Source organism: Humulus lupulus, chromosome 6 (genome assembly GCF_963169125.1).
Source record: "Humulus lupulus chromosome 6, drHumLupu1.1, whole genome shotgun sequence".
NCBI lineage: Eukaryota > Viridiplantae > Streptophyta > Magnoliopsida > Rosales > Cannabaceae > Humulus > Humulus lupulus.
In genome coordinates, this window is record NC_084798.1 from 205518544 (window position 1) to 205590632 (window position 72089).

General features: G+C 36.5%; 3 protein-coding genes and 2 long non-coding RNA genes across 5 annotated transcripts; 1 reads left to right on the top strand and 4 right to left on the bottom strand.

Annotated features, from left to right (window-relative positions):
* Positions 1-8044: 8044 nt before the first annotated feature.
* On the bottom strand, positions 8045-8869 carry LOC133785891 (uncharacterized). The gene has a single exon (XM_062225105.1). The coding sequence runs from the start codon at positions 8867-8869 to the stop codon at positions 8045-8047; it is 825 nt and encodes a 274-aa protein (XP_062081089.1).
* A 1680-nt stretch (positions 8870-10549) lies between these two features.
* Positions 10550-11520, top strand: LOC133784405 (uncharacterized). Its single transcript, XR_009871330.1, has 2 exons — positions 10550-11039; positions 11129-11520. It is a non-coding gene; the product is annotated as an uncharacterized LOC133784405 (long non-coding RNA).
* An 8599-nt stretch (positions 11521-20119) lies between these two features.
* On the bottom strand, positions 20120-21755 carry LOC133784406 (uncharacterized). The gene is made up of 3 exons (XR_009871331.1): positions 21652-21755; positions 20814-20904; positions 20120-20508 (listed from the first exon to the last, which is right to left on the bottom strand). It is a non-coding gene; the product is annotated as an uncharacterized LOC133784406 (long non-coding RNA).
* Positions 21756-27122: 5367 nt separating this feature from the next.
* On the bottom strand, positions 27123-35641 carry LOC133785892 (probable disease resistance protein At4g27220). The gene is made up of 6 exons (XM_062225107.1): positions 35597-35641; positions 33871-35482; positions 32679-33829; positions 31916-32341; positions 29174-29617; positions 27123-27827 (listed from the first exon to the last, which is right to left on the bottom strand). Exons 2-6 carry the CDS (start codon positions 35459-35461, stop codon positions 27123-27125), a joined length of 4317 nt encoding a protein of 1438 aa, XP_062081091.1. The 5' UTR covers positions 35462-35482; positions 35597-35641.
* Positions 35642-60403: 24762 nt separating this feature from the next.
* LOC133785893 (uncharacterized) lies at positions 60404-62039 on the bottom strand. The gene is made up of 3 exons (XM_062225108.1): positions 61595-62039; positions 60763-61435; positions 60404-60572 (listed from the first exon to the last, which is right to left on the bottom strand). Exons 1-3 carry the CDS (start codon positions 62037-62039, stop codon positions 60404-60406), a joined length of 1287 nt encoding a protein of 428 aa, XP_062081092.1.
* Between the last annotated feature and the right edge of the window lie 10050 nt (positions 62040-72089).

Consider the following 72089-nt stretch of genomic DNA (forward strand, 5'->3'; position numbering starts at 1 on the left):
TCTACGTACAAAAATTTGAGATATATATATATATATCCATTTTGCCGATTCCAGCCACGTTTATTTTATCTCTCAATCTAATTTACAATTTCACATTTAATTGATTTTGCTTTCATATTCAAATTAGGGTTCCTGATATGTTTTTAAATTTATAATGGTTTGATAGATATTATGCATCTTAATATGAATTGCTTATTAATGGTGCTTCAATTATGCTTATTAGGTACTTCAATTATGCTTTTCAATATTTCATTTCGTTCTATATTCTGTGCACATAAAGTTTTTAGTGATGGTGAGGACGAAGCTATATCTGGAGATATCCTGTACTTGACCCTCAACCTCTCTTTTTTTCCCCTCTTTTAACCCATCTACTCCTTCTCTAGTATATGGTTTGAGTGTTGTTATTTGGCACACAACACCACATGAGGGGCACTATGATTGATTAACGATATTTCATTATACTTATTAAATTCAAATAAGTGGTATTGCAGTAATAGCATGCCACTTACATGTCGTGTTGGACACAGGTGGTGCCTCTTAGCAATTTTGATATGGTTTTGGTTTCTTCAACCCGACATTTTGTGGCAAACAGATCGGTTTATGTGAGTTTTAAGTCTGTTTTTGTGTGGGCGCTGTTGTGTATTTTTCATGAATATATATGATCTGTGTCTCAGATTACATCCCCCTATGCTGATTTATAAAGCTGGCTATAATTATATTTATATAAAAATATATTTAAATGTTTATACATATATATATATTGCCATATGTATGGATTGTGGACTAAACTCGAAATTGAAGTAAACGAAAAGATGATCTGGGTATTTACAGAATTCAGGTATATTCTCCTTAAAGAAAAGGCATGGATACTGATTGAATTCAAGAGAGAAAAGCTGTCGTTAGTCGTGGCCAACATAGTTAGAAAAAATTACGTGACTACCCATTTTTAGTTAACCATTATAACTTAATTATACTGACATTTACAAAGCATAATATTTCACTCTGTTTTACTCATCTCTGTGAAGCTCTAGTTACATCCATTCAAAACTGGTGGCAAGCTACTTCGAGGGGTAGCCTTTGTAATCACATCTGTACATAATCGATCATTTGTTTCGTTTTGGTATTCGTGATTCTTATTTTTAGTTGGATGTGTCATTCATAAACACTTTTGTTTTATCAATAAATATTACTTTGTATATTTGTAAAATAAGATAAACATAGAAGGAGGTATGTTTGAGTGTACTGTGACTGTGCTGTGTCTGTATCTTTAGGAATAAAAGAGATGTCATCATTTTAGTGTATATTTTTAGTATCATAGCATTATTGTATTTCTCATCTACTCACTAGATTAATCTCAAGTAGTTAGTAAAGAATATGAAGGAATTTACATTGAGCTTTGGAATTTACATCTCAAGTAGTTGGTCAACCAGTTTGGTGTGTCAAAATATGTTAATTGATCACATCAGCTGTGTCAAAATCTAGTTCAGCAAAACGAAGAGCTGTTCAATTTTAGCATAATAGTGTCTACAGTAAGGTCGCGTTCTATAATCACGGGTTGTAACTTGTATTCCAAGCCGGCCTTAAAATGTCATAATGTAGAGGTTATTATTTCCTTGGAATTTTTTACTCGCTTTCAACACTTTACAGATCACCACTATTTTACATATCAAAGAATCTCTAATAATTCTCATGTCTCTATTAAGTAAATTAAGACTTAGTGAAATGAGCAAATTCGTGGTAATATGATATCATTGTACTTATCAATCATTATCTCTATATTATTCCCGTATAAACGAAAATTTACACCCTACAAAAAGCTACAAATACCCACACAAACGTGGGAAAAGAATGAATGAATTTGTGTAAGTAATTGCATTCTTTCATGTGAAATATTACAGGTACGTTATATGGCAAGGGGCCAACTCTCTGTTTTTGTGACACATGGATCAATTTAAGAGCTTCTGTATACCAAGATAGTGAGTTTTAGAATCATTGAGCACTATTTTTTACCAAGTCTTACATATATGCACTCAACTCGTTAGATTCTCTCAACATAGGCTTATCTCTATATTTTTACTTATTTAGGAATTGTTTTTGTGTACGTTTTTCTAGTCATTTGATCTATGTCTTCCTAATTTGAAGTAGCTTGTTACACAATAGATCAAAAAGACAAGCTACAAGCTTGTGGTTTGCTCCTGCAAGTTCTAAGTATTGAGTCTTGGTGCCTTCATAGCAGTTGTTTTCTTGGTATTTCATAAGAAAATAAGGCTTCTTAAATTTGTTTAGTTTTCAACCAAGACAGGTTCTCTTTTTGGGCAGATTCACATATGTTGTGCAGTGCTCTGTTTCGAAAGTCTGTGCCATCAGAACTTTAAGGCTGTCAATATGTTACTTCTTTGTATGTTGACAAGATTCTATAATCTGATCATGTTAATTCTATAATCTTTTTGTGTTTTCTCAATGGTTGTATCCTTAGATCGTGTTTGATTTTGAGTTTTTGATTTTTTATGACATTTTTACTGTGTCATTTCCATTAGTATGCTGTATTTTAAATGAGTTTCTAATTTGGTTATTGGGTTTTGACTTTTGGTGTGTGAAGCTGTAAACTTTAGTTGCTTCTGTTATGCTTATTTAGTACTTTTGTTGGCATTAAAATTCTGGATATAAAATGGCATAAAATTGATTAGTATATATATATATATATATTCATAAAGTTATAATTGTTATAACAGGAAAAATTGAAAGGTAAAGAGCTATCTACTAGAGAGTTTTTTGTTATAACCCACAAGAAAAAAGATGGATCTTGGGTTGATTCCACTTCAGAAAATATCATGGTATGAATATTATAATTATTTGATATTTATCTTGTATGACAACACATGATTGACAAAATTATGTGTTATTTAATCCATTCTGACAAAATATGATGATGAGATTACTAGTAAACTCTCAAAGGACGGATCCACCTCAATAAATGAAGATGAGATTTTCTCACAAGTTTTAGGATCAGAAAAACTTGATTTGGCTGTAATACTTTAGATATTAGTGATATAACAATATACTTAATTTTGCTGATGCTGACACTACAAAAAAAAGGGTTATTTCTTGGTATAGATATTTCAGATGCACGGGACCTTTTCGCGGTTCTGAAATAGGGTAAGTGCCCCCCCCCCCCCCCCCCCCCTCCTCTTCTTCCTCTATTTCCTTTAGTTTTTACAGACCCATTTCTCTCTGCCTCTCTCCACCGAAATCTCCCATTTTCATTTAAAAAAAATTCATTTTTAGGTCCAAAAATCCCCAAAAGTGAAGGGGTTTCTCTCTATTTCTTAAGGGTAAGATTTATTTATTCATTTATATATATTTATGAAATGGTAATGTATTTTTGTATTTTTTGTTTGAAGGTGTTGGTGTGATTTTTCTTGAGCTACAGAGAAGGATTTGAAGGTGTTGGTAATTTATTTTTAATTTTTCTGTTTGAATTTTTTTTTCTTTCAATTTTTGAATAATTTATGTTTTTTATATAAATGAATTAATATTAGTTTTAATAAAAATCTCTTATTATATTTCATCAACGAGTTTTAGACTCGTTTATCTATGTCTTTTTAGGTAGAGTATTAGGTGTTTAGTTTTGTTTTGTTCTATTTTATGCTTGTGTTTTGTGTGTTTTCAGGTGTCGAAGGGCTTCGATGACTTAGGTGTGGAAATATGGTGGAAAAACCGACAAAAGGACAAAAATTGATGGAAAACAGTGTTTCGGAGCACTTTTTGCGACCGCAGGAAGGCTGTCTTGCGGACGCAATTCCAGAAAAGTTTTGGCATTTCTACGGCATTCCTGCGATTGCAGGATATGTCTAGAAATGTGAAAAATGCAGATTTTTAATGAAGGGTGTTTCAGTCATTTCATGTTTAAAAAATGCTAATTAGGTTTAAATCATGATTAATGAGAGAAAAAGAGGCAGTTTTGCAGATCTGGACTGGGAGAAGAGTCTTAGGAGTGCTTTGGATGAAGATTGGAATTATCATTTAGAGTTATTTTCTTTTCTTTTTCTTTTTACTTTTAGTTGATGTTAATTTCATGTTTATGGATTTCTTAATGATAAATATGGACTAAATTCTATTTAGGGTTTTTAATTGAATCTCTTGAAGCTTTATTATGAATTAATGCAAGTTTTCTATTTCTTCTTCATCTAAGATCTATTCAATTTGTGTTTATTGTGTATGTGATTGACTGCGCACCTTTTACATGCTATTTATGAATACGAATCAAAATCTGAGAAGTGAGATTTGGATATGCTAAAATTGAATAGACATAGATTTCAATTTAGAACAAGAGTATCAAATTGGTCTATGTAATTTAGGACTGAGTTCATTGCTTCTTATTGTATAAATTTCTCATAGAAATCTAGAGAAATTGTATTAGGACAGGTTTTATATTTCTTAACTCGAATATTTAGCACTTTTGCATGTCTTTCATCTTAATGAGAAGAATTATCTTTGTAATTGCATTAATGAATTATAAAGTGGATAGTAGAGGAGATTAGAATCCATAATTTCTCATATATATATATATATATATATATTTGAATCAAGTTTATTGTTCTTCATTTAATTTTGTTATTTATTATTTTTAGTTTTTAAAAAATTCTAATTTTCATTAGCCAAATAGAAACTAAAAATTAATTATTTGGTAATTGATAAATCAGTCTTCGTGGGACGATACTCGTTCTTATCGAGATTTATTACAATTTGCAATTATGTATACTTGCGTACCTATAAAATCCGCAACAATATTAGGGTGAATGTATTTATTATTAGGTTTTAAAAATATTTATTAGTAAAAATGAGATTAGGAATTAGAAAATTGTTAGATGGTTAATTAGTATTTTTTTTTTATTAAAATAGATTTTTTTGTTGTTTTGGTAAAAATTATTTATTAAACATATTAAATATTTGAGTGTTAATTTGGAATTTTTGGGTGCTAATGTTAGTATGTTGTTGTTAATTTTAATTTTTTTGGTTACGTTAGTAGTAAAAAAATCATATTTTAGGAATATTGATGATTTGTTGTTGTTAGTTTTTAGTAGAATTATAATATTTTGATTAGAAAATTGAATAATTAATAAAATTTAGACTAATAATTATAAATTATACAGTCGTTTACAATGTATTTGTATTGCTCTGTGCATGTTCTAGGACTGGATATTTTTTATGTGTTATTTGTAGGTTTTTAAATTTTGGGATAGATGACAATACAGTCGTTATGCTGCCGAATTTTACATAGAGTTATAAAATTTAGAGATTTTGTGAATATTAGTAAAAGCATTGAATACAATTTTTAATAGGTTTAGTAAAAATAATCATAAATTAATTAAATAACTTTTAACCAAATCTTAGAATATGTGTGAAAATTAATTAAATTATTCAATAAAGTAAAAGCAAAAAAATTAATTTAATAAATCATTAATTAACATTTATAATTTTCACTATTTTTTGCAATTAAAATTAAAATTAACATTTAACAATATGCTTAACTTTGTTGATGCTAATGAATGTGTCTACTTGCTATTATATTCATGTTTTTTCTGTAGTTGTGCAAAAGATTGCATTGATTGGTCATCGTTTTATCCATTTTAATTAAATATATTCATGAATTATTTTTGTGATAAAGGACTATTAGTGACAACAACAAATTATCACTAAAGAAGTATTAGTGATACCTTATTGTTGTCACTAAAGAAATATTAGTGAAAATTAAAATTATCACTAAAAATAAATGTGTTGTGGCTTAAAGAAAGTTGTCACGTGCACTAATTGTGATGACTATTAGTTACAAATAATTGTTGTCACTAAAAGTGTCACTTTTAGTCACAACGATATTTTTAGTGTGGCTAAAACTTTTAGTCATGGACTTTTTAATGATAACATGGTGATAATATTTTTTAGTGACTAAAACTTTTAGCACAAGTCCATATTACATTTTGCCTCAAAATTATTTTGAACTTACCACCACTTTTTTTTTTTGGTAAATCAGATCCGTGTATTGCCCAACAATCAAACAAATTACAACCTATACAGAACCAAACAAACAGGCCTAAAAAGATCTATTACAAGTTTTCAAACCAGTCTCTATCTATCAAATTTACTTTCTTTGGCATTACACCTTGTATTCTATTTTTCACATCACTTTGAATTCTTTTTGTGAGAACTAACACCGTACTAACCCTCTGATTCCATATTGCAACATTCCGGCAATGCCAGATCTGGTAAACTGTAGCTGCAAGAGCTGCTGCCAGAACTTGCTTCCTAAAAGGAGAGAGCTTTGCTCTAGCAATCCATCTTAACAATTTTGGAATTGTTGTTGTAGACACCTTCCAGTCTAGCCATTCTTTTATTCTAAGGAAGCTGAGATTACTTAAATGACAGTCAAAGAATAAATGATCTCTAGTTTCCTTTCTCATTCCACACATTACACATTGGTCATCGTGGGCTATCTTGAATTGGTGAAGCCTCTCTTTCACCTGTAATCGATCAAGGACCGAAAGCCATAGAATAAATCTATGCTTCGGAATGGAAAGTCTATTCCACACCTCCATTCTCCAATGGACTTTCGAATGAGATGAGCAAAGGAGAGTGTACCCTTCTTTAATTTTGTAATTACCCAAAGAGATCAATTGGAGCAAGTTGAGTTGCTTGTATGCTTCTTTTACCCAAACAATCTGACGCCAGTACCAGCTACTGGAACTTGGGGCCGTATAGGCCCACCAATCCCCATCACTTAAGTAGACCGCATGTACCCATTGTACCCAAAGTGTATCTTGTTTCGAAGCCACTGCCCAAACGTACTTGCCAATAGCTGCCTCATTCCACTTGGTAATCCACCTGAATCCCAAGCCCCCTTCACTCTTAGGACGACACATATCGTCCCAAGCTACTTGACCCGTACTGGTTGAGTCAACCATCCCTTTCCATAAGTAGTTCCTACATATTATATTAACTCTATGTAAGATCTTCTTAGGAATGATCATGATTTGCGCCCAATAAGAATGGATAGCCATAAGAACTGAGTTCACCAAAGTAGCCCTTCCAGCATAAGAAAGGTTCCTTGAACTCCAAACTCGAATTCGTTGAACCATCCTTTCAAGAATCACCTCACATTCCGCAGCTGGAATTTTCTTTGCACAGACAGGAATACCCAAGTAAGTAAAGGGAAGAGAACTTCTCTGAAAGCCTGATACTTGGATCACTCGTTGTACTTCAGAATCATTCATGTTAGCACAATAGATTGAGGTTTTTTCCACACTAGGCTGTAAGCCTGAAGATTGAGAAAAGAGCTTCAAACCTTGGAGCAGGCGGTAAATGGATTTGAAATCACCATGACAAAAAAGAAGGATGTCATCTGAAAAGCATAAGTGATTTAGCTGGAGTTTCTCACATCTGTCATGGAACTTAAAATCCTCTTTCTTGCCAATTTTCATGAGAATTCGGGATAAATATTCCATTCCAAGCACAAATAGCAGGGGTGACATTGGGTCTCCTTGTCTCAAGCCTCTTTTAGCTTCAAAAAAGCCATGTAGAGAACCATTAAACATTAGGCTGAACCTGGGAGTTCTCACACATATCATAACCAACTGAATAAAATCACTCGGAAAGCCAAATGCTTTTAACATTTCTTCAATAAAATCCCATTCTATAGTGTCGTACGCCTTCCTCAAATCTAGTTTAATCATGCATTTCGGTTTTCCTTTCCCTCTCCCATAATGCCTCACCAAATCTTGACAAACCATGATGTTGTATGCAATGTATCGACCTTGGACAAACCCACTTTGATTCTGGGCAACTATGTTTGGCAGAACCTTCCTCAGGCGAGAACAGATCAATTTTGTGGCGATCTTGTAAATAACATTACAACAGGCAATGGGTCTAAACTCCATAACTGACCGAGGGAATTTATTCTTGGGAATTAAGGTCAAAGTAGTGGAGTTTATTTCTTTGAGAAGCCTACCTGTGTGTAGAAGAGACTGCACCGCTCTGCACACATCATCCCCTACCATTTCCCAATTGTCTGGAAAAAGAAGCTGCTGTAACCATCCGGGCCTGGCAATTTGTTTCCTGGAATCGCAAAGGTGGAATTTTTAACATCTTCATCTGTATACAGGTGCTGTAGTAATCTTTTGTGAGTTTCGTTAATCAGAGGCCCTTGTTTAATCACCCCTAACATCACACTTTTCCTGTGAGCCATGGCTGTTCCCAAGAGATCTTCATAAAAACTCAAGAAAGCTACTGTGATTTGATGGGGCTCGTGTACCTGGCAACCTTCTTTATCCTCTATGGCATAAACTCGGCTTGTAGTTCTTCGGGCTCTAATACTCGCATGGAACATAGAGGTATTCTCATCCCCATCCTTAAGCCAATGCAATTTGGCTTTTTGTCGAAGGAAGGAAATGAGATTTGACCGAGCTTCTTCATACCTCTCCCTAGCCTCCTTTTCTTGGATGATAAGCTCCCTATCCCGCGGATTATTTTGAAGTTCCGACTGAAGGGAATGGAGCTCCTGTAGCTTATAAGAAACATCCACATTAATATCACCTGTTTCCACCTTATTTAAGTCTTTCAACTTTCCTTTAAACTTCCTCAGTTTCTGAACTAGTTTAAACATAGGAGCACCATAAACTTGATCCTGCCATACCTCGCGAAGTTTCTCTAAAAAACCAGGAGCCTTTTGCCACATTCGGAAATACCGAAAAGGTTTCCTTCCTGACCTCACTTCCGGGTAGACCTGTAAGAGGGCTGGACAGTGATCAAAACTACCTTCATTCATGAAAGTCACCTCTGCATTCTGGTATCTATCCAACCATGCTTGATTCCCCATTACTCTATCTATCTTGGAGTGTATGGGCTATTGCCAAATGGAAGATGTCAAATTCTCGGGCGCGTTCTTTACCACCACTTTAGCACTAGTCCTCAATATCATTCTCAAAAGACTTTGGTCAGTGAGTGTGCGATTGCGATGATGAACAATTTATTTGTCTCATAACTTTTTTCAAACATCATTTTCATTGCCTCACACTTTTCCTGTAAGACATCACACTTGGCTTCATAATATTCAGTTACTTCACTCAACCTTTCTTCCATTTCTGATTTCATCTCTTCCTTCATTCTCTCCATTTCTTCTTTCTTGGCTGTCTTCCGAGTTGAAGCAAATCTTTCTAAACGGACAAGTTTTTCTATCTTAAAACTTGTGAGAAAATCTCATCTTCATTTATTGAGACGGATCTGTCCTTTGAGAGTTTACTAGTAATCTCATCATCGTATTTTTCCTGAAAGGGATTAAATAACACATAATTTTATCAATCATGTGTTGTCATATAAGATAAATATCAAATAATTATAATATTCATACCATGATATTTTCTGAAGTGGAATCAACCTAAGATCCATCCTTTTTCTTGTGGGTTAGAACAAATAACTCTCCAGTAGATAGCTCTTTACCTTTCAATTTTTGTTATTATCACAATTATAACTTTATGAATATATATATATATATACTAATCAATTTTATGCCATTTCATATCCAGAATTTTAATGCCAACAAAAGTATTAAATAGGCATAATAAAAGCAACTAAAGTTTACAACTTCACACATCAAAACTCAAAACTCATAAACGAAATGAGAAATTCATTTAAAATACAACATACTAACACTACAACAATTTAGAGTTTCTATTATACATTAAAAAATAACATTGTTTAAAAAGTGTTATTATTACAAAATTGGGCCAAAATTTTAAGCTAACTCCATGGGCTATGGGCTCTTTAAAGCCTATGAATAAAATTAAGCTAACACTAAAGTATCACTAAAGCCAAAAAAATGCATTATTGTATGAAAAGTATTAAGGATAATGATAGTTTAAGCATATTAAAATATTGAAATAATACTAAAAAAAGTCTTATGATAGAGTTTTCAATAATACTTTAGTATAAGTGAAAAAATATATTACGAAAAGTGTCATGACTTCCGATAACACAGCTTTCCTTAATGTTTCAAAAAACATTACAATAACTGTTTTATAATACTTTTTTGGTATTATAATAAACATTTTTTCTTGTAGTGAAGAAGTTCAATTTAGCAAATGACTAAACTAATAAACTATACCTAGTTTGATCACATTAGTGGAATTGAGAATGAGAAAATGTTGTTCTTACTGAGTATAGGACAGAGAATAGCTCAATATCAGGTGTTAGTGGCCAGACACTTAAATCTTCTCCCACGACTAGAGTAAGCAATGCATACTAAATAGTTACATTTGATGTGTACCCTTCAAGAATTGCTGCCTTGCCTTCAGTTTGATGAAACTTAAATCAGTTCCATTTAAAGTTTTACATTTATATATTTTAATAGTTTAACAAAAATACCTCCATACTTATACTATTTTTATAATAAAATATATTATTTTAGACTATAATATAATTATATATTTTTAAAAAATTATTAAACCCATATAAATATATGATGATACTGAAAAGAGTTAATATATATATAAATAAATGGGTTATTACCGGCGAAAATACCCAATGTTTACATGTTGTTCCACTTATACACCCAATCTTTATTTTTCGCGGTGAATATACTCAAACCCACATGAACTGTGTCTCCGTCACTACTTTACCCCTAACAGCGTTAAAAACGCTTACGTGGCCAATTGCGTGTACAAAACCAGACACATCATTTAGCCCAGGTAAGTTTTTAATTATTGATTGAAAAAAAAAAGCTTTAAATCCTTAAATACCATATGCACGAGAGATCTCCATTGTAGAAGAAGAAGAAGAAGAGAGAAGAGATGAAAGGGGAAGACCCAAGTGTGTCTTGGGGTGAATCAATAAACCGAGGTGGAGCCAAAATGAGGTCGTCGAGATCTAGGGCACAAGGTGTATATCAAGCTTGTCGTAAGCATTGTGATTGTGGGGCAGAAACAGTGGAGAGGACATCATGGACCGATGATAATCCAGGGAGACGGTTCAAATCTTGCTATAGGATGAAAGTGAGCCTGTTTATATTTTTTGTCTTCTTTTTCCTTTATATATTATTAGCTTGGAAATAAATTAATTCAAGAAAACTATTTGTGAATAGTGGAATGGGGGTTGTAACTATTTCCAATGGATTGACCCCCCTATGTGTGAAAGGTCAAAGATGGTGATACCTGGTTTGCTAAGAAGAGTACGTGAGTTTGATGGTGATCTGGGCAGATATTATGAATATGAAGATAGATATGAGTCTTGCTTTGAACCTAGTGTGGAGTCTTTTCAATGTCAAAATTGTGGCTATATGAATGGGAGTTTGGATGGAAGAGTTCATGCAAGTTCCTGGTTGGTAAAGGGAAATGTGAGGAAGATGATGTTGTTTTTTTTTTTTTTTGTAATTGTGTATTGGCTGAAAAAAATTATGTAATGTTCGACTTCCCTGTTTATTGTATTTAGTGTTGCTTTCAAGCATAATAAAAATTATGTATTTTATTTAGTGTTCGACCCTTCTCTGAAAAAAAAATCATGGCTTCATTGAATGTAAAAGAAATATATTTATTTAGTGTTGCTTTCAAGCATAATAGAATGATGCACCAAACCAGATATTTTGTCATTGATTAATATTTTCAACTTTACAGAGCAAACATATGACATATTAAGTAGCATAATGTCTACATGTCAAAAGTATTCCTAATGGCCAAGATGTCCCAAAATATTGATAAAGTCAGACTGAATATGTACATGTCAAAAGTATGGTAATGCCTATATTGTATGGTGACTACACCAAAAAGAAAACAAGTTTTCTACATCAAAAGGGTTTAAGATTAAAGAGCAGCTTCTTAGTTGGTCTGAGATGTGGAACCACCATTCCTTTGCTTCTGTCTCTTAGCTCGCTCCTTCCTTTTAATAGTTTCAGTAGTAGGATTCTGAGATGGTGGTCTTCCTCTCTTTTTTTGCCTTGCAGGCTGTAATTAAACCAAAAACATAACTCATCATACTTAAGCAAATCACATTCATTTTAACTGCAAATGAATACAAGTCTGGCATACCGTGTACCAAGATTACCTCCATAGTTGCATTCTTGCATGTTACTCGTGAATGGCCTGTTTGCTTACAATTGCTGCAGTGATTAACTTGGCCAACTCTCCTAGCCTTTGTTGCAGTAGTAGGTGGTGGTTCATCTGCCTCTTTGTTTCTAGACTTTTTAGGCCTTCCAGGTAAAATTGTCTCTGTTGGAGGATGTATCGGATTCAGACCAGTGTCAGGCCACTTATCTGGGCTAGGCATTGGTTCGATTGGTGTCGCATAAGTTTCTTCATATGCTTGCCTCTTGTAGTAGTCATCTATGAATCCCACTGGATCTAGGTTTGAAAACCAGATAGCAGCTAAAGCATGCCCACATGGTATGCCAGACAATTGGAATAGCCTACATGTGCATGTTTTCGTTTCCAAGTTCACAACAAATGACTGAGCATTGATGCTTTGCAATAAATTTACCTGGAACTTACCACCTCTAGCAAGCATAGGGAAACAATGCTTAGCAACATTCTTGTTTTTCTCAATGATGTCCATAATTCTTTTGGAAACAGGATGCACCCACTTAGAGACACTCATTCTTCTATTGCAGAACAAACTCATCATCCAATGCCTAATATTTTCTAGCAAAGTGATAATAGAGTTATCTCTGGCATCAAGAATGGCATTGTTGAAACTTTCACAGAGGTTATTAATAAGAAGGTCACATTTCACATGCTCCCTGAAATGAGACTTGGTCCATTCTTCTGGGTTTTTTTTCATCAGCCATTCATACGCCTTGAAATTCTCTTGCTTAATTTCATTCATCCTATTTTTCCATTCCACTTTAGTTGTTGCCCTTGCAGCGGCCCACATCATTTGCTTAAGTAAGAGTCCAGGGAATTGCTTCTTGAAATTGGCATGCATATGTCTCACACAGAATCTCACTTCCGAACCTTGAAATACAGTACTTAATGCTATTTCTAAGCCCTTTTGCCTATCTGAAATCATTGTTAATCTCTCTGGTTCATCAATCTTCAAATCCTCCTTCAATAAATTTAAAAACCATGTCCAGCTACCTGTGTACTCCTTCTCCACTACAGCATAAGCCACTGGAAACATGGCATTTGCTGCATCAATGCCAATTGCAGCTAATAACATTCCTTTGCAATATCCTTTTAAAAAACAACCATCCAAGCAGATAAGGGGCCTACAACCATTGACGAATCCATCTTTACAAGCTTTAAGACATATATACACCCTTTCAAATAACCTCTTTCCATCCTGCATTCTGGTTTTCAATATTGATGTGCTCCCAGGATTTGTCTCTAACAGTTGCTTGCAATAATCTTCCAGTATGGCATATTGTTCCCTTATAGTTCCTTCTAACATCACTCTTGCACAATTCTTTGCTCTGTAGAAAGTTGACCTTGTTGTTCTTGAAAACTGAGTACGTGTTGTTAGCTGCATGAAACCAGAGTAAGTTAAGTTTGGGTTTATTTTGAACTGTTCAAGATAATGCTTTGCAAGCCAATTGGAGGTTGCATGTTTGTTGTTGAAAACCAATCCACACGTGTGCCTATCCACCAATGTATTTACCCTGAATGAGCGCTTGTCTGACAGTTGGACTCTTGCATAAATGACCCAATTGCAGCCTGCACTCTTGCATTTTGCCCTTACCCGACTTTGGTCATTGGCCAGCCAAACATACTCCCTGTTAATCTTAATAAAATGCTCCTTCAATGCAGTTCTAAATTGGTCCACGGTAGCAAAAAGCATGCCTAATTTAAATATGAAGTTATCCATGTTTGTTGCATGATTGAATTGGTTGTTGGATCTTTTTCTCCTCCTGGCATTACCATCCTCATCTGAACTAGACAAACTTTGTAGGTCTTCCTCACTAACATAAGCACCTTCATCATCATTTGGATCAGCTTGGCTACAACCGTCTGTAACTGAATGCCACCATGTTGCAGGATTAGCATTAGCAAACATCTCTTCAGCCTCACCCTCATTCTGCATGTACTCCTCCTCCTCCATAACAAATTCAGACTCTTCATTACCTTCACCTTCATTTTGCCCATTCTCATTAACAGCAGCTTCACCTTCATTTTGCCCATTCTCATTAACAGCAGCTTCATCATGCTGACTCTCTAGACCCCTTTCACCAACATCACTTTCACTCTGAATATTCTCACCAACATCAGCTTCATCATTTTGACTTGGGCCAAAATCATTATACTCATACTCATATTCGACCTCTTCTCCAACTTGGGCCTCTTCTGCAGCACAATTGAGTTTTGGATTGACAACCACATCGACAACTACATCTGCATCATCAGGCAAGTCTTCAATGACACAACTAGATTGTGTCCATTCCTCTGGCATATTGACAACAAAAAAAGGGTCCTCATCTTCAGAGTTCATAGAGTCAATGTCTACAACTTCAGGACCATCCTCATATCTAATTTCATTGTGATCAAACCAAGGATCTTCATCATCTGATAATGGGTTGACCACTACATCTGCTGGGATAGTTGTATCATCAGGCAACTCTTCTATAGTGCACACCGTCTTCTTAGAAAGTTCTGGGATATAAGGAATTGCATCTTTCTCCTTACTCCATTCCAACTCCAAAGTTCTTTCTGGTTGGACCACAAAAATATCCACTTGTCTATACTTTCTCCTCATCATATCTTCAACCATTTCAATAACTTGTTTATCACCAATTACCATTTCAGCCAAATTCAAATGCTTCTCCTTAGGCTTCCACAAAAAACCCACAGGCAATTTATACCCTAAGCATTGCACCATCCAATCCAACTCATATCTACTGAAGTAATCAGTGTGATTCCAGTCAAAAAAAGAAACTTTACCTCCATGATACCTTTTGTTGCCAAATGGAGTGAAGAAATTTCCTCCATGGTGCATTGCCACAGTAAAATGGCCCCCACACAGATCTAGCATATCAGATAATAAAAAAATACAAAGAAAGTTAGTGGGAAAATGGACAAACTCATGTGATATACGACAAAGCACATTACCCAAACAAAACAAAGAATATCCCACAAAAGTACATGCACAACACAGTCAGGGGCTTACCATATCCAGGGGGTTCTTCGTCCTCAGTCCGAAGCATGGGCATTTTGTTCCAGTTCCTCCTCCTGCTTCGTCGTCGTCCTCAATCCGAAACGGTAAAAAGCAGGGGGTTCTTCGTCCTCAGTCTTCGTCGTCCTCCTCAATTCGAAATGGTAAAAAGCAGGGGGTTCTTCGTCCTCAGTCTTCGTCGTCGTCCTCTGTGATCTTTGTAGTCTCAAGAAATTAGTTTCAGAAAAAACTTTGAATGTGGGTTTGCCTTTTCTACATGAAATGTGGGTATAAAGAAATCATTCCCTGTTCAAGCCGTTGGAATTTTTTTTTTTTATTTACAGTTAATATTTTAAAGCACATGTGTCTGGTTTTGTACACGCAATTGGCCACGTAAGCGTTTTTAACGCTGTTAGGGGTAAAGTAGTGACGGAGACACAGTTCATGTGGGTTTGAGTATATTCACCGCGAAAAATAAAGATTGGGTGTATAAGTGGAACAACATGTAAACATTGGGTATTTTCGCCGGTAATAACCCTAAATAAATAAATAAACATTGTAATAATGATATACTTCTATTTGATGAAAAATAAAAATAAACGTACATGTATAATTTACATATATAATATGTCCTGAAGATATATATAATTTATTGAAAAATATCAATTTTATTTTTATTTATGTTAATCGTTTTTTATATATTATTTATAATTTTTTTTTCAAATATGGATCAAATTTTTACAAAATATATGTATTATTTCATTTTTCAAATTAAAAAATTAGAATTGAAATTCAGTAACATTTTTTGGAGTAGGAAATTTATAAGAACTTATAAAATTTTATCATATAATCAATTATCTAATAAATTTAAATTTCTTGGAGAATATACATTTATATCACTAAATTAAAATTTATAAATATATTTTTCATACATTTTTATAAATAAATAATATAATTTTTCACCACTAAATATTGTAGTCACATAATATTTGAATACATAATTTTTTAATGTTATATTTTATCGTGACTAAATATTTAGTTGGTGAATGTGAACCATGAATACTTGTAAGAATAATATTTTTTGTGACTAAGTATTTTAGTCATTAAGCTTTTACCGACTAATTATTAGTCACAAATAATTTTAGTCATCTAAAATTAGTGCTCCGCCACAAGTACTAATTTGGCGCCAAAGTTTCAGTGACTAAGTACAAATTTAGTCACTAAAAACATGAAACACTCACTAAAAGATTAGCCATTGATTCTTTTGGTTCCAATTAGACTTTGTCTCACAACCAAAAAAATTTACAACTAAATATTAGTCGCAGAAACCAACTTTTAATGACCACGTTAATTTAGTCGCTAAAATTCTAGTCACTGAAAATCTAATTTCTGGTAGTACATGATTGAGCTCATCCAATTATAATATGTCTGTTTGCACTATGTGTGGTATTTTTGCAATTGAGCTTAGATGCATATAGTGACCCATATGTTTGCTAGATATATGGATTTTGCCAAATAAAATATTCATAAAATAATAGGTTTTATTTGAGCTCATTAGAATATGTAAAGTTTAAATTCTTTTCTTGTGGATGATTCCACTTGTGAATACTCATTTTCTTTGCATGACTATAGTGGACATAATCAATCAATAACAACTAATAAAATGAAAGTTTAAATTCTTGTCTTTTGGACCTTGTATGGAAGTATAGGGTCATTTGTAGTGGGAACGACATACTGGACCCAACCCTCCTAATTGTTAAGGCCCATTTGCTTGAGTTGGACTTAATTGTATAAGTTCATTATAATAGTTAAACCTAAATATTGATTAGCAACAAATTGATTCTAATTTAACTGAATTTGTTTCAATGTGACACTTTAGAATTAATAGAAAATTATAGGACTTTGGTTTTAAAAATTTAACTTTTCAATTTTTTGGAGAACCATAGTCATTAATTTTCAAAAAAAGAAATAATAAAAATACTATTTTTTAATTTTATAATGAGCTTATTTTAATAATTATATTCGATCTTCACCGTTGGTTTAACAAAGTCAATAGCTTAATGGGGCCTCGAGACGCTTTGATTTGTCCCCCTATGGAAGGTGTTCATTAGTTATTTTGACAATGTTAGATTTCGAAAGATAGATAATTATATGTCAAATTCTACTAGACTCACCCCTACGCTCACTACTAGGACTAAATCTATTAATTATTGAAACTGTGGGTTTAGCTCATAAAATAAGAAATTTTGTTTTCTTATTTTGATCAAATAGTAGGTTGTTAATAATGGTGTTCATTATTAAATAAGTTTACAACTTTATTTAACTAGTGGTATTTTTTACTCTTGCCAACCAGGACAAGGATATCATAGATTAGTTAAAAACCTAAAGAAATAGAGATATGATAGCTTTTTGTATTTTTTCTCATATCTTACATATTTTTTGTATATGTTGTGTTATTTCTTGAAATTTGTGTGAATAGAAGTTTTATTGAGCAAAAGTGATTGATTTCTATTTTATTGATAATTTGAAGTATCATTATGGCTGTGTCTACTCCCATCCTTTCTCAACTTTCGATGGAGAAACTTACTAGAGAAAACTCCATTAAATAGAAGCAAAACATCAACATTGTGTTTATTAGTGACATCTCCAAGTTCGTCATGATTGAGGAATCCCAGGACGTTCCAGCTGAAGGAGCTACCAAGTCTGTGAGGGATAAGTATGAGCGTTGGCAGGCGACTAACAACAAGGCGTGGTACTACATGTTGACTAGTATGGTCGACACTTTCAAGACAAAGATGGAGAATGTCGAGATGGCCTACGAAATCATGGATCAGCTCCAAGACACGTTTGGTGCCAAGTCAGCGCAGACTTGTTTAGAGGCCACCAAGAAATATGTCAATGCCCAGATGGCACCGTCTCAACATGTTTGCGATCATCTGATCAAAATGACAAACTACTTTCAGGAAGTTGAACTGTATGGAGCAACAATAGATGAGGAAACTCAATTCGGCTTAATCCTCAACAGTCTCTCTCCAGCTTTCCTGTCGTTCACTACCAACTATGTGTTGAATAAACTCAATTAAAGTCTAACGCAGCTCATGAACGAGCTTCAGACTTTTGAGTCTTTCATGAATGGACCAAGTAAGAGAGGAGAAAAGAAGGCAACTACTTCTACTATTGTTGATCCAGCTAAGGCTGAAGCTAACCAAGTTTCGTCTCCATTGAGAAGCACAACTTTCTTTTTTCCAGCATCAATAACACCACAAATTAATCAAATGAAATAGAAAAAAGAACACTAAGCAAAAAATAAAGAAGGCATAAATAATTTAACTGAAAATAGTTGTTCGAAGTAAATTATCCCACATCAAAAATATATATGGAAAACATAATATTCATTCCTTTATAAAAAATAAAAAAAATTACTCTTCTTAATACCAATTAATTGTAATAGAAACACGGTCTAACTCATAATACCATCATTGTCATTGTCATCATAAACAAATTGATTGTACTATAATAGTTGCAATCCTTTTACTAGGTAGTGACTTCTGTTAAGATTACTTCAACTTGTGTTAATAACTTATTACCATCCAATATCATACTAAGATAAGTTTTACCCAACACAAAAATGGAAATATAAATGATAAACTGATTTATTATATTTTACCAAAGACTAAGTCTAAGATAAAAGACTTGAAGGTTTCTGTCAGAATATATCACCCCCTTCCTTGCTGGCATCTCATGAATTTTCTTTAACTATATAACATCTTGTTGATACCTAGCTAAGAGCCCACAACATCAAAGTCCTTTCATATGGATTGTTGTGAAATTGAATAAGCTTTGGCAATACAGAGGTTACTAGCATGAACACCACCCAAATAAATGCTTTATTTATAAAAATAACATTACCTACTTGCATAGAAGAGAGCACATCAGTTGTGACTTCCAACCAAAATAGTAATATATATATATATATGTGAAACATTAAATCTGACTTAAAAAACACAAATGTTAGATTTAGACACACATATACAATCCAAAACATTATTAAACACCAGCAAACTAACGATCCTTGAGCTGACTGTAATGTTACTTCTCCAAACACATTGTGATCTGACTCTGACTTTTCTGCATTAATAGTAATACCCAAGAGAAAATGAGTAGAGTAATAAACACACACATATATATATAATTCATAGACATCACCATTTCCTTATAGAGTTTTTATATATTTTATTCCATATGGAACACTCCTCATTCTCTTGCTACTATAAATTCACTTTAAGGCCCCTTTTTCCACCTACCACTCTTTTAACTCTGCTAACTGCAAAACTTGAAGAGATTCAAGTTGAGGGACGCCTCATTTTGAGCACACCATCTCATTCCCCTCAAAGCTATATATAATTAGAAATGGAAAGGAGTCTTAAACTCTCCTAAATGCATGTTTACTCTTATTGATGGTTTGGTTTTAGAGAATTTGGGTAAATTTAGAGATTGTTGAGTTTTGACTAAAATTAATTAATTATGGTTTATATAATGCATAGTTTTAATTTTGAGTAATTATTAAGTTGTATAAAAGGAGTCTTGTTGTTAAAATTTTAGAGTGTATGTATGTTGAAGAGTGTAGAAGTGGATTTTGAAGAGAATAGTGAGTTTGAAGTACAGAGAATGTGAGAGTTAGTTTGAAGAGAGAAGCAAAATGTGTATTGGGTTTTGAGTAGAGAGATTCAAAGAGTTTGAGTGTATGTAACATTGATGTTTGAAGTGAAATGAATTTCTATTTGTGGTAAATTATTTCTTTTCTTCGTTGTTACTTTTGTTTTGCATCAAACATGAGTAATAGAAATGAGACAATTTGGCATGGTCAAATAAATTTCGGAGGCTGCATCGATACGTGTTATATTATCTAAGATTATAGGCCTTATCTATCTTGATATTTTCTGTTAGTTTCTAGTAGTATTGGCTTCAATTTTAAGAAATGTTAGAAGATCAACTAGAGTAAAAGCATAATCAAAATCAACAACTACTGAGGTAACTAGCATATCACATTTCAAGGGCTAACCTAAGTAAATTGTTAATGAATGAATATACATTCTGAACAATGGACAATGAAACAAATCCCCACAACTTGAATAATAGAAAAGGCCAGACAATTATTGTATGAGAAACCTCTAAAAATAATCACTGCCAAACCAGTTTCACAAAGCCTAGATTTATCTACATTGTATCAACAAATCATCAACAATAATGTTAAAAAGTGTTCATTAGTTTCCTTCTGAATCTTCCATTAGTGACTTCTATATATGTGACTACTAACAAACAAAGTATGGACAGGTTGCCAAATTGCAAAGTTCCTTTTAAGCACTGAGTTTCCAAATCTTCAACAAGCTGCTGAAACAAAATTATTGAAACTTATTATTAGCTATTTAATAAGAGACAAATATATAAAGGAATGTTTAGTGTGGGCTAACAAGGACTAATATTCCTATGTTTGATATGAGATTTATCTTTTTGTCAAACTTATTAAGAATGTTAATTTAGTGGGAATCAATTTACTTCATGAAGGGTAATCTAAAAGTCCTACCAAATGGATGGGTTTCAAATATTTCCTTCAATCACAATAATTTAGTACTCACATATCATACCTTCTATGATTTTCTATTTAAAATGGGAAGAAAAAATAGAAGAATTACCAAGTTAGACTTGCTGAGGGGAATCAAGAAGGTCTACGAAGACAGTTTGAACTGAGATGGAATTAGAAGTTTTTCATTCTCTTACATGCACCTGCTCAAGATATCAGAATAAAAATCCATTCAATATAAGAAACAATCATTTTAGAGTAAAACAAATAAGATTTTGCATTCTCAAATATACATTGAACAACACAAGATGGTTTAAGTGAAAATTAATCAACATTACCTTTAAAAATAACTTGGTTTCTCTAATAAACAGAATATTTCCCATTTCAATTATTCCCTCACCAAATCAGAGCCATGATTCTGCCTCATTGTATTAAGAAAACTAATTGATCAGAAACCATGAGACTATCATTTCTGAATTCAAAACACATTATATTTTGAAAGTATCTTTTGTAATAAACTTAAATAAATTTACTTTAATCATTATATGATCTTCAGCTCCAAAAGCAATATATGCACTTATCATATATATGAAAAGCAAATCAACCTCAAACGACCCAAATCAAAATGTTCAAACTTCAAGGACTACCACTAAAAAGCTTCAATCCAAAACCATGGATTGATATGCTTGCTCTGCTGTTGGAATAAGATTACTCATAAACCCAAATAACAGATCACTTATACAATAGACAAATTATATCTTAGAAACTTAGAAAGAATAAAACAAAGGACACTTTTAGTATAATCTTCCATGCAATAAATCATAGGATTATATTAGTGAGACCTTCCATGAGCACCATCTACATTAACAGCAGTAAATAGCATAAATTATAATCATTTGCATATTCTAATAACCCATTTGTATTCAGAGTAGAAAAAAAGGTAATCTCACCATGTGCTTCAAAGAAAGCTTTATTCTTGGTAGGTTCCAGAGGCACAAAAGATAATCACTAAGCATCCTCTTCACGATGTTGATCATCCTAAATAGATTAAGATCATTAACTGAATCACACATACAAAGACAATATACGAGTTGAATTTGATAAAGCTCAAAGTTTCTATGTAATAAAATTTTGTGCCAATCGTTAAGAACTAACTAGTTTCAACTCAAAATGGACGAATTTAACAACTTTTTTTTTTTTTTATCCAGAACAGTAATAAAAAGTGAAAACATAGATATATAATGAATAAATTAGGTTACCATTTCTTGAATTAATAAATCTAATTCAGAATCGGAATCATCTTCCCAATCTTTTGTTAGGGTTGTATCAACATCTCCCTCCCAAATTTTTGTGAGGGTTGTTTTAACATCTCCCTCCCAAATTTGTACACCTTCAGCGTTGATTTTTGTTGGGTGTACAACCAAAGTCCCACATTGGCTAGAAATGGGAAGGATCTTGGGTATATAAAGTTGGACACCATCTCCATTGGAATGAGGCCTTTTGGGAAGGTGCCCAAAAACAAATTCGTGAGGGCTTAGGCCCAAAGCGGACAATATCATACCAATGGGGAAATAGATGGTGTCCAACGGTCCTTACAAGTGGCATCAGAGCCAGGTTCCGTGGCTGCTTTGATATCAAGATCTCAATCAAGAAATCATCAAGAACAAGAACTCAGCAATGGGGTCACGCATAGAGATAGAAAAGTTTGATGGAAAAGGGGATTTCAACATGTGGAGAAAAAAGATGAGGGTTGTGCTGGTTCATCAAAAGTGTGCACAAGCTCTTTTGGGAGAGAAGTCTCTGCCCGACACACTCACAGCTGCCCAGAAAACTGAGGTAATGGAATCTGCTTTTAGTTTGTTAATTCTGAACCTTGCTGATAATGTCTTAAGACAAATTGATGATGAAGATACAACTGCAAAAATCTGGTTAAAACTTGAATCTTTGTATATGACTAAGTCACTTTCAAATAAAATTTATCTTAAGGAACAATTGTTTGGTTTTAAGATGGATTCAACTAAATCCTTAGAAGATAATTTGGATGAATTTAAAAAGATAACAGTGAGTCTTGCTAATATTGATGAAAAAACTTCAGAAGAAAATCAAGCTGTTATTATTTTAAATTCTTTGCCTGGAAATTATCAAGATCTAAAGACTGCCATCAAGTATGGTAGAGATACTTTGTCTTTGGATGATGTTTTAGGTGCACAAAGATCAAAAGATTTGGAGCTAAAGTTTGAAAAGAAGGGTACTGCAGAAGGCTTAAATGCAAGGGGCAGATCACTCAAGAGGAATACTTCTAGAGGGAAAAGCCATTCAAGATCTCAATCTAGGAATGGTGGACAAACTAAGAGGATATGCTGGCTGTGTAGAAAGGAGGGACACATAAAGAAATTCTGTCCAAAAAGAAAGAATTCAAATGACAATGGTACATATAGATTGAATGGAAACAAAGCTGATAATTCAAAGTCTGCTGAAGGTCATGAAGGGTGTTATGGTGGTTCTAAAAGGATGCTATCAGCAAGGGCTATATATATTACAAGGTGAAGCTGTAAATGGTGAAGTTGCAGTTGTAAATTCAGCACCAACTCAAACTTAGTTGTGGCACAAGAGGCTCGGACACATGAGCTTAAAAGGCCTACAAGAACTAAGCAAACAAGGGATCTTGGAATCAAAACAGATTGGTTCAATGGAATTTTGTGAAACTTGTGCTCTAGGGAAGTCTCACAAACTGAGTTTTGCAAGATCTGTACACACTACAAAAGAAGTCTTAGAGTATGTACACTCAGACTTGTGGGGGTCACCTCAGGTACCAAATTCCTTATCTGGTTCTCATTATTTTTTGTCCATAATTGATGATTTCTCTAGGAGAGTTTGGGTTTATTTCTTAAAACATAAGCATGAAGCTTTTAGTAAATTTAAGGAATGGAAAATCACAACTGAAAATCAATGTGGAAAGAAACTTTAAAAACTAAGAACGGATAATGGTTTAGAATTTTGTAGTGGTGAGTTTAACAAATTTTGTGCTGAGAATGGAATTATAAGACATAAAACATGCCCTGACACTCCTCAACAAAATGGATTAGCCGAGAGAATGAATAGGACTATCCTAAATAAAGTTAGATGTATGCTATCCGAATCGGGTTTGCCTAAGTGTTTTTGGGCTGAAGCTACTTCTACTGCTTGCTACTTAATAAATAGGTCACCTTCTTCAGCTATAGGATTTAAAACTCCTATGGAAGTATGGACTGGTAAAAGTCCAAACTTGTCTCATTTAAAAACATTTGGTTGTATTGCTTATGTGCATAAGAATCAAGGAAAATTAGAGCCAAGAGCTCTAAAAGCTGTTTTCATTGGGTATCCTAGTGGTGTTAAAGGTTATAAACTATGGTTAATAAATGAAAGAAAATGTGTCATTAGTAAGCATGTTATTTTTGATGAAAATTCTTGCTACAAAACTAACTTGCAGGGACAAAATATTACTGAAAATTCACAGTTTGAGGTGGAAAATAAATCTGATGCTGGTCTACAAGATCAGACATATACAAACTTTGATTTTTCAAGTAACAATGACACAATTAAGGTGGAGCATAGTGAAGAAAATCCAAGGGAAGAACCTGCTGAAACAGAAATTGAAGTGGAGCAAGCTGATACCAATGAAGATCTAAGAGACTACTTGCTGGCCAGAGATAGAACAAGGAGAGAAATAAGGAAACCTGATAGATATTCAGCCCAGTTTGCACAATCCGAGATCACTGCATATGCTCTGAATATTGGGGACTCAATAGAGCTTGGAGAGCCAACCTCCTTTGCTGAAGTAAGCAAAAACAAATATAGAAGGGAATGGACAACTGCTATGCAAGAAGAAATGAAGTCCCATTGGAAAAACCAAACTTGGAAGCTTGTTGACAGGCCAGAAAATAAAAAAATAATTGGATGTAAGTGGATTTATAAGATCAAGCCTGCTATTCCTGGTGTTGAAAATCAGAGGTTTAAGGCTAGAGTTGTGGCAAAAGGATTCTCTCAAGTCGAGGGGGTTGACTATCATGAAGTTTTCTCTCCAGTGGTGAAACTATCATCTATAAGGCTCGTGCTTGCTACTGTAGCAATGCAGAATTTAGAATTAGAGCAACTCGACGTGAAGACTGCTTTCTTACATGGCAACCTTGAAGAGAATATATACATGTCTCAGCCAGAAGGTTTTGTCAAGAAAGGAACAGAAGGGAAAGTCTGTTTGCTCCAAAGATCTCTGTACGGATTAAAGCAGTCACCAAGAATGTGGTACAAAAGGTTTGATGATTTTATTCTAACCAAGGGATATAGTAGAAGTCACTATGATCACTGTGTTTATTTGAGAAAAATAAGAGAAGGTGTGATGATTTACTTACTACTGTATGTTGATGACATGCTTCTAGCATGCCAAGATAAGGAGGAAATTCGAAAGATAAAAGAGGTTCTTAAGGCAGAATTTGACATGAAAGACCTAGGGCCTGCTAGAAGAATACTTGGCATAGAAATCAAGAGAGATAGAAGAAAGGGACTGTTAAAACTATCTCAATCATGTTATATCAAAAGGATTATAGAAATCTTTGGTCAAAAAGATGCTAAAACTGTTTGCACTCCTACTGCTGCAAATGTCAGATTAGAAGCTGTCAAAGGTGAGCTATCAAATGAAGAGGCTAAATATATGGATAATCTTCCCTATTCTAGTGCTGTGGGAAGTATTATGTATGCAATGATAGGAACAAGGCCTGACATTGCTTATGAAGTTAGCCTTATTAGCCAATTTATGAGCAAACTTGCCCGATCTCACTGGCAAGCTGTTAAGTGGCTGCTGAGATATTTGAAGGGAAGTTCAGAACTGGGATTAGAATACAAAAGAGGAGAAAAAAAAGTTATAGGCTACTGTGACTCAGATTATGCTGCTGATCTAGACAAAAGAAGGTCTTTAACTGGTTTTGTTTTTACATTTGGTGGAAATGTCATCAGCTGGAAATCAAACTTGCAACACATTGTGGCTTTGTCTACCACTGAAGCCGAATATGTGGCTCTTACAGAAGCAATAAAGGAAGCAATATGGCTGCAAGGTATAACCAAAGAGCTGGAACTGAATTCAGCAGATACTAAGGTGTATTGTGACTCACAGAGTGCCATACACTTGTCCAAGAATAGTGCTTACCATGAAATGAACACAATACACACACAGCAAAAGGACACAAGAAAAGTAATGACAGAAAGAAAGAAAACAGAAACAAAGTTACTTGGTTCAGAGATTCCAATTAGGAACTCCTACATCCAAGGCAGGAAACTTATCTTCCCTAGTCGAATCCACTATGAAGAAGAGAGATTTACAGCACTAGAATACACCAGCTAAGATCTTTACAAGCCATTCACCAGGCCAAAACCCCAAAGCTTACAGTCACTCTCGTTTTCTTTCTCCACAAGAACAGAGTAGACAAAAACAGAGCCTCTTAGCATACTAAACTCTCTTGGCCTTTTTCTGAAATAATCTATGCCTTTTATAGATATAAGGCTTACAAACAAAGACCAATAGATACCTTAACTAACTAACTTGATTTAACTTGACTTACCAGAATAATAACAATCACTTGGTCTGCAGCCCAAGATAACGGTTTTAACTAACAGTCAAGAAATGCAAGTCACACATTAACAAACTCCACCTTGACTGGCATTTCTATAGGACTTAGTTGGAATCGACATAGGGAAGATAAGTTCCCTGCCTTGGATGTAGGAGTTCCTAATTGGAATCTCTGAACCAAGTAACTTTGTTTCTGTTTTCTTTCTTTCTGTCATTACTTTTCTTGTGTCCTTTTGCTGTGTGTGTATTGTGTTCATTTCAGATATCAAGCAAAGTTCTCACAAGTGGTATCAGAGCCAGGTTCCAAAATTAGCCATGTGAATGTCTCCTCGGATTTCCAAACAAAGGAGGTGAAGCTTGCTGCTAGAGCCATCAGAGGTTCAGATATGATTCGAAGGGATTTCGAATCTAGCTGGTGAAGGGATTCATCTAGCTTACTCAAGGGGATCTTGAGTGTTGGAATCGAGGGATTCAAGTTTAGATCTGTAATCATTTGAGGGGAGGCAAGGTGGTCATTTGTTTGAGGGGAGGATTGTTGGGTGTACAACCAAAGTCCCACATTGGCTAGAAATGGGAAGGATCTTGGGTATATAAAGTTGGACACCATCTCCATTGGAATGAGGCCTTTTGGCCCAAAAACAAATTCGTGAGGGCTTAGGCCCAAAGCGGACAATATCATACCAATGGGGAAATAGATGGTGTCCAACGGTCCTTACAATTTTGTTGAATAGTGTGGAGGTACATATATTTCCATGTGAAAATCTCCTCATCTCATGGCATCCCTCCAAAGATATTTTTTTCAAATTTGGAAAACTCATAAGTTTATTCAGAGTAGAAGCTTTCAAGACAGGGTAAATCACGAAGCTTTAATTTCTCCAATTTCTGGAAAACAAACTCATGGTGTTCACTTTCTACTATTTGACCTTCCTTATAATAATCTCTATTAATAATCTCCCTCATTCGTTTGCAATTAGTTATGCTCATTCTTTTGAGATGTACTAGACTCGTTGCGGTTGAGGAGGCGAACAGATACGTCAGCCCATGGCATTCTGATACTCTAAGAGTTTTCAATTTGTGGAAAGACATAAACGATGGTGCAAAGCTCTGTAATCTGCCACATTCCCGAACATATAGAGATTCCAAGTTTTGAAAGACAAAAGAATTTGTTGGTTGAGCATATTCTGGGTCTCCAAACAGATGATTCATCATACGAGCATTGTAAATACCCAGTGTCTTTAAACTTGTGTTGACCAGTTCATAAGTCTCACCATCTCCAGGTTGTTGTTGTTGGTGATGTTGATGCCCATCCACACAAAAATCTCTCAACACAAGTGTATCAATATTATGATAATTCTGAAGGAAGTTGAAATTTGATAGAGCAATTGGTTTCTCAGGGGATGAGTAGGTCAAGTCTAGTTCGGAAAGGTTGCCAAAGATGGACATCATTGAAGATTGACTCATGTCAAATATCTCCTCTATTGCTTCACTCCAATCAGTAGTCAAATCTTTTAGGTTAGGAAAAATGACCTACAAAACGAACAAATGATAAATAATGTATTAAACAAATTAATTAATTTGGGAAAACAGTTATAAAATACAATAATTCAATTCAGGATATATACTTGCATCGCCAACAAGATTTGTTATCTTAGTATTTTGAATATGCAAATTTAAATTGTGTCATCTTTAAGAAAAATAACAAATAACAAGGAATAATATTTGTTTTGAAATATAAATGTTTTTTATAGAAGACCTTTTTTGTTTTTTTTGTTGCACTTTTTCGTTTTGTTGTGTGGTTTAAATAGTCCCAATAAAGATTTTTTGTGTAAATTAAATTATCTTATAAAATTAATCATATACAGGCAATGACGGAGCTAGAAGGATTTGGGTAGCTACAGTCCCATGACTTTTTTTTTATTATGTATTTTTTTTAAAAATAATTAATATATCTTAAATATAAAAAGTATGCAGATAACAAAATTTTTTATCTTTAACTGTTTGCTTTGATAATTTTAACTTAATATTTAACAAAATATATCATTAAAACTAACTTAAAAATAGATATTTATCAATTATATTAATATAAATTCAAATATTATAAAATATCATTATTATAATAATAATTAATATAAATTCAAATTCAGCGATTATAAAATATCATTATACAAGACTACATTTTTAATAATTATAGTATTATAAATGTAAATGCTATAAAATATTATTATTATAATAATATTTAATATAAAATTAAATGTTTAATGCTTATATCAATAAAAATTTAAATATTATAAAATATCATTATAATAATATATAATGCATAATTTTAATTTTTATTAAAAAATTATCATTTATATTTAAAAAAGTTATCATATTATATATATGTATATTTAAAAAAATTATAAATAGTGTTTTTGTTTAATTTTTCATTTAGTATGTTTATATATCATTCTTTAATACATAATATTGTTTATTTATTTGAAATTTATATGACAATGATACAAATTTAATTAATAAATATTATAAATAAAACTATGCAAACGTACATTGTATGTTATTTGAATAAAAAAAATTTATACATAAATTAGCATAAATTTTATTAAAAATATTTTTAGTTCATTTATATATTATACTAACTCTGACACTGGTTATATGATAAGATACTAGAAAAATAAATAATAATGTACTAAAAAGAATTATGCCACCGACATAGCTAGCCAACCCATTATAATACTGTAGTATAGTTTATATCATTAAATAGTACAGAATGGAGAAGTTGTGTTATGAAATTAAAATTACCCTACCTACTTTCTATAACCATGTAAGCATCATATTATTAATAAGTGGATGATTAGTAGGTCAAAGAAAATGAATACCTTATTATCTTTGAACAGACTTTGTCTAGCCACCACCAGCTCTATTTCTTCATGCTTTTTGTCATTAATAGTACATGTCCTTGTAGTCATGGAGTTGCTGATAAATACCTTCAATTTAGGACACTCCTTTATGATTAGATGAGACAACGATGGACATTCAATGCAATCTCCTTCGCAAAATTGTATAACATTTGGCAGATGCAAAAGCTCAAGAAATTTTAATTTGGGGAGTAAGAGATTTTCTAATATTATGCCTTTGCTTCCAACTGATTCCTCAGGAACTATTACCACTTCTATCATCTTACATCCAGATATTGTTAAGTCCTTAAGTTGTACAAGACATCGTGTCATGGCAGATGATAAGAGATACTTTAAATTGTTACATGTTGTAACCTGTAACTCTTTTAAGTTGTGGATGTAAGAAGTTACATTGGGGAATGCAATCTGAAAATAAAACAAGTAGAACAATAAGACATGTATATTTACATTATGTACACATGCACTATAAAAATTTATTCTAGTTAACTTTGGGAATGGACTATAAAAAACATACTTACATAATTCCTTATGTTGTTTTGATTTTAATTCCTTAGAGAACATTGGTTATTTTTATAGTTGGAACAAGTGATATGAATTGAATATATAATGTGTATTTTGGATATCATTTGCCACCTCTATTTTTTTTAGTATTGCTAAGGAACACTGTATGGTGTCCAACAATATTTAATGTGGTGCAATTCAATATTAAATCTCATATGTTTTATTTTAAATTAAAATATGAGTTTTGACATTTATTTACACCAGTCATAATATACGATGTTGAACATTCCAAATACCAATGTTTTTTTTCCCTCTTCCGCCCATTTTCTAATTAATAAACCATCATACAACAAAAGATTAAAGTTAATTTAGTAATAATTTGTGACTCAGAGAATATTAGGTGTTATTTGATTTAAAGTGAAAGATATTAGAGTCAAGAGAATCTATTAGGGCTTGATTGGTAGTGTATTTGAGTCAGATTTTATGATTTCAAAATTTTAAAACATGTGGGACCTACTATAATTCCTGATTGGTAGCATGTTTCCAAAAATAAAATCCAAATCAAAAGTATGAGTTTTAGTTGTAAAATTGAAAACGTTAAAATCAAGTTTTCTTTATTTCCAAACTTTTTTTTTTTTTTGCAAATTCTATTTCCTAACTTCTAAGGAGAAATGTTTGATATTGTTAGTCTTGATCATGAATTTGTTTGATATTGTGTCCCTGTTTTTAAATAAGTTCTTGACTGATTTTATATTAGTTCAACTTATATATATATATATATATAAATGGAAGATTTCTCAGTGATTACTACCTATAGATTGGTACTAACAATTATGATGATTTGACAACATAGTAACTTGGTATAGCAAGTTACCAACATGTAAATATATTTTTTCTACATTAATTTCGAATTTAGTTTTTTTTTTTTGCCATAATTAATGTTGTTTTCAACTAATGAAAGACATTAACAATATTTAGAAATTGACATGCATTTGAATATAACTATCAGAAATTATATTGCTGGATAAATGTGGCTTAATTATAATAATAGAGCTTAATTAATCAAAAAAAATATAACTATGATTAAAAAAACTTGTGAGAATATACAAATATTATAAATTCAATCAATGCACTAATTTTAAATTTCATTTAACTAAATTTGTTGGCAAATTAAAATTTAATATCACAAACCATTTAATTATGTTTATGTTATATCATATAAAATATTTTTAAATTTAGCTCAATCAATTACATATTTTGTTTCTGTTATATTTTTGAATATTTTACCAATCACAGATTATGTTTTTTAAAACTCAAAAACAGTTTACACATATTGAACCAATCACATTTTCAGAAACATGTTTTTAGTCACTAAATTCAGATTTTCATTTCAGAATCTCACTTTTCAAAAATATAGTTTTTCAATCGCGAACCAATCAGACCCTTAAGATTTTATCTTTTTAATTATATTCAAATAGACTATTTTATATAATAATAATAATTTCAAAGCGGATGATATGATAAATTTTGATGACCTCATCAAAGCTTGAACATTACTTTGTGTATACATGATGTAATATTTACCCAAACTCCTAAAATGAAATAAAATATTTAATAACCCTCAATATTAATTGTGAATATGATTTTGGACTTTGAAGATTTGATGGATGTGGTACACTGTCGAAAAATGGCAGTATTATTTTTATACATTCTTTTATTATTTATTTTTGTGACTACAATTAAATAAAATACATTCAACATTTCTCTTAAAAGATTATTTCAGTTTTTCTAAGGTAATACAATAAAACATTTTTTCTAGTCAATGTATTAAACTTTAGTATATATTGTTTTATTTTTATTTTTTTTAATTGGATAGCGTTTTAATCTTTTTTTTTTCTTTATAATTTATTTGCATATAAAAAAAATTGTAGTTATTTCCTTACAATTGTCAATAATTTTTCTCATATATATTTATTACTTAATATACGAGATAATAGTTTTATAATGATGCATTTGTCGATATATATTGTTAGAAGACATATATTACTGGACTGCTTTCATTTTGTGCATATGCATAGGTAAAGTATTACACTCCTTTTCATTATTAAACATTGAACTCTTAAAAAAAATGGTCTCAGTTGGAAAATGGTAAGCATTGAATATCTATATATAATGATGAAGAAAAAATTGAAAAGAGAAAAAAAAATCTAAATGACTTACATTTCCATTGAAGAGATGTTTTGCTATGACCTTCACTTCATCGTCGTCAACTGACATTTCTTTGATGCAAGAATCTTCTGAACAAAATGTTTTGAAAACTGGAAGTTTGGAGAGCCAAAGAGTTTCTAGTTTGGATAACAAAATATTCTCTTGCAACATTCTTTTTTCTCCTGGTTTCCTACTTATTAGAATTTCTTCCACAACCAAACAATCATCTACATCAAGTATCTTCAGGTTTACAAGCCTTTCAACCATAGGGAAACAAAACAAATATTTTATTTTGTTGTAGCTTTCTACTATTAAGCTTGTTAAGTTTTGTAGGTCAAAATTTGATGGAAGTTGGTCTGGCCATAATGTTACTACATTCATTTTTAAAATCTCCAGTTCCTTCAAGTCAGGAAGCGAAACCTACAAAGCCAATTATAATTGCATAAATTAGTTGAGACTGAAGTATTTCAAAATATATATTTAAAAATTAAAATAAATAATTAGCTATAACAACTAATTATTTATTTTTTTATCGAAACAAGAGATGTATTCACTACATTGTCACTCAAGTAAAGGTTAGAAATTAAGGTGTGATTATTCACTCAAGTATTCATCCATTTAAGAAATAAATAATAAAATATTCCATTCTACCAAAAAAAACATTACACTTGTTAACCAGCTAATAATATTAGAGATTGTCAATTCAAACTTTATAAGTGTATAACTAAGTGTGCTTATATAATAAAAAGAGTTGTACCGTTCCACTGAATAAAGGCTTGGAAGAATCTATCAATGAAGACGCACAAGTTTCCTTTAGTTGGGAGCAATAGAAGTGGACAAAGTTTGGTAAAGATTTTAGGCTCAAAAAGCGCAATTGCAAAGACTCGATCTTATCGGTAGCTTCATCATCTTCTCTCCCACTAGTCACTATCTCTTCCATCATCTCACACTCACTAACGGTAACATGATGAAGTAGTTTGACAATAGAAAGAGGGAACAGGTTCTTCAATCTATCACAATTGCTCACTTCCACTTCTCTCAATTCCTTGAATGAGCCTACTGGGAGTTTACCATGGCATATCATTTCCAAGCTTGTTAAATTTCCAAGATCTAGTGACTCCAAACATGGAAAGGCGTGATGAGAGTGAATCAGGTATGTAGAATCAATGACGTACTGAACTCCATTATTATTACGAAACATAAGATGCTTCAATCGAGGAAAATTCTCTCTATCGAGATCACGAACAAAATTGTTGACATCCATTAATCTCTCTAACGATAAATATTCAGACATTTTCTTCAACCATACAAGCCCAAGGGCATTTAATTCTTTCATTTGACAGAGATTTAAGTGCAAACACCTTGAAGATCCACATGCATAATAATCAAAGTCATGGATTCCTCCAATAGATATTTGGTATCTCTCCAATTTTTCACTAAACAACCCCTCTGGTAAAACTTTTTCACTTTCTACGCTTAAATATAAAACTATTAGCCGTTGCAAATTCTTTATCTCAATAAGACTTGCATTTCTTCTTTCTTTCATACCACCTTCTTCAGTCTCCCATCCCTGGAATGTTTGTGGGATATAGAGCTCCTCCAATCGTCTCAAATTTGAAATGACATTCGGCTCAATGACTTTTAAATGTCTACAATTTTGTAAATCCAACAATTGCAAATGGCATAATTCTCCTATTTCTTTTGGCAACCGCTTTATGGAAGAGTATGATAGATCAAGAACTTTTAAATTCTTCAAGTCCCCAATGATGGAAACGTCTTGTAGATTGGTATAACTTAGACATAATGTTTGGAGATTTTGAAGGGAATGAAAGGATGTCGGTAATGATTTTATACATGCACCTTCCATACCCAAAGCTTCAAGCTCCCTTGTTTGTTCAAAAAAGTTCTCTAGAATTGAATTTAGAGACCAGCTAGATAGAAGAAGTAATTTTGCCCTTGGACATTCCAATTTTCAGGAAGCTTACCAAAATCATCATATTCAAGTAAGGAAATTGCTTTAGCCGCTTTATATCCTTCATGACTAGCAAAATCATCAACACTTTTTATGTTACTCATCCTATGCTTATCTTCTGATGCTATAACTATGCAAACATCACGAATAACATCATGCATCTTCACATAATTTTCATTTTCACCATCCAACAAGAGACAGTGAGATTTCAATTTATCAACCAATGAATTCACCCTGTTTCTTGCTTTTTTTATCGTGTTGATGCCTTGAAGCAAGCGCCAACCCACACTATATCTCACCAAGTCCTCGACTCCTATTTCTTGATCTTCTTTATGTAAAGCACAAAGCAATAACAATGATTTCACCTCCTCGTGACTTCCGAGAAAATCATAACTCATCCTTATACATGAGTACACCTTCATATCCACTCCATCTATGTCTCTAAAGTTTGAGCTTCGTAGGTGTTCCAATGCATCCTCCCATGTGGACAATACTTTTCCTTTTAAAGCATGTGCCACTGCTGCAATGGCAATTGGTAAGCCTGCACATTCGCCGACGATCAAATAGGCCAAAGAATTGAAATCTGGAGTTTCAACTATATCTCCAATAATTTTCTTAAACAAACTTATAGCCTCCCTTGAGTTTATAACGTTAATAAAGAAAATATTACTCTCAGCAATACCCATGAAGTTGTGTAAAACATCTCGATATCTAAAGGTTAGTAGCATCTTGCACTCATCATGGATTCCGATAGCTTCTAGATCGAGTTCCTTCCAAATGTCGTCGAGAATTAATAGAATCTTATTTTCCTGCTTCAATCTCGTTCGAAGTAGATCAGCTCGTACGTCCATACTTTGTGTTTGCCCAAAACTTAGCTGGAGCTTTTCAGCAATATCTTGTTGAATTTCTTTCATATTAGGTGTTTGTGAAATAGTTGTCATAACCACCTTGCTAAATAACTCCACTTTCTCAGCTTGTTTAGCAATTTCTTTGGCAAGCATAGTTTTGCCAATTCCACCCATGCCATACAAGCCTATCCTGCTCCTATTAGCATCTCTCACAGCTGCCATTATGCCCTCCAGAATTTCCCTCCTTGAATCAAAAGTCTCGTAGCCTTTGGTTATTGCAAAGGAGCTTTCCATCAGAGGATGATAAGAAATCGTATCAAAACTGCTGTTTTTGAAGATTGCGCATACATCGAAAGACATCTTCTTTGCTTTCCTACTCAGTTGGTGCTGCGTCAGCAAATGCGGGAGGGATCCACAAGAGCACACAGCCTTTGCATGGCCTTCATGGTTAAGAAATGTCTCAGCCTCTTCAAAGATCCGATCAACACTGCTCAACCAGCTTTGAACATCAGCTTCAATTTCTTGACAATTATTTTTGGCTTCCTCAACACGATGTTGTAATCTATCTCTGGCATTCTTCAGCTCTTGCATTCGAGTTTTGAGGTAATCTACATTCCCTGCGTAGCAAAATAGATAACCCAATTGTCGACCGACTGGTGCCACTGTATACTCGGCAATCTTTGCGACAATTGAAGTTGCAATTGAAATAGCAAAATCCATGCTTGATTCTCTCCCAATTTACTAGTGAGTAAAATTTAAATACAAGAGCAAGTTATACAACGATATAAAATTTAACAAAATATTGACAACCAGAACAAAACAAATGTTTTTATGAAAAGGCAGCAAGGCACACACCTGATCGTCTTTTTATGGATATTGTAAGTTGAGAGATCAATAGCTAAGCCAACAACAGTACCCTTTTTTTCTTCAGAAATTAATGTCTATAAAGTAGTCAAGAAATACATTTTGTGGAAATTACAATTAAAATAAGATAAAATCGAAGTAGGAATATCGTGACAAACAGAGGACAAGGGAAAACTAAAGACAGAATAAACTACAGAAGCTCTTATTTTTTATATAATTTTTATCATAATGTAGAAAATAAAAGACGAATAAGAGAGTGAAAATTAAAAACAACACTTGAGAAGATGAAAGTGGGATCCCAAATTTCTTTTGAGTTTCTGCAAAATATTAAAAATACTTTTAAAATATAAAATATTTGAACAAAACTTACTTGAACTCTTCTAAAGATGTTGCTGACCACTAGATGTTGAAGCTTACTAATGAACAGAGAAAAAAACGTTTTTTTAATATCGATTCAAAGTGGGTAATAGCAGCTTGAAGAAAGAGTAGAGTTTTTTTTTTTTTTAATATCAATTCAAAGTGGGAAATAGCAGCAAGAAGAAAGAGTAGAATATTTTTTTTTTTTTCAAATATAGAGAATGGTATGAAAATGATTGGAACAATGACTCAAAACTCAAATGCAACAAGTGAAAATGGTAGAGAAGATGAAAGGGGAAATTTGGTGAATGAAGAAGATGAACTCAGAATTCCAAGAAAGAGAGAAAGCTCAAAGTTGGAAGTGAACAAGAAAAGTAGAGAAAGTGAAGGGCAACAGGCTATAGCAATAGGAAGTTCTAATAATAATGGCATCAACTTTTTAATAAGGGAGCTAGGTATCGATTCAAAGAGTAAATTGCTCTTACTGTCTTCAATATATAATTGATGATGCTCTTTATTGGATGCTGCACGATATCTTTAATATCTAATCGATGCTCCTTATTATACTATATTTAAAGAAAATTTTGTGTAAAATTTAGCACAAAAAAATTAGTTAATGTTATATTTAGTCTAATATGATACACTTTTTAGAACATTATTGGACTCATATTTTTTGTAAAATGTGATAAATAGCATTGTACTAGTTTTTTGGCACTTCATTAGAAATGCTTCATGATGCAAAATGACTCTTAATGGTGTATGAAAGTAAGTAAATGTCCATATTTTTAATTTTGTAGTAAAATAGCCTAATCACTTTTTTAATTTTACATATTACTATATATGTCATTTAGCAAATTACTATTTTATTCTCAATATTTTAATATTATGATATATGTATATTAGTTTTGTTTAATTAGTTCTTTTATGGGTTGTTGAATGATATACCATATCACAATACATATACTAAGTTGAAAAATAATATACTAACAAAACTTACAAAATTATTACTAAAAATGTATATTATGCTAACAAAACTATATACTACCCTTAAAATGTGTTAAATAGCATTTCACTAGCTTTTTGGTACTCCATTAAAAATAATTTTTGGCAAACTATTATATATATAAATTCATTTTAGAAAAATTATATAAATATATTATTATTATTTATTTCAGAAATTTTCAACATTCTATTAATTTACTTTACTAGTCAACAAAGAGAAAAAGCATTCTATTAATTGAAACTTTGGAATAAATGGTGTATCCTAATTCATATTATGTATTTAATTAAGAGTAACTTTATATATATATATATATATAAATAACTTTCTTCTCTTATTCATTTTAGAGGAAACTACACTCTATACGTTTAGTATAAAACTATAATTCAACAATTGTAGTTTTAAAATATCCGGTATATTTTTTTTTATTATAAGCATTCAAAATATTTTCTTTTTAAATGAAAAAAATAGTATGTTTTTTGTTATCTATATTTGAAGAGTAATGATATGTGCAGCAAAACATTATACCAAACAATCACATTTATTTTAGACTAGACCCACTGTTTTAAAAAATAATATCACATCAGTTGCATAATTTTAGTGCACATATCATTATTCATATTTGAAATCTCAGTGTTTCTCGACCCGTGAACAGTTTTTGGCACAATTTTTTTTATGACCGTGTATATTGTAGTTATTTAGAGCATCCTGCAAATTTTCAGAAAATTCTGAATAGGTTACAGAACCGAAAACTAGGTTCAAACATATTTTCCACACACGTAAAAAAAATTAGTCATGCGTGCAACAACATGTTTGAACCTAGTTTTCGGTACTGTAAACAATTCAGAATTTTCTAAAAATTGCGTCGATGCTCTAAATATCTACAATTAGGGATGTAAATGGGGCGGCTCGGCCCCGCCCCGCCCCGGATCCGCCCCGACCCGACCCGCCCTATTAAGGCATTTGATGCGAGTCGGGTCAAACTTGCCCCGGATGTGATGGAGCGGGTCAGACCCGACCCGGGAAGGTTTTTTTTTCTTTTTTTTTTCTTTAATAAAAGAAAGACTAATTTTTTAAAATATGTTACAATATAAAAAGAAATGGCAAAAAAATCTCACATACTAGACATAAATGAGCTACCTAAGTTTTTTTATAAATGGTCTTTGTACGCCCTAAATATCCACGGGCTATTAGCGAGCTGAGAAAGGATATGATTATATCAACCACGTGGATGTCACGTACCCTGAGCTGCTGTTACCAGGTCCTACCTCTTTAGCTCGAGGTAACCAAAGGCTTAATGAGATTACTAAGGAGTCGGGTCAGAAGTATGGACACCACGGGCTAAGAATACATCATGCTCAAGGTACGAGCTTGAGTTGGCACCTCTGACCCCTTATAAAGTCAACCACGCAATGTAAACGTACATGTATCAGACATCACGTGTCTGATACATCCCTGAATTCTCGGACACGCAGCATAAACGTGCGTGTTCAGGCACCCACGACTGGGTTGGGCCGCGCGGCCCATTATCCCCCTTAACTATTGATTAGACCACACTTCATTGTCAGGTTTTAGGAATTAATCATGAATGTCACAGAAGTGACATGATGGGTAAGAAGGTCATGGGATGACCCTCCTTGCCAACCCCCAGGTGCCCTCTCCCTATAAATATGGAGACCCTGGGAGTTGCAAAGGGTTGGATTCTATGGTGTAAAGAAATACCCTGTAAAGAATACCAGAAAGAGAGCAATAATATTGGTTGGTAGACTAGAAGGATTATAACCTTTGAACCACCTAAAAAAGTATTCGTGTTATCATTTTATTTTAAGATCATTCATCTGTTATGGTTCATCATTTAGCATTAATCCCACTCTTTATTCTATTAATTATCTGTTGCCGAAGAACCGCGTCAACAGTTTGGTGCTTTCATTGAGAGCTGTTAGATTGGTGATATCGCAAATATCCAACCATGGTAATCACTCGCTCAAGACATGGTAATGAGGCGGACCAACACGATGGGCAGGAGGCCCATCATGCCGCCATTTCCGATGATCAGAACCCTGAGGTTTAGCAGCGGCCGGGCAAGCAGCCAATAGGCCCAGATGACACTGGAAGTTCGGCTCCCCGACCACCTAATCCGAACCCAGATTTCCACACGGCGGTGGAAATGGAAAATGCACAGCTGAGGAGTCAACTGGCGAAAGCTAACCAGCAGATTCAAGAGGTTTTGGCCTGACTACCCCCTCTTACAACCGACGCTAACGTCGGAAAGAGGCAAGGCTAGACTCATAAGTCCCGCTGGGGTAATCGATCCAGGCCCGGTCGGTCGGTCGGTCAGACCCCCGACATAAAACTCTACTCCTACATTGCACCACTGAGAAATCACTTTTAAGGAATTACCTATGGTCGAGCAACAGTACAGCCGATCGGTCCGGACCTCAACTCGCAGCTTACTTCCGCCCTCGAGCGCGCCCAGGAGGGCTCGAGGGAGCTCGTGAAGGAGATCCGGGGAGGGCTCACAGCAACAGCCCACCCCGGCCAACCGTCCTGCACCTCGCTCAGATCGCCGAGCACAGGACGCGGAGGATGGTAGAGCGGAGCGGCCGCGACCTAACCTGATCCGTCTTGACGGGACTAGAATCGCATCTCCGGTCAGGCATCCTCCTTCACCAATAAGATACCCGTCTCCTCCCCGACCAGTCCGAGACATTCTGGCTCATGGGAGCAGTAGGAGAAATCCTCCTTTCGTCGGGCCTTCCCATCGTAGCCGGGCGCCCAGAGAAGTCCCGTATCCTCATCCCCAGCGGCGGACGTCGAACTTCTCAAATGGGAGTCATTGGACCGGAAGCTGCCGAAGTGATCTCTCCGGCGGAGACCTGCGCCAACACTTGAGCTCGGCACAAAGTCCTCAGGCAGCCCCAAGGGGCGACCTCTGAGATCGTCTAAACTCTCAAAGAGGAGACCCAGTGGGAAATGGCAGTCGTGCTCATCAAAGGGAAGACCTGTCTGAAATACGTGACAACGGGAACGTCCCATATAATTTATCTCAAGATAGGAGGGAAAATAACCCGCCAAACGCGTACAATGGATCCAGAGCTGTTGAGCAGCCCCGGAACAACCAGGGAGGTCAGGACAAAACCCTTAAGTGTCTCGCTCAAATGGAGGATCTGATGAGGAAGCTCTTGTTAGAAAAAGAAAAAGATGAATATGATTCAGGGGACGAACTTGAGCTATTCGCCCCCAGAATAGCAGCAACGGTGTATCCACCCGGTTTCCGTATGCCTCATTTGTCCAAATTCAATGGAGACGGGGACCCATCAGATCATCTAGGTATGTTCAATACCCTGATGATGGCCCACAACATTGGTCCCGAGCTGAGGTGTTTAGTATTTCCTTCTACCTTGACTGGGCCGGCCAGACAATGGTTCAAACAGAGTAAGAAACAGTCGATCAGCTCGTGGAAAACTTTCTCTACTGACTTCAAGAGGGCATTCCGAGCTTCCCAGGCTGCCCGCGTCAAGGCCGACACCCTGGAAAACATAAGGCAGCAACCCGACGAGCCTCTGAAGGCTTACCTGAGCAGGTTCGCGAACGTCGCTGCTCGGGCCAGAGACGCAAATGACAGCTCCAAGCTCATGGCTTTGAGAACTGGGATCCTCGTCGGAGGGGGACTCTGGAAAGAGATACAAAGGAAGGGAGTCAGCACCGTAAATGAATTCCTAAATAGGGCCCAGGGTTGGATCAACCTGGAGGAGGTGCAAGCCTCAGCCGTAGGAACCAACCAGGCCCCTGAACAGCCCGCTGGAGTAGGAATGGAGGTCATGACAGCAACCCAGATCGTTACATAGAATAACCAGTTTGGTGGAGGCAAGAGAAAGGGGAGCAGCAAGGGCAACCAGCACGACCCAAAGAAGAACAAGTCCGTAGAAAAATTTAAGCCGGTCTACGTGACTTATACCGAGCTCACCCACTCTAGGGAGAACATTTTCCTAGCAAACTCTGCTCGCCTCCCCTGGAAGAAGCCAGAACCGTTGAAGCACCATAAGGGCAAGCGGGACCCCTCCAAGTTTTTTCGGTTCCACAACGACGTTGGCCACAATACCGATGATTGTAGACACCTGAAAGATGAGATCGAAACTCTCATCAGAGCCGGACCTTTGGCTCAGTATGCGCGGAATAGAGTTCCCGCAGGACATCCAGTCCTGGTCAATCAGCCCGGGTCTCAGGTATATCAGGACGTCCCTCCTCCCGTGATAGGAGGGGAGATATCCACGATCTCTGGAGGTCCCCATCTGGCTGGCACGAGCAGAGGTGCCCAAAAGAGATACGTCAATGATCTTAAGGCTCACAGTGGAGTGGAGTTCGTCCCTGAGCAGCATCTACCAAAGCAGCAACGATTGGAGAGGCAACCAATCATATTTACTGAAGGAGATGTCAACCACGTCCAGTTCCCTCATAATGACCCTCTGGTCGTAGCCGTGCAGCTCTCTAATCGGAGGGTCAGGAGAGTGTTGGTCGATAATGGGAGCTTGGTAAATCTACTGTTCCGGTCCACGCTGGAAAAGATGGGTTTGTCTATCACCAAGCTGAAAGCCACCTCCATGATGCTTTACGGATTCTCTGGAGAAGGATCGGCGGCAATAGGAACGATCGAGCTGGTGATCACCTTGGGAGAGGGACCTCGGACGGTCTCGAAACTCCTCGAGTTTGTGGTCATTGATTGTCCCGTCGCGTACAATGCCATTTTGGGTTGACCTACGCTTATAGCGTTTGAAGCCGTTACCTCCATCCGCCACCTCGTGCTGAAATTCCCCTCTTCCATGGGGATATGCACGGTCCGTGGCGATCAACTTGCTTCCAGGGAATGTTATAGCATTTCCATGAAGGGAAAATTAAAACTCGGGCAGTTAACGATGACCGTCCAAGGTGGAAATGAGGAATCTCTAGAGCCTTTGCCTAATCCTGAGATTGAAAAACCTCAGAGTGCCGAAGGGGAAAATATCGTCTTAAGTGATGATATTGACCCCAGAATAGGCGAGGGTAAATCCGAACTCCAAGCTATCGAAGAGCTCGAGGAGGTAAATATCAATCCACAGAATCCCTCGCGGATGGTAAAGCTCGGGAAAAATCTATGTGGCGAGAGGAAGGCAGAGCTGATTAAGTTCCTGCAGGAGAACCTGGACGTGTTCACATGGTCTCATGAAGACATGGTAGGGATCAGTCCGAGCGTCATCATGCACACCCTCCATTTGGATAAAAGCGTGCCTATGAAATCCCAGAAACAGAGGCGTCTAGGAACGACCCGAGTTGAAGCTCCAGAAGAGGAAGTAGCTCGGCTAAAAAAGTGCGGCTTTATCCGTGAGGCTAAGTTCTCGGTCTAGGTCGCCAATCCTGTGTTGGTCCCGAAGCCTAACGGGAAATGGCGGACCTGCATCGATTTCTCCGATCTGAACAAAGCTTGCCCCAAAGACTGTTTCCCCTTGCCAAGGGTCGACCAATTGGTAGACGCCACGGCAGGGCACGAGCTCATGTCCTTTATGGATGCGTACTCAGGCTATAATCAGATCGCCATGAATCCAGCGGACCAGGAGCACACTAGCTTCATGACCCCAACTAACATTTATTGTTACAAGGTCATGCCCTTCAGGCTGAAGAACGCCGGAGCTACATACCAGAGGTTGGTAAATAGGATGTTTGCCAACCAGATCGGGAAGAACATGGAAGTGTACGTTGACGACATGCTGGTCAAGTCAAAAACTACCGATAACCATGTTTCCGACCTGGAGGAATGCTTCAAGATACTGAGAGAATACGGCATGAGGCTTAACCCGCAAAAGTGCACTTTCGGGGTCGCATCTGGAAAATTCCTGGGTTTCATTGTCAACACCAGAGGAATCGAGGCAAACCCCGATAAGATCAGGTCGTTGCTTGAGCTGCCCTCACCTCAGTCGCGAAAGATGTTCAGGGCCTGGCAGGAAGGGTGGCGGCCCTCAATCGATTTATTTATAAATCTACCGACAAGTGCCTGCCATTCTACAACCTGCTCCGGGGGAATAAAAAGTTCGAATGGACCGAGGAGTGTGAACGTGCCTTCCTCGACCTGAAAGCACATTTAGCCGAACCACCCGTATTGTCCAAACCAACGGCAAGAGAGCCTCTTTTCCTTTACCTAGTTGTCACGGAAGATGCAGCTAGTGTCGTATTGGTCCGAGAAGAAGATCGGTCTCAGAAGCCAGTCTATTACATCAGCAAGAGGCTTCTCGGAGCTGAGTCCCGATATCCGTTGATGGAAAATATGGCTTTCTGTCTCATTACGACCTCCCGAAAGCTCAGGCCGTATTTCCAGTCCCACTCAATACATGTCATAACCGATCAACCTTTAATGCAGGTTTTGCAAAAACCTGAAGCATCGGGACGTCTGTTGAAGTGGCTATTGAGCTCAGCCAGTTCGAGATTTTGTACACTATGCAAACTGCAATAAAAATCCAGGCCCTGGCTGATTTTGTGGCAGAATGCACAAGATTCCGAGAAGATCCTGCAGAAGATTCAACCCAGACCACCATAGCCCTGGCCTCCTTAGTCCAGGCCTTCTGTAAGGTCTTCGTAGATGGCTCATCTAACGAGAATGGCTCCGGTGCTAGAATCATTTTGATATCCCCAGAAGGACATAGATTCTACTCGGCGTTGAGATTCGAATTCAAGGCATCCAACAACGAGGCTGAATACGAAGCTTTATTGGCCGAGCTGAGGGTGGCCCAGGAGCTAAAGGCCAGCTCCGTTCAATGTTACAGCGATTCCCAGCTCGTGGTAAACTAGGTGCTAGGTGAATACCAAGCACGGGGAACCAAGATGGCTGCTTACCTGGCCAAGGTAAAAGTCAAGTTGTCTGCATTTGAACAGGGCTCAATCGAGCAGATACCTCGGGAGCAGAATGCCAACGCGGATGCCCTCGCAAAGCTCGCTACCTCCGGGGAGACAGAGACTTTGGGGTTAGTGCTGGTAGAGTTCTTGGAGAAACCAAGCATAGAAGAAGTCAGGGCGGAGGTCGAGATGATCGACGCCAGACCGACCTGGATGATCCCCATCCTCGATTATCTCGCAGCAGGAGAGTTACCTAAAGAGCATAATGACGCAAGGCGGGTACTTTACCAGGCTCCAAGGTATACAGTGGTAGATGGGATGTAATACCAGCGTGGGCACTCTCTACCCCTCCTACGATGTGTTCTGCCAGGCGAAGCAAAGACCATTTTGCAAGAAGTGCACGAGGGTTTTTGCGGAGATCACACTGGGGGGAAAAGCTTGGCCCTGAAGATCTTAAGGCAAGGATATTACTGGCCCACTCTGTCAAAGGACTCGATCTCTTACGTCAAGAAATGTGACAAGTGCCAGAAATTCGCCACAGTTGCTAGAGCTCCCCCAGTCGAGCTGAAGATGATCTCCTCCCCCCGTGGCCATTCGCGGAGTGGGGAATCGATTTGGTTGGCGCCCTCCCTACTGGAAAGGGAGGAGTCCGTTATGTAGTGGTGGCTATCGACTACTTCACCAAATGGGCAGAAGCAGAGCCGTTGGCAACAATCACTTCAAAAAGAGTCCTCGACTTCGTGGTTAAAAGCATTATCTGCCGATTCGGGCTGCCAAAGAAGATCGTATCACACAATGAAACACAGTTTGACAGCGACCTCTTCACCGAATTCTATGAGAGGCACGGCATTGTAAAAAGCTTCTCCTCCGTGGCCTATCCCCAGGAAAATGGGCAAGTCGAGGCCGTCAATAAGACGCTGAAGGCGAGCCTTAAGAAAATACTGGACGAAGCCAAGGGAGTCTGGCCAGAACAGCTCCCCCAGGGCATATCGGACCTCACATCGAACGCCGACAGGTCATACTCCTTTCTCCCTAGCTTTCAGGAATGAGGCAGTCCTTCCGGTCGAAGTGAAGATAGCCTCGCATAGAGTCCAGGCATATGACCAGGACCGCAATCACGAATTGTTCTGCGCGTCCCTCGACCTGATTGATGAAAGACGAGAGGATTCACAGCTCCAGCTCATGCATTATCAGCAAAAGTTCACTCGTTATTTCAACTCAAAGGTCAGAAAACGTGCCTTTAGCATTGGCGACCGGGTCCTCAGAAGAGTCTTCATTGCCAGTAAAGATCCCAAAGACGGAGTATTGGGACCGAACTGGGAAAGGCCATATCAAATAAATGAGGTCATAAAGGAAGGAACCTACAAGTTAGCTCGGCTTAATGGAGAAGCAATCCCACGAACTTGGAACACCATCCATTTGAAGAAATATTATCAGTGATACCTTTGTAAGGCTTAATCAGAAAGGCCATCCTTTGTTTATTAAGCAATGAGAATTAAATCTTTCTTCATTATTGTGTATATTGGTAGATGTAATCTCAAGTAACCACAAAAGACCATTTCCTAATTACTTGGGGGGCATATGGTGCCTGGATATAACCAGGTCATCTTAAAGACTTAGAAGTTAATTCAAATCGATTGATCGATGTTTTTCTTAAAAAGTACGAGATATCGATAAAGGATTAACGCGAACTAAGTCGTATCCTGGATATAACCAGGTCGGCCCTAAGACTTAGAAGTTAATTCAAATTGATTGATTGATCGATGTTTTTTTAAAAAAAGCATGAGATATCGATAAAGGATTAACGCGAACTAAGTCGTATCCTGGATATAACTAGGTCGGCCCTAAAACTTAGAATTTAGTTCAAATTGATTGATCGATGTTTTTCTTAAAAAGCACGAGATATCGATAAAGGATTAACACGAACTAAGTTTTCAAATTGATGTCCTGGATTCAACCAGGTCCTAAAACTTAGAAGTTAGTTCAAATTGATTGATCGATGTTTTTCTTAAAAAGCGCGAGATATCGATAAAGGATTAACACGGACTAAGTTTTCAAATTGATGTCCTGGATTCAACCAGGTCCTAAAACTTAGAAGTTAGTTCAAATTGATTGATCGATATTTTTCTTAAAAATCACGAGATATTAATAAAGGACTAACATGACTAAGTTTTCAAATTGATGTACTGGATACAACCAGGGGTTAAGTCTTAGAAGTTGGTTCAAATTGATTTAACATGTTTTTCCCTAGAAAAGCATAAGATGTCAATCACAACACCAACAGAAACTAAGATTATTGCCAAAATGCATAGAAGAGAAATGAGATAGAGGCAAAAGGATGTAACTCAATTAAAAATAAAGTTAAAAAAACCAATTGTCTCGAGGTTAAAAAAAACCTCATAATATAAAGTAACAAAAAAAAAGCAAAGGATAAAAACAAAAGGAGAAAGTTCCTAGGCCCCGCCTGGTCGCTCTGTTGAAGTCACCACCTCGCCGTCCTGCTCGGTGACGGCCGGAGTTTCCCCAGTCTCGGAGGGCGCCTCTTGTTGGAGGCGAGCTTTGAACTTCCCGAGGAAGGACTCCCATGCTTCTGTCCCCAAGAAGGAAAAGTCACCATCTGGGTTGATGGCCCAGCAATGGTACAACATGTTCTCCATGGAGGTGGTGGAGGTCGCCTTCTCCGCCGCAAGGGCGACCTTAGCTTCTTCAAGTTCCACCCTCACAGCACCCAGGGCGACCTTGGTGGACTCGGCCTCCAGCAGCTTAGGTCGAGATGCGTCCAGCTCAGCCCGCACGGTTGCCAGGGCATCCTTGGCATCCTGTTCCTATTTTTGGGAAGTCGCAAGGGCGACCCGGGCAGTCTGATGCTCGCTCCTCATCTCCTTGAGCCTGGCCCTAGACCGGGATATGCTCCGGTGGAGGGCCAAAGCACCCTGCAAGACCAAAAGATAATAAGGCAACTGCCTAAGAAAAAAAAACATATGATGCATACAAACAAGGAGTACCAGTGGCAAGCCCAACTTACCGTGAGAACCATCCCCAGCGAAGACACCATCACGTTCTCAGGACTCCTCGTCTTGATCTCCCGCAGGTCCCTCGTGGTGGCGTTATAATAGTGGTCCACGGTGTAGCTCGCGGTCTCGTAGATCGTCCCTCGAAAGACGTCAGGGATCTTCTCCAAGGCCCGGGGATTCACCAGGATGCGCACCTCGGGGGGGGGGGGGGGGGGGGCGTAGTTGGCAAGATCCCAGAGGCTGCCTCCTTTTCCTGAGCAAGGGCAGGAGATCGAGGTGGAGGTGGAGCCATCTCCTTTACGACATGAGGGGGTGGAGGCACCTTTTCAATGGCAGAAGGGCCTAGATCTTTCCCCTTGGCCGGGGACTTAGAGGATGTCCCAACAGCCTGCTTCGTCAACCGAAGCCTCTTCACCAAAGGCCCGGAGGGAGGATTTACCCCCTGGAACATGGTCCACAAGCTGTCATCCCCGACCTGCGACATCTCTGTTGAAACAAAGACAAAGCATTAATATGCATGTAACAATATTTATACAAAACAACAAAAATAAAAGGGAAAATAGAGCTCAAGTATGTATTGAAAGGGGTCCTACCCTCCGAGCTAGAGGAGGATTCTATGGTCACAACCTCCGGCCCTGGAGCTTCAGTAAGGGAGTCTAAGATAACGACTTCTTGGGCTAGAAGAGGCTCTGGGTCCGAATCTGCCTCAGGACTGGACTCTTCTACATACTGCCTAAGACCCGGAGCTACTACACCCTCCAGAAGGGAGGGCCACGACCTAAGATTGGTCCCATACTCCTCAAAGAAGGCCGACCTAAAGGCTAGGGTGTTGTCTACTACTACCGTTCCCCTAGGGCGACCCATTTCATTACGCAGCACGAGCTGATCAACACACTGAAGTAAAGTAATGTTGCGGTCTGGGTCTGTTCGGTTGCGATGGACGATTTGGTCGGGATTAAACCTAGCAAGCCTTAAGTCTGTAGTGGCCCTATCTAAATCCCTAAACAAATACAGATTACCTTGGCCGGAGGGGCCGGCTGCTGCCCCGGACTGGGCCCTCTCCATGTTTGCTTCTTGGGCGACCTTCAAAGCCCGCTTCCGCTACACGAGGGGCACCTCATCCTCCTCGTCTTCTTCCTCTCCCGCGGCCTCCTCCTCGGGGATGGGCGCCATCTTGCAAGCAGGAGGGAGACCCTGCGGTCTCCTCAAGGCCAAAGTCTGGCCCGGAGAGATTAGCTTGCACACCAGCATCGTCTCGTCGGACACGAGCTGGCGATAATCCTTTTTTCTTGGGGGTAGCCCCGCTAATGTCTCGTATTGACCCCCAAGGGTCACGGACTTGGCCGTCCTCGCAAAAATGGCTGCATGATTGTTTCTAAGTCAGGAACGAATAAAAGAGGCTAATCAACAAATTAACTTACGAGCTGAAAGTAGAGGGTACTTACGAGGACGATTGAAATAGTGGTGTTCGCAATTGCGAAACCCCTTGGACATGAAGAACTGGTCTTTAAAGTCGTTGGGGTGGCTGGGCAGCTCAATGACCGCAGCCGAATTTGGAAAACGGGTCAGATAGTAGAACCTGTCGCCTCGCCCCCGCTGCTCTGGGCTGGCCTTGAGGCAGAAAAAGTAGAGGATGTCCACCGGCGTGGGGACCTCCCATTCCTGCTTCGGGAATAGGTATTTCAGCCCCGCTAACAAACGATATGAGTTAGGGGGGAGCTGGAAAGGAGCCAGCTTCACGTAATTTAGAAAATCCGCGAAGTACTGGTCCAGCAGAAGGAAGGCCCCAGCCTTGAGGTGCTCGTCTCTCCAAGCGGCGTACTCCTCATCGAACGGCGCGCAGCTCTGCTCGCCTTCGAGGGGAGGTCGGGCTTCTTGGGCGCCCCTCCTTATTTCAATGTTATGGGAAAGGAAGATTTTATTCACTTTCCCCTGGGTGGTGACCTTTGAGATGATCCTCTCGGCCTCAAAGAAAGCATCGGGCCCCACCTCGAGCTCCTGCTCCACGGCTGGACCGAAGGCGGGGATCGGGGAGTCCATGACCACCTCCTTTCCCTTATTGGCTTGCTAGGAAGATGAGCTACCAGCACTCTTCTTGGGTGCGCCCTTCTTTGGTCCCATCTGGTTACCTAACGAACAAAAGAAGAAAATTTAGAAAGGGCGACCTAAGCATAAGAAAGAATCTAGCGCGAAGTGTTTCCTTTACACGGGCAGAGGTAATCACAGCCCGTGGAAAGTGAGACCACGCGGTTCTATGAACACGCGCCTGTGCTCCCAACAAGTCCCCGATTACTCGGAATCCGTGTGTCAGGAGAGTCAGAGTAAAAGTTTGCCTTGGAAGGAAAGTTTCAGTAGGCCAACAGTGCAAAACCGCCTGTGAAGCGTGTCCCCTAAGCTACCCGGTTTTGCACCCTAAGAACTGGTTATTTCAAACAGGCATACAAAAAAATTTACCCAGAAAATCTCCCCAGAAAGTGTACCCTATGAGTCATGCTCCTAAATGGTTTTTTCTACGGTCGATGCCCCTAGGATAAAAACCTACGCGTATCATACCAGCAAAATACTGCATGTTATTACAGAGACAATTTACCTAAGCAACAGTGAAGGAAAAAATTGAAAACATGCATAAGCGGAGGACTTACAGAAGTGTTTTGCTGTGATGAAACTAAAAGGGTCGTCTGGGTTGGAGTCCTACTAGGATTGCTGGTACTAGAGTCTCGAAGAAGTTCTCGTGCCTGAATTTCTGGAACGCTGGGAACAGTGACAAGAAGAAAGAGAGGGTTTTTGAGACTGAAAAGAAAGAAGAAGATGAGAAAATTTTCAAATGAACGGGTAGCCCATGTGAAAGGTGGCCACCCCTTTTATATACGTAAGAGGCCAAAGGAGGAGGGTCGTTGGATCGCCTTGGTGTAGGATCTGAGGATCACTACTCGTAAGGCGAAACGACGGCCGAATATAGGCTAGGCCATTTAATGCGGTTCTCGGAAGACGTACCGTCACCAACCACGATGCTCCGCGTATTCGATACCAGCATAATGGACGGAATGTGAAGAGTCCACAAAGAAGCCTAAAAGCCCCCACTGTGGCCCCAGGAGGCGTCATGTGCCACGAGCAGGGGCTTGGGGGGCAAATGTATGCCCTAAATATCCACGGGCTATTAGCGAGCTGAGAAAGGACATGATTATATCAGCCACGTGGATGTCACGTACCCGGTGCTGCTGTTACCAGGTCCTACCTCTTTAGCTCGAGGTAACCAAAGGCTTAATGAGATTACTAAGGAGTCGGATCAGAAGTATGGACACCACGGGCTAAGAATACATCAAGCTCAAGGTACGAGCTTGAGTTGGCACCTCTGACCCCTTATAAAGTCAACCACGCAATGTAAACGTGCATGTATCAGACATCACGTGTCTGATACATCCCTGAATTCTCGGACACGCAGCATAAACGTGCGTGTTCAGGCACCCACGACTGGGTTGGGCCGCGCGGCCCATTATCCCCCTTACCTATTGATTAGACCACAACTTATTGTCAGGTTTTAGGAATTAATCATGAATGTCACAGAAGTGACATGATGGGTAAGAAGGTCACGGGATGACCCCCCTTGTCCCCTCTCCCTATAAATATGGAGACCCTGGGAGTTGCAAAGGGTTGGATTCTATGGTGTAAAGAAATACCCTATAAAGAATACCAGAAAGAGAGCAATAATATTGGCTGGTGGACTAGAAAGATTTTAACCTTTGAACCACCTAAAATAGTATTCATGTTATCATTTTATTTTAAGATCATTCATCTGTTACGGTTCATCATTTAGCACTAATCCCACTCTTTATTCTATTAATTATCTGTTGCCGAAGAACCGCGTCAACAGTCTTGTATACTAAAATAAAAAAAAATTAATATACTTCAAAGCAAAATACCAATTTTCTCTTTTATCCCTCTTAAATATACTCTGTCTTATTTATATATATACATATATATATATATATATTTGGATCATTGATCACCCTAAATATTGGTAGTAATTAGTTTTTTTTTTAAATTATTACAAAAAAAAAAAAACAACAACAACAACAACCGGGTCTGGTCATGATCCGACCCGCTTCAATTGCTAGTGGGTCTGGTCGGATCTTGACCCGCCCCGTTATTGCCCCGCGGTTATATTCGGATCAGGAGAGCCCCGTCGGGTCGGGGCTCCGACCCGCCCCGATCCACTAGATTTTTTTGCCATCCCTAGCTACAATATACACGGTCATAAAAAAATCGCGTCGAAAACTATTCAATTGTTGAGAACACCGAGAGCCCCACTGCTAGGGCTTAAAGTGAAGCCCCTATATGAAAAATTCCCTATATATATATATATTTTTTTTCTTTATATATAAAAAAGTTTGTATTTAACATTTTTTTTAACGGAATTGATTTTAAAATTAATTAAAAATAAATATTTATTAATTATGTTAATATAAATTCAAATATTATAAAATATCATTACTATAATAATATTTAGAGAAATTAGTGAAAATTACTTCTTTTTTTAAGTAACTTTTTGTACTCTGGTCTACTTTTTATAATTTTTTATAAAAAATTATTAAAATTAAGCTAGATTGCAATAATGACTTTAAAAAATAGGTCTTCTCTATCTTGATGTTTTTTTTTTTGTTAGTTTCTAGTAGTATTGCCTTCAGTTTTAAGAAATATTAGAAGATCAAGTAGAGTAAAAGCATAATAAAAATCAACAACTACTGAGGTAACCAGCATATCACATGTCAAGGGGCTAACCTAAGTAATTGTTAATGAATGAACATACATTCTGAATGATCGACAATGAAACAAAACCCCACAACTTGAATAGCAGAAAAGGTCAGACAATTATTGTATTAGATACCTCTTAAAATAATCACTGCCAAACTAGTTTCACAAAGCCTAGATTTATCTACATTGTATCAGCAAATCATCAATAGTAATGTTAAAAAGTGTTCATCGATTGCCTTATTTGAGTCTTCCATTAGGGACTGTTTGTTTTGAGTAGTTGAGTTGCCTTGGAAAGTGTAGAGGAATTTAAGATGGAGGTAATATCAAACTCTTGTATAAAAGGATTCACTTTATCCTTAAAATACATGTGGGGTTCACAAAAATTATTAACTTTACCCCCTTAAAATTTGAACCAAACATAGGAAGAGATTTAAATTCTCATTTCCACCTTCACTTTACCCCATACCAAACACCCCATTAGTGACTTCTATATATGTGATTGCTAACAAACAAAGTATGGTTTCCCCATCTCATATTTTCATTTGCCAAATTGTAAAGTTCCTTTTAAGTACTGAGTTTCCCACCATTTATATGTTCACCAGTTGAAACGATTCTGAATCTTCAACATGCTATTAAAACAAAATTATTGAAACTTAGTTATTTAATGAGAGACAAAATATATAAAGGGTTGTTTGGTATGGGCTATGTTTAATGTGAGATAGTGGGAATCAATTTACTTTATGAGAGGGTAATCTAAAATCCCATCAAATGGGTTTCAAATATTCCCTTTATTCACAATAATCTAGGACTCACATGTCATATATTTTGAAATTCTGTTTTTAGTAATTACCAAATTAATTAAACCATGTGAATTAATTAAAGTGCGGAATGGTAATTAACTGTTTACACAGATTACAGTTCTGTCGGGACAGAAACCAAACTTGTCACAATAGAAACTGAACACAATAAAAAGACAGTGCAAAACAATAAAGAACACAGCGAATTTTTACAAGGTTCACAAACCCTTTCGGATAACCTACTCCATGGGGCCACGCCCAGACAATAAAACCAATTAATAAAGAATCACAAGTACAAAAACATTGACTTAAACAAAACAAGACTCCCTCTTGAGATTTGCCGCAACTTTGTTGTACTTCTCTTCACTAATCTGATTTTGATTGAAACGCTCAACCACTTGAACTCCCTTCAATGGTCAGCAAGTGCTTGCATCCTCCCGACACAAGGCTTGTAAAAATCTTCTCCCGAAGACTATAACATTGTGTTCAAATTACAATGTGTATTCACTCATGAACATGGTATAAACTCACCACTAAAAACTAAACACACATATTACTACAAGATCACGTGAATACTTATGATCTTGAATACAAAGAGGAACTCTCACAAATATTTCAATAATGGTCACGAATAATGCACCAAAGAGTTCACTTTTCTCACTGCCTTTAGAGCCCTATTTATAGAGTCCTTTTTCGTGCTCATAAAGGCTGAGAAAGAATTCTTCTAATAAAGGTAGGAATAATTGAAGATATTCTTGATTGATGAATAATTGCCTCTTTTAGAAGATGCTGATCCGACAGATACGATTTTGGTGGGGACAGCTCAGACCTGTGTCGGATAAAAAACAAGCTCGAAAAGGAAACAGCAATTAATGACATTAAAGAACCAGTTTCCTGTTTTTAATTCTTGAGCTGCACGAAAATATATAAGCAAATAAACCAGAAACAACTTTGGGTAAGTACTGAATATTTGCAATATAAATCTTCCCTTTATAAACAAACTGAGACAATATAAGCTAAATAAGGAAGCTCATAATTATCCAAAATTCACAAAATGGGAAAGTGAATTTCCAAAAATTATAATAAAGGGAAACAATAAATTTATTTTTTAAGAAAAAGATATTTCTATAAAAATGTCAATTATAGGATTTACAATCTCCCCCTTTGGCAATTTTATAGACAAAGAATATCTATTTTTAAAAGATCCCTGCAAAACACAAGTGCTCAAAATCATAAGAGTCACAAAATGATCACAAAATGACTCCCCCTGCGAAAGATAACCAAAGCACAAGAGAAAAACAGTTAACAAAAACCAATAAGAAACAGCAGGTCAATAAACATAATCGATGTACCAAAAAATAGAGTTAATCTCTCTCCCCCTCATTGTCTAAGAAAAATGCCAAAGAACAAAGAAAATGAAACCAAAAGAAAGACACAGACAGTGGTCTTTTACAATTATCAAAAACAAAGAAAAATATATCAAAAGGAACTGTAACCATCAAGGAGCAGGATAAGTGGATGCACTGATAAGGGCCTTCGAAGCAAGAATTTGGTGCTGAGTATCTTCCATGAGAGTGAACCAATCAGAAAGATATGTAAGACCTGTCTGGACAGAAGCGAGAGCAGTCAGGACAACAGGGGTGTTAGGCTCCTTGGTCTTCATGGCTGCTAGAATAGAAACAAATGGAGACACACAAAGAACAAAAACCCTAAACACTTTGGTTATACGTGAAAGAGACAAACATGAAAACACTGAGTATGAAACAACCAAAGTGAATCCAAATATATAGAGTATTCGGTGCACAAATGAGGCAAGTTCAAAAAAGGGTAACCAAAAATGGGTAGCCGAATTTTAAGTGATAAATGCCAAAATATCTCATTTTTAAAACAAATTATTTCACACCTCAAAATTGGAAACTTTTTGAATATTTTAGAATATATTGAGATAAAACAAATAAATTGCATCAATTAATTTTTCAAACCTTTTTTCCTTTTTCTTTTTTTTAAGTACACGGTACAAAACAGATTTTATTTTACAATTTTTTTTATTACAAAATTGCCGAAAATAGAGTGTAGATTGCCATACCATATGTGTCCATGTAAATGCCAAGTCCTGTTCAAAAGAAACAAGATAACCATATTTTTCACAAATTAGAGAAATGAGTTATAGATCAAATACTAAGAGACCATAATTCGAAAAATATACCAATCACAAAACATATTTGAATCAATTCATTATATGTATGAGTCTTACAACCATCTTACACAGTCTAGTCAACAGGCATGTGTGTGCATGTGTAATCAATTTTGGCGTTTCTTTTTGGCCTTTTAAAGCTAGGGTCATTGCCCATATTTGGCGATTTTAGCCTTTTTCAAAATGTAACCATAATGGAGGCTATAACTCTTATATTGATGGTAGCCCTTTACGCTGGTAGAGTATCCTCCAATATAATTGCTAATTACCTGGTACCAACTTACTCAGTGTCAACTTTCACACATTAGTATAGGTAGCTCTTTTCCAAAATGGAGCCTGAAAAAGAAATTGAATTAGGAATGCTCATACAATGATAATGATTTGATCAAATATGAATTGGATGGTCTATAATTTTTCAAATATGGTTTTTTATTCCAACAAAGTATAGGACTTATAACGATCATTTTCTAAAATACAAAAAATATGCTCATCAAATTTCTTTCAACCAGGACAAGAGATTTACGAAAACACATATGCAAGGCAAGATAATCAATTTATTGGCAAGTTTAAATAAAACAAACCCCCAAGGATTTCCTGAGGGAATCAAATCTGATGGTGTCTAAAGTTTTAGTAAAAGTATCTGGAATTTGTTTGTTAGTCTCAACATATTCTAAAATCAATGTTTTGTTTTCAGCAAGTTCCCTAATAAAATGATGACGAATGTCAATATGTTTGGTGCGAGAGTGCTGAACAGGATTTTTGGAGATATTAATAGCACTTGTATTATCACAAAAAATAGTTAAAGTTTTAATATCAAACCCATAGTCTGCCAACATTTGTTTCATCCACAAAAGTTGAGTACAACAGCTTCCAGCAGCAATGTACTCAGCTTCGGCTGTTGACAAGGAGATGGAGTTTTGTTTTTTACTATGCCAGGAGACCAAATTGTTTCCTAAGTTAAAACAACCACCACTTGTGCTTTTGCGATCATCAGTGTTTCCTGCCCAATCTGCATCACTATAACACAAGGTTAGAATTTGTTTCTTTGGAGTACCAAATGCCTAAATCAAGAGTATTATTGATGTAACAAACAATTCTTTTTACAGTAGTCACATGAGACTCCATGGGGTTCCCTTGGAAGCGAGCACACACTCCAACATTGAAACATTTTTCATGGGAAATTTTCAAATGTTTTCCCAATCGATATGGTTCACATTTACCCAAATTCGGTAAATCATGAACATGACTCACACTTCCAATTTTTCTCAAATTTTCAAACACCACATGACCATGTTTTTCATGACACAAATTAGTATCACTCCTTGTGTTTGTGTGACAACTGTGTGATTGAGATAATGTGTAACAATTGTCAACAGATTTATATCCCTTCAAAACACAATTTCCATTTTGGTCAAGTACAAAGGTCACAAATTTGACTAATACTAATTAGATTAGTTTTAAGTCCATCAACCAAAAGAACATTTTGTAACTTTAGTAGTCCTTCAAAATTTAGAGTGCCACTACCAAGTACCTTACAAGACTTACCATCTCCAAATGTGACTTCCCCATTTTTCAAAGTCTTGAAGTCAGTGAGTATGCTTTTGTTACCTGTAATATGCCTAGAACAACCACTATCAAAATACCAAGACTTAAAAGCACATGTTCTAAGACAAGTAAAGGAAGCAAGACATTTGAATTCATTTTTATTCACCCAAACTTTCTTAGGTCGTGTCCTTTTCTTCAAGGGAATTTGTCTCAAATTATCATGATGTTTAAAGTAATTTTTGTGAAGAAAATTCATCAAGGTAAAACATTTAGGTCGAATATGACCTTTCACTCCACAGAAATTGCAAATTGGAATAAAATGACCAGTTTTTTTATTCTCAAAATTTCTGGTCTGTTTCTCATGTGTTGTGACAGATTGAACAGATGATGCCACATGAGTTTGAGTTGTTCCTGCAGAAGGGTCAGTTGTAGAAACAATAGGAAGATTTCCATAAATATAAATTGTTTTTCCTTTAGGTTTAGATCCATTTGATTCTAACCTAGAAAAATCACAAGCTTTTTGACTTGCAAGCAGAACATCATCCAAAACCATAGATCTATGATTAACCAATTTGAAACCTTTCACAATTTTATCAACTTCATTAAACAAACGATTGATTTCAGAATCTTTAACAACAATCTCAATTTCATATTTTTTAACAAGAGAGTCAAGTTCTTCATTTATCTTCTTGAGAACTTTGTTATTGTTTGCCATCAAACGATTATCTGAACATACTTTCAACCATTGATCATACATGTTTTTGTATGATTCTTTCAAAGAACCCATGATATCAGAAGTTTTTGAACCCAAAGTCTGGGCAGTATCAGCTAAATTATATGGTTGAAGTTCCCAATTTCTACAAATATCCTAGTACAAAACTAGTAAATATGCTCACGGTGCAACAGGAACACATAAATGTAAAAAATATATATACATAAACATATGGGATCAATAGCAGAAACTTACACACAGTAGCTTGCGGATATAGAGAGATTGACGACTGGATGAGTGGTTGCAAGAATGATCTCACGGAGTTGAAGAAGCCAAAATTGTTTTGCTTTCTCGGTTTGGAAAACATGCAAGAATAGAAAAAAGTTTGGGTTCTGGTCTTTTCTCCTTTTCTTCTCTGAAAATTCAAAATGCGAAAGTGAGGGGAAGAAGATGATATGGGCATATTTATAGGCCATGAAGAATGTCAAACGTCGAACTGATCTGGACTGTTGGCCGAATTCGGTATTTGATCGAACAAACAGGTACAGACGTGATAATGGCGGCACAAAGGTGACAGATGAATGGACATGGGCATGGTACAAAAGCACTCGAGTACTCTAGTTGAGCAACCCCTGGCTGACGCGTGTCGATTCTTGAGTGCGCTAGACGACTCAGTTACCAAGGAGGGCAGTTCAAAAGTTTCCTTTTCATAGGATTCGAACTGATACTTTTGAGGGGGCAAAATGTTACACCCAGATTTTGAGCATGAGGAATTATGATCCCGAAATCTGGGCTCGTTAGGTGTAAGCTCGAAATAAGCATAGTCATAATTTGATCCTCCAGTCGGAGACAATTTTGCTATAAATGACCGACCTCGTGAGCTCGAGCAGAGTGTAGCCTCGAAGATGTTCTGAGGTTATGAGATAGGCTCGCAACTCACAATAGCAAGGGTTCAACACTTGTATAAGTTGATGCATCTCTTGCCCTTAAACAAGATGGTTCGAGCTTGATAAGTGTAAGCTCGAATGTGATGACTTCGTCAATAGTTACTTGTTGGGAGCATAGGCGAAGCAGGATGACGAGCTCATGATAGACAAATAGTCTCGAGGGCGTAATGAACCCAGTATCTAAGCTAGTCGGTTACGTGTGAATGTATTTATTATTGTAAAATCCCTATGTTTAAGGGATATAGTGTAATTAGTTATCCGATCCCACATTTTATGGGATATTATCATACACGTAGCAAATAATGCATTGATTGACATTATATTATTTGATTTACAGAATACCTTCCCGAAATATGTGGGAACAGATTCTGAAACCTCCTCTATAAATAGAGAAGGAAGCTCCATTTGTAAAGGACTGAAACATTAAGATTTGGAGAGAAAACTCTGGGAAACTATTCTCTGAAAGTTTCCAGGAAACTCCAAAGAACTAATAAGATAGACTCATGGGCTAGGCAGATCTTAAACTGCTGAATCACGTAAAAAAGATCTGGTTTTCAATTCTTTTTATTAATTTCCTCTAGTATATTCTTGATTAATTGCTCTCTTTTTTAAGTTGACGAAAAACGGTGTCAACACTAATGTCAACATGCATATGGTTATATAGCACTTCCAAGCTTTATCACCCTCCCAATGCTTTTTGATGATATTAAAGTGGGAGAAATAAAGGAAAACATTATTTGCGCAAACTTAATGATGTTGCTTTAAAGGTAAGATTGTCTTATTATTTTATTAAGGGGGAAATTATAAGAAATAAAAATAATCTTTATGTGCATAATATTTTAGGGGAGCACACGTTTACTTGTTTAAAGTTAATTTTATTCCCTTCAAATAATCAAATATTTGCTATCATAAAAATGGGGAAATTGTTGAGTCAAACTCGTCATCACTCTTGTTTTGATGATATACAATATTTAATTATGATGTCACTAACCATTGCTTATTTTGTAGCAAAAGTGTTTATCTTGTTGGAAACAAGTTTACTCAAATAATCAAGAAAAAGTGGCATTTTCGTAACCAGAAAGTAACAAATTTGTAACAAAAAAACTCAGATTTGTTACCAAAGCAGAAATAGTTCCGACCTAGAAATTACAAAGGCCGGTCGACAGACCTATGCATGTCGGTCGACCGAATTGTCACAGATGGGCCCCATTTTCTTTTCTGAGTGTGTTTTCAACGGTCATAAATGGCCATATTGGCCAATCGACCGATTGCTCGCCCGACTGAAGTCAGAAAGCTCCAAAAGGCCCCCAACGACTCTATTTTGCTTCCCTCTATAAATAGACTTACTTCTAGACTTAATATACACCCAATACCAGTTTTATATCATAATATTAAGCTAGAGAAAGTGTTCCAAGCTCTTACCTTGTGTAAATCATTCCAAAACACTTTTCACACACTTGAGCTAAAATTGTAAGGATTTATTTGTAAGTGTGTTCATCTCTCTCTAGATTCTCAACTAGTTATTTGTTGTAGAATGTTGTAATTTAATTATTTGAATTAGTGTTGTGTGATTAGTGGTCAAAAATACACATTTATTGATCTTAAATATCAAATTAAATTGAGTCTTAATAAATATTTTCAAGAAATTAATGGAATAAATTTTACAATTGAAAATATTTAGTTTAGATTTAATTTGATTTATTTTTGTAGGAATTATGTTGCATTTTGGCACTTTGAAAAGAAGAGAAAATAAAAGATTTAAAGCTGAAAAGAGAATTGAGAAATTGGCATTTTTAAAAAATCAAAAGCCCAAAGGATTGAGGATTTATGATATAGTTGAAAGGAGAAGCCCACAGCCCAGCCACCAGGCCCAATCTGAAGCTCCCCTCCTGCTCCACTCAGCCCAACTCCTAGAGGTCCGTCTACCACCAGCTCCATCTTCCCTTGCACCAGGCCCACGCCTCAGCTAGCCCAAGGCCAGCCCATGCCCCAGTTGCCCAGCCCAAGGCCTAGCCGCCTACACCCCATGCCTAGCCACCTTCTCTCCTCTTCAGCCCACAAATGTCTCCTTGTCCTCTTGTCCCACAAATGCTATTTTTTACGAGGAAATTACAATTTATATGGGATTTTTAATAGAGTGTGCAAAAATATGGTTTTTTTAAAAAAAAAGTTAATCTATGGTTTTTTTTAAGAAATTTCACTTTTATGGCTTTATTTTCCCATATTTTTGTATAAATGTTGGTTTATGCAATAATTTTACTTTTAATCAAGTTTTATTAATTTGGAAGGGTATGTCTGTAATTTGATTATTTTTTTTTATCAAAGAAAATATTATATCGATCAACGAAACAATTACAACCAAAGCTGAGAGAAGGAGCAACCTACTACAGCCAGAACCAGATCAAATTAACTACAAAACAGAACCAAGCTAACACAGAAAAAGGAGCATCCCTCCTCGAACAAAACCCTCAATAGAAATCACAGATTATAAGCAAACCTCAGCATTTGTTTTTCTCTATATGTACACTTACTACCAGCTAAGTTTAAAACTCTAGCTTTTATAGAGTATCTAATCAAGTGATCTATTTGGAACACTGGCAAACAGAACTGATTTAGCCATCATTGATTCCTATTCAACCAAATATGGTACACCGCTGCTGCGCAAGCTGCATGAAGCATCAAAGAGAACCAGCCATCCTGAGGCACTGCCAGCCACTTGATCCACTCCCTGAACTTAACTGGCCAAGAAAAACCTCTCAGCCAAGTCTGGACAGCAAGAAGCACTTTCCTGGACAATATACAATCAAAGAATAAATGAGAGTGAGTCTCCTCCCCTTGACCACAAACTGGGCAGCAAATAGAAGGAAGATGAATATGACAAGCTTAAAGCCAGTCTCTGGTATTCAGCTTCTGGTTCACTGCCATCCAAAGAATAAACTGGTGCTTTGGGGCCGAAAGTTTACACCAGACTGACTTGCCATAATGCACCAGCTCTCCAGGAAACTAACGAGTACAAAGTGCTCATATGGATTCTCCCATTTCTAGTTGCTGTTTTCATCACAGCATCAGACCAAATGTGACTTAGCTTGATGATCCTCCTCCAGTACCAGCTGGTGTCCTGCTTCAGACTATAATCCCAAATTGAAACACCCTTTAGATAGATACCATTAACCCATTTCACCCATAACAAGTCTTGCTTTGAAGTAATAGCCCAAATGTACTTAACCATCATAACTTTGTTCCATGAAGCACTATCTTTGAACCCCAACCCTCCATAACATTTCGGTCTGCACACATGCTCCCAAGAAATCCTATGCATTTTACTTCTGTTATCTTTCTCACCCCACAGGAACTTCAAACACAAACTATCAATGGCTTTCACCACTTTTTGAGGTAAGATAAAGACATTCATCCAATGAGAACGAATGCCCAACAAAACTGAGTTTATCAACTGAACCCGGCCTGCATAAGATAAGTGGCGACTAGACCACCCTTTCAATTGAGCTCTCACCTTATCAATCAGGATAACACAGTCACAAGCCCTCCATTTAGTAGGTCTCAAGGGAATACCCAAATACCTCAAGGGAAACTGCCCTTCTTGGAGACAACAATCTTGCAGCAAACTGTCCTCCTCCCCTTCAACCAGACCCCCTAAATAAATTCTGGACTTGGAATTATTAATAGACAAACCCGAAGTGTTAGTAAACACTGAAAAAGCCTACTGAATTAGCTTGACTGAAGACTTGTTAGCTTTGCAAAACAATAAGAGATCATCAGCGAAGCAAAGACTAACCAAGTTTAAAGACTTACATAAGGGATGAAACTTGAACTCTTTCTCCCTAGAAGTCTTTAACAGCAATCTAGTTAAATAATCCATCACTATTACAAACAAAAGAGGAGAGATTGGGTCTCCTTGTTTAATCCCTCTAGCACCTTGGAACCTCCCTTGAATGCTACCATTCAACACCAAAGCATAAGAAGAACCTTTGAGACAAACCATAATCCATTTAATAAATCTCTTAGGAAAGCACAAAGCATTAAGAAGATTTTCCAAAAAATTCCAATCTATTGAATCATAAGCCTTGCTTATATCTATCTTCATAATGCAACGAGGAGAAACATTTCTCCTATTATAACCTTTTAACAAATCTTGAAGAATAAGAACGTTATGGGCAAGGAACCTATTCTTAATGAACGCCCCTTGATTTTGGCTAATCAAAGCAGGAAGAACAAGGTTAAGTCTATTGCATAACATTTTGGAAATGCATTTATATAAGGTGTAACGACCCAAATTCGCTATTAAGGCTTAAGGGCCTTGATTAGTGTGCCTAGAGGGCATAATGGGATTTTGTGTGTGACTTTAATGAATTTAATGCATGATTATGATTTAATGCACGATACATGACTATTTGATTATTTGAGATGCATGACTATGTGAATTAGTATGCATGTAGACCTGATTATCTTAGAATGAGCATAATTGTAATTTGGCCATTTTGGGCATGACTGTGTTGATCTCTGTGATCTGTGACTCGAGACGATCCTAGAATGAGCGGGTTAGCGGAAAAGTCAAAGCGGGAATCTATACCCGGCTTGAGTTAAGCCTGGGGAGTTTAAATGAGAATTTGGAAAATATATTGAGGTTAACCTTGTTAATAAAGAATGTATATTTGGTGATTAATCAGGTATTGGGTAGCGAGCGGGAATTATTAGGAACACTTGAGGAATTAGTGGGAATTTGGGTAATATGACTAAAATGCCCCTTTATGGGCATAAAGGTTTAGAATTATTAAGGGAGGGAATTTCGGTCTTTAGGCTTGTAAGAGATGAATTAAAGGGAGGCTTTATATTTAGTGGATTTTGTAGAAAAAGAGTTATAGGCTGAAAAGAAAGAAGAAGGAAGAAAAAGGAAAAGAGAGAAAAGCTGAAGGGTTTTGTTCCAAGATTCGGTTTGTGGCTCTCCCAACCATTTTCCTTCATTTTTCTTGGAGTTAAGCTCAGTGGAGAGCTAGGGTAGGCTGGGCATCAAGGATCCTAAGCTAGACTTGAGGATTGGCAAGGGATTAGCAAGATCACATCAGAAATTTGAGGTAAGTTCTTGGGGATTTCAGTTTTAGGGCTTTACTGGTTTGAACTGTGTTTTTGAGCTAAAAGGATGGGATTTTTGGGAAAATCAGGTCAAGGTTGTAAAGGAGCAAGCTAAGGAGGTCTAGGGTTCAACTCAAGGTGGAAATTCCACCCACGGTATGATTTCTAAGACCATATCTTTGTTGTTTGAATGAATTTATGGTTTTTGGGTTCATTGTGTTAGATTTTGAGTTTTGGGTTGCTTGAGCTTGGGATTGAGTTCTTGAGATGCTTGGGATGAGTGTGTGGTGTGGATAAGGTTGTTTTTGGGTTTGGAAAAGGTTTGGACAAGTTTGGGGTTGAAATGGTAGAAGGAAATCGCAAGAAGCGATTTTTGGGTTTGGTCTGGCTGCAACTAGCGCTACAGCGCTAGTCAGGGCGCGCTGTAGCGCTAGCCCCTGTTTCTGGTGGGGTGGTTCTGCTTGTAGCGCTACAGCGCCCTCTTTAGAGCACTGTAGCGCTGTTCACAGAAGGAGATTTTTGGGTTTTTGTTAAGGGATTTTGACCTAGGGCTCGGGGCTCGATTCCACCACTTTGTTTTGGGGATCTAGGACTTCCCGGGGGCTCAGGTTGGGTCCCGAGGCTAGGTTTTGGACTTGAGGTTTGGTGATGACGTTGACTTGTGGATTTTTCTTAGGTAAGCACTAGGGCTCGAGTAGGATCGTGCTCAAGGAGTCAGGTGATCAAGGCTACCGAATTTAAAGGTAAGAAAACCGTAACACCCGGGATCAGGGCATGGGCCCACAGTGTTATTGCAGGGCATGGCCCTAGATTGTTTTACTTGCAAATGTATGACCTTGGGTGAATTATTATATGTTTGAATGATTATTTCGAAATGTATTATGCGTGCGATTATAATGAAATGAACGGCTAAGGCCGAGAGCGGCAAGGGCCGGGTACGGCTTGAGGCCGGAAGTAACACTCAGCACATGGGGTGCTTATAGCCAGGGTGGGACCCAAGGGATACATGAGTTATCCTGACGGTGAGGACCGAGACCCCGGGCTTTGGTAAGGCCTCTGGGGCGGCATGGTCGTGCTTGTTTAGTCTGATGGTTTTCCTATTTATCAGTGGATTATGTCAGCTATATTCTGTGCATATGTTATATACTGTATGGGTTTTCTTGCTGGGCTTCGGCTCACGGGTGCTCTGTGTGGCAGGTAAAAGCAAGGAGTCAGTCAACCGGCCATGAGTATGGAGAGCGTGGGGGCGGGGCGTACATGTTCGGCCTGCCCGACTGCTTTGGTTGGGGAATTTTGTATATGGCTGTATTAACTCATTCTTTTGATAGTTAACCTGGTGTAAATCTATTTTTTGAGTTGTAAATATTTTGTAAACCTTATTTTTGGGATCCCAGATGTTTGATACTTAATGTTTTCAATGAAACTAAACATTTTCAAAGAATACAGCCTTAAGTTCTGGTTTATTCACACTTTTGGTTTTAGAAACCACGTAGAGTCAGTCTAAAGCACGATTTCTGTTTTAAAACTCACTAAGTAACGGCTCTAAGGAGGTAGGGCGTTACATAAGGTGTTGCAGCAAGCGATAGGCCTAAACTCAGAAGCATTAGTAGGGTGATCAACTTTCGGAATAAGTGTAAGCAAAGTGCTATTCAGCGAGAGAGGGATTCTAGCAGATTCAAAGAAATCCATAACAGCCCATGTAATATCCTTCCCAATATCCTTCCATAAAGCTTTAAAAAATCCAGCCCCAAACCCATCCGGACCAGGACTTTTCAAAGAATGGATGTTAAACATAGCTAATTTCACCTCCTTGACAGTAAAAGGTTTAATCAAACCCAACTAGTCCTCACTGCTCAAAACAGAACCCTGCCCAATAGCTTGAAAATCTATATTGCCTGAAGCTGCACTGGCTGATCCCAAATTTTTTTTGAAGTGATTCAGAAAGTGAGCCAAAACCTTATCATAATCATCTACTATCTTCCCATCAGCCGAAACATAGGAAACCACTCTATTAGCTAATTTTCTTTTCTTCAGAGTGGAATGAAAAAAAGAAGAATTGGAATCCCCAAACCTTGACCAATCAATTTTACTCTTTTGGGAAATGTAGCTAGCATATAACTTCTCATGTCTCTTAAACTCAAGGTAAGCCATTCGATCATTATTACTAACCTCTCTGTTGGAAGGATCAGCAAGGCAGATAGAATGAGCTTGTTGATAAGCAAGCTTGCTTCTCTCATAGTTACTCACCACATCCCCCATAATCTTCCAGTTAAAGCTCTTCAACGTATGCTTAAGCCGAAGTAACTTCCAACTAATTTGGTCTAAACCCCTTCCAGGAAAACTAAGAGGTTGATTCCAATTTTTAAGGACAACTTCTCTAAACTGAGGATGCACAATCCACATGTTGTAAAAACGAAAGGGACGCACCCCGACCTTAATTTCAGGCAGCTGCTTAATCACTATCATGGAATGATCTGACCCAACCTCCCACTGAACCCCTGCCGAAGCTAAGGGATGCTCATCCATCCAAGCCTCATTAGCGAACACCCTATCCAACTTGGAAAAGATACGATCCCCACCTTCTTGGTTATTGGACCAGGTGTAAAACGGCCCCATAGTCTTCATTTCTTCCACCAATCCAAGATCAAGCCAATGTCTAGCATCTTCCATTTCTTTGACAGTGATCGGACGACCCCCCATTCTATCATTCGGACTAAAAGTTGCATTGAAATCACCAAGAACCATCCAAGCATTACTAGGCTTAGATAAGTGCTCCAAATCCATCCATAAGGATCTCCTCATTTCCAAATTATTTGAACCATAAACAAAAGTAATACAGAAAACCTTTTGATTATGTATCCGAACTTGACAGTGTAAAAGTTGATCACTATCCTGTAAAACTTGCAGCTGCACCACATTGGCATTCCAAATCACCAAGATTCTACCTTCCACAAGATTACTACTGTAGTACTCCCACCCGTAAAACATAGCATTCATAACCTCCTCCGTCAATTTAATGCCCCTGATTTTTGTTTCAAGAAAGGCACCCAGCCCAACTTTATTCAACCTACACACATCCAGAATAAGCTTCTGTTTATTCACTTTATTCATCCCTCTAACATTCCAACTCAGAATATTGGTGTAATCCATGAGAATTAGACTGAATTGGAACTAAATTAGCTGGTTTCTGACCCTCTTGAAGAACACTAAATTTGTTTTTGGTTTGTTTAACCTGGACTTGAACTCCTTGCTTCTTAATTCTAGTTGTTTTCGGGGAAATCCAATTATCACCTACTGGAATAGATGCGACCTGGGCTTCAACTGGCTGAGATGAGCTAGAAGGAACCCCAGCTTCAGGCGAAATACCAATCTGAACAGTATCAGATGCATCCTCAAGTTGGCCAGCTGCCATCTTAACCTCAACTTGGTCCTTATTCACACCTTCACTATTTCCTTCCACTTGCTTCCCCTCTTTCTTCCGCCAAACGGGTTGAGAAACAAATTTGCAAGACGACACAGAGTGACCCACTTTCTTGCAATTTGAGCACTTTGTTGGGAGCCATTCATACTCAATCATTTGTTCAGCGATTTGCCCTTTCTCATTAAAATAACTAATGAATTTTGGCAGGGTATCGGCAATCTCCATCTCAACTAAGATTCTAGCAAACTTAATCATAGAACGATTCTGAGTAATCTTGTCAATCATAATGGGTTTTCCTATTGTGCTAACAAGAGCACTCAGACAATTCACTCCCCAGTATTGCAACCCAAGGTCGGGTAGCCTAATCCAGATAGGGACTGATTTGATGGATTTCAGAGACTCAACATTAGTGGTCCAAGGTCGGAGAACCACTGGTTTCCTATCAAAATGCACCACCCCTGACTCCAACACAAGATCTCTTGTTGCCTCATCTCTGAATTTCACCATAGTAAACCCAGCATTCATTCTAGCAATACTCACAATGCCTAGTTTACCCCAAATCCTTTTCACAAAACCCTCAAACACTGCCAGAGGAGGATTAGCCCCAATTACAACACATATAATCGAAGACTTCCAGAAGGAAGCTTCTATTTCAATCTCCTCCAAATCCAATTTCGCAACAATCTGGCCATCCTTCTGAAGAGGTTCTGAGTAGTGTAATTTCGTTCCACCGTAGGAGGGGATCGAATCTCGAAACCTAGCCCAAGTTTCCTTTGTAGAGTCCTAGTAGGGCTGTTCTTCAACTTCAGCAGCCCAATTCGTTGTTTCATGACCCATCTCAGGTTCGTGGTTCATCACGTCTTCCACGATCCGAACATCCTCATCCTGTTCCTCCGTTAACCCGAAGACCTCAGATTCTTCAATCACAGATTGCTCTGGACGAGTTTGGTCAGTATTCTCACCATTAGATGAAGGGAGCTCCACAGAGACCTTAGAATTTGCAAGCTTCAGCCCTGGTTTTCGCCTCCTCGCCATGGAAGAGAGAGAGTCGGAGCAACATGCTTTTATCTATGTTATCTTTTTGTAATTTGATTATTATTTTTATAGCTTATTTGCTTTTTTTTATATTACTAATTTTATATTAAATTTTTCTTTGGTCGTTTTGCAAGTTTTGTTTTTTGTAATAAGAATTATGTTTAAAATTATTTTTTATTTATTATAAATATTTTTTACTTTTTTTTAGATTGTACGTTTCTTATTTCAAATCATGGGTAAGGTAATCAGTTACTTGATTGATATTTGACAGTTATGTAAAAAAAATCCAAGATCTAAGTTAAATAACATGTACCAAGAAGGGTAACCTGTTATCTTGAGATAAGTAACTTTCTGCCATAAGAGGGGTAACCAGTTGCCATAAAAGGGATGACGGGATACTCATATTAAATATGAAAGAAACATCAAATTTTAAGGAAAAAGAGGAAGAACACTTCATTAAAAAAGGAAGAAGAAGTAACTATGATTTTAGTAACATGGGTAACCAGTTACCATAAAGAACCCAAAAAATATACACACATCAGAACATGAAGGTAACTAGTTACCTCCAGAAATATACACACAAAGAACGGGAAGGTAACTAGTTACCCCCAGAAATATACACACAAAGAACAGGAAGGTAACCAGTTACCCCAAATGTGAAGATAGAAAAAAAAAATCAGATCCACCCCCTTTCCCTTCTCTCCCATCTTCTTCATATAATTTTTTTTCTAGATTTAAATGTTCTCATCAAGGTAACCGGTTACCATTTTATTAGTTTTTTTTTTTTCAAATTTTAGTGTTCCTATAAAGGTTACAGTAAAAAGAAAATGTTGAAAAAATTGATTTAATTTTTTTACATATAGTGGAAAAAACTATAAAAAAAATTACAATAATAAAATATTATAAATAAAAAAAATAGTAAAATAATTATTTAATGTTAAAATATGTGTGAAAAAAAAAAGGAAAAATGGAATGAGCAAAGAATAAGTACAAAAAATGAAGAATAAAAAAGGAAAAAAACTTAGGAAAGAAAGCTAAAAAATATAAAAACAAAAGAAATGATGAAGAAAAAAAACACAAGAATGAATAAAAATAAAAAGAAGAAGAAGAAAAATATAAAGAAAAAAAATATGAATGAAAAAATTGGTAAAAAAAATGAACAAAAAATGGAAGAAGAAAAAAAAGCTCTTATGTGTGAAAAAATAATAAATGCAAAAATGAAGAAAAAATAGAAGGAAAAAAAAGAAAGAAAACTGAAAAAAAAAATGAAGAAAAAAAAACAATACAAATGAAAGAAAAAATAGATAAATGAAGAAGAAGAATGGAAAAATGGAAAGAAAAAAAAAAGAATGAAGGAAAAAATTGGTAGAAAAATAAATAAAAATGAACAAATGGAAGAAAAAATAAGGAAAAAAAGAAAGAAAAAATAATTGAAAAAATAAAAAATTGAAAATAATAAAATAAAATTACATTCAAAATTAAAGAAAACATAACTATGATAAAAAAATGTGACATTTTCATATTTTAGTTAGCTACTAATTGTGTTTCCTATACTTTAATTTTTTTCTTTAATAAATCTTTCCATACAAATTAAGAAAAGTATAATTATCATATTTTTGCACATTGATGGTATAAAAACCATATTTTTGAAAAGTTCTATTTTTTTACCTAACTTTTCTACATATTTTACCACAAAATTCATCATTACACCCTAAAATTGTCATATTTAGTTTATTTAGTTATGTAATACATATTTTACCACAAAAAACAATGCTTTTGTAAATCTTTAAACAAAAAAAATTTATAAAAAAGGAAACTTTGAACAAAATTTAAAATATATATATATACATCTATAAACTGCTATTGTTATGTAATACATTTTATATATTTATTTAGCAATTTTTGTATAAAAAGAAATATGGAAAATTATTACACATATGTGAAAGTTAAATACATTTGTAATCAAAGCATACTCACCTAACCCAAATCTAACCCTCCTCCCACCAATCAAAAACCACATCTCATCATTATTTGGTTGTTTGATTTCTCTAAGTAAAACCTGGTGAACTACTTGAGATTGATATTCAAAAGACTGAATATTAATAAAATGCCCAACACAAGACTTTCTAAAAATTTCCTTTTGCGCATTAGTCAAGGTCTCATTAATAAGCTTTATTACATCACAGTGAGATGTGTAGACTAACCTCCCACCCCGTCTATTCTCGGGTCTGAAAAAAAGTTCACAATCCTGTAAAAAAATATACAAATGAACATATAAGAAAAAAAAACATTTCAGAAACGAAGGAAATAAAAATAAATATATTATTAAATAAAACAGGTTGCTATGAACAACAATTTAAAACCATAAAAATAAAAATAAATCAAAAAATTAAAATTAAAAAATAAACAACAATTTTTAACATGTGAAACATAAACAATTGAAAAAAATAAACAAATGCAAAAAAATAAATTAATAAACAAAATTATAAAATTTCGGAAAGCAAATGAAATAATAGACAATTGCAAAAAAATAATAAATAAAAACCGTTTGTTATAACTACACAAAAATAAAACCTGGATTATGACCAAAAAATGTATCAATATCATCAAAGCATTTTTCTTTTTAAACACTATCACTTTCAATTATAAACAAATTCTTAAATAAAGAAATCAAAAAACAAAACAATGATTGCTAGTTGAAGAAGTAAAAAAAATGTACATAACGAAAAATCTGAACAAAAGATTATGATGTTTACTTTAGAAAAAAAAAAGCTATAAAAAAAAAAAAACCTTTATCAATGGAGATTCGAGGATTGGGTTGGAATCTGAAACCGAGTCTTGAACAAGCTTCGTCTCATCAACAATTTTCAACTTCTTATAGTTCTAGGTTTAACAGAGGGGGCGATCTACTTTTCATCTTCCTAACAGGTGCATGCATCTTCACACTCGGGGGGGAAACTCTTTCATCTTCGGACTCATCGGATTCAAAGTCATCATCGAATGGTTCATCCTTCTGCGGTGACTCAGTGGAGAGAGTGTCTCCGGCGCTCAGCGTTGAGACCAGACCATCGGAATGGAGGAAGAAAATCAAAAATGGGTTTGGGTGCAAGGGTTCACAGTTGGGAATGGAAAGAGGATGAAGATGGGAGTTTTGGTTTTGAAATGGGAAAAAGAGCTTCTTTTGGGGAAAGGAAAATGGTAGCAACTTTATGAAAAGTGTTCAATTTTTTTTTGTGAAAAAAAAAACCGAAAGACAACAAAATTTGAAAAGGTAAGTAATAAATAAATAAGCTAAGATCACGCATATGAGCAAATAAGACAAATAACAGTATTAAAAATAGAATATACAATCAAAGTAATTAAAATAAAAATTCGGTTAAGATATGTATTGTAACGCCCTGGATAACCAAGACCGTTACACTGTGTGTTTAAAATAGTGCAAGACTTGCTAACCAAGTCATTCAGACAAAGTGTAAACTCTATACCATTATCAGAGTAAGAATAAAAAGATTTCGATCATAAACAGGTTATTTTCATTAAAAATGACGGTTTAATACATGGAGACTCAAAACAGGGTTTAGGTGTCTTAGATACAACAAATTCTAGAAGTTACAAATAGTTCAAGCCACTCTAATGGCAAAATATATATTTTAGGTTTCCGTTCCTGTACAATCTCTCGACCGTGGCGGCCGAGCAGCTGACGATGTACACCTCGCCCCCAGAGCTCTCCAACTCATGGTTGGTTCAGCCTACCCTTGCCTTAACCTGCACCACGTAGCACCCGTGAGCCAAGGCCCAGCAAGAAAGCATAATAACATAGCAAGATCAGTAACACTTATCTAATATTTTACAATGCTCAACTAAGAATTCGATATTTCATAACATTTATCCAATCAGTAATAACAGTTTGTCATCCGAACAGTCAACCAACTACATTTATAACACAATATTCACATTCATAATCAATAGATTGTCAAATCCATCAAATAACATTCAGGGTTGGCGCCCTTAGTCGCACCCTCTATTTAACACACTGTCTTCGGCTCTTTAGGGCCGCCCCCAGTGTAATACTCACTGACTCCGGCCAGCTTAACCGAGCTCAGTGATAAGTAAGCTGCCTCAGCTACCAGTGGCCGAGCCGCGCCCCAGTGTGCAAATATTGATTCCGACACCCTTAGCCCGGTAATCGCATGTCCCATGGCATAATAACACCATCTCATGACATGATATACAAATGTAGGGAGCTCTTAGTCCCATCGTGTCCACATGGTTAATCACATTTACATAACAATGCATACAAACATAGGGAACACTTAGTCCCAACCTAACCACATAATTAGGTGCAGCTTTCTTACCTTTCAATTCACTAGCTTTGATCACTTGACTCCTTGAGCACGATCCCCCTCGAGCCCTAGCGCTTACCTAAACACAATCATGGCCAAAGTCATTATAAATCCCCAAGTTCAAAACCTAGCCCCAGGGCCAATCCCGAGCCCCCGGGAAGTCCTAGTTCCACCAAACAAGGTGGTGGAACCAAACCCCAAACCTTAGGTCAAAAACCCTTGCAAACAACCCTAAAATTCACTTCAGGAAGCAGGGTAGCGCTACAGCGCTCATGGGAGGGCGCTACAGCGCTACAAACAGAAGCCAAAATCCCTCAGCAAACTTGGCCTAGCGCTACAGCGCCCAAAGGCTAGCGCTGTAGCGCTAGTCACAGACAGATTTACACCAATTTTCCTCCTCTGCGATTTTCTCGAACCA

Excerpts from the sequence above, each read along its gene's own strand:
- LOC133785893 (XM_062225108.1), bottom strand. The coding sequence starts at position 62,039 with ATGTTATGCAATAGACTTAACCTTGTTCTTCCTGCTTTGATTAGCCAA. Across the intron at positions 61,436-61,594 it reads GTTCAAGTTTCATCCCTTAT|GGGGTCTGGTTGAAGGGGAG; the intron begins GTAAGTCTTTAA and ends GAATTTATTTAG. Across the intron at positions 60,573-60,762 it reads TGGAGAGCTGGTGCATTATG|GAAAGTGCTTCTTGCTGTCC; the intron begins GCAAGTCAGTCT and ends TATATTGTCCAG.
- LOC133785891 (XM_062225105.1), bottom strand. The coding sequence starts at position 8,869 with ATGGGGAATCAAGCATGGTTGGATAGATACCAGAATGCAGAGGTGACT.
- LOC133785892 (XM_062225107.1), bottom strand. The coding sequence starts at position 35,461 with ATGGATTTTGCTATTTCAATTGCAACTTCAATTGTCGCAAAGATTGCC. Across the intron at positions 32,342-32,678 it reads AGCCTTTATTCAGTGGAACG|GTTTCGCTTCCTGACTTGAA; the intron begins GTACAACTCTTT and ends TTGGCTTTGTAG. Across the intron at positions 27,828-29,173 it reads GTCTGTTCAAAGATAATAAG|GTCATTTTTCCTAACCTAAA; the intron begins GTATTCATTTTC and ends TTCGTTTTGTAG.